The 71,774-nt window shown below is 40.7% G+C and overlaps 4 protein-coding genes across 16 annotated transcripts in view; 1 reads left to right on the forward strand and 3 right to left on the reverse strand.

Annotated features, from left to right (window-relative positions):
* Positions 1 to 1,776: 1,776 nt before the first annotated feature.
* Positions 1,777 to 22,777, reverse strand: LOC110490077 (fasciculation and elongation protein zeta-2). 7 transcript variants are annotated; one of them, XM_036948948.1, is made up of 10 exons: positions 21,280 to 22,777; positions 20,179 to 20,290; positions 19,858 to 19,974; positions 19,369 to 19,504; positions 18,932 to 19,203; positions 18,499 to 18,579; positions 4,092 to 4,167; positions 3,832 to 3,897; positions 3,588 to 3,598; positions 1,777 to 2,854 (listed from the first exon to the last, which is right to left on the reverse strand). In XM_036948948.1, the coding sequence occupies exons 1-10, from the start codon at positions 21,585 to 21,587 to the stop codon at positions 2,822 to 2,824; spliced, it is 1,212 nt and encodes a 403-aa protein (XP_036804843.1). In that variant the 5' UTR covers positions 21,588 to 22,777; the 3' UTR covers positions 1,777 to 2,821. The 7 variants fall into 7 exon arrangements, 6 of the variants coding, with proteins under 6 accessions (XP_036804843.1, XP_036804858.1, XP_021418915.2 ...); XR_005036807.1 differs by having other exon boundaries at positions 2,720 to 2,854; positions 3,463 to 3,598; XM_036948970.1 differs by lacking the exon at positions 3,588 to 3,598 and adding an exon at positions 3,463 to 3,490 and having other exon boundaries at positions 2,720 to 2,854.
* Positions 22,778 to 28,351: 5,574 nt separating this feature from the next.
* Positions 28,352 to 45,431, forward strand: LOC100301866 (Cornichon homolog 4). Of its 5 annotated transcripts, none has more exons than XM_036933381.1 (5): positions 28,352 to 28,537; positions 29,714 to 29,755; positions 40,882 to 40,994; positions 44,079 to 44,219; positions 44,408 to 45,431. In XM_036933381.1, the coding sequence occupies exons 1-5, from the start codon at positions 28,367 to 28,369 to the stop codon at positions 44,433 to 44,435; spliced, it is 495 nt and encodes a 164-aa protein (XP_036789276.1). In that variant the 5' UTR covers positions 28,352 to 28,366; the 3' UTR covers positions 44,436 to 45,431.
* Positions 45,432 to 49,364: 3,933 nt separating this feature from the next.
* On the reverse strand, positions 49,365 to 59,221 carry LOC110490115 (WD repeat-containing protein 26). Its single transcript, XM_021563298.2, has 14 exons — positions 58,498 to 59,221; positions 57,543 to 57,642; positions 57,293 to 57,349; positions 56,495 to 56,631; positions 56,017 to 56,114; positions 55,330 to 55,486; positions 53,233 to 53,371; positions 52,923 to 53,063; positions 52,561 to 52,680; positions 52,302 to 52,447; positions 52,123 to 52,201; positions 51,900 to 52,029; positions 51,407 to 51,601; positions 49,365 to 50,299 (listed from the first exon to the last, which is right to left on the reverse strand). The coding sequence occupies exons 1-14, from the start codon at positions 58,788 to 58,790 to the stop codon at positions 50,277 to 50,279; spliced, it is 1,815 nt and encodes a 604-aa protein (XP_021418973.2). The 5' UTR covers positions 58,791 to 59,221; the 3' UTR covers positions 49,365 to 50,276.
* A 682-nt stretch (positions 59,222 to 59,903) lies between these two features.
* The window catches only part of LOC110490105 (adenylate cyclase type 3), a 31,938-nt gene continuing 20,067 nt past the window's right edge, over positions 59,904 to 71,774 (reverse strand). For 2 of the 3 annotated variants that reach the window (XM_036949002.1, XM_036948997.1), the window contains exons 13-21: positions 70,347 to 70,463; positions 69,744 to 70,012; positions 69,426 to 69,507; positions 69,100 to 69,258; positions 64,621 to 64,767; positions 64,308 to 64,421; positions 63,841 to 63,997; positions 63,605 to 63,729; positions 59,904 to 63,125 (exon numbers count right to left, since the gene is read on the reverse strand). In XM_036949002.1, the coding sequence (XP_036804897.1) occupies positions 62,943 to 63,125; positions 63,605 to 63,729; positions 63,841 to 63,997; positions 64,308 to 64,421; positions 64,621 to 64,767; positions 69,100 to 69,258; positions 69,426 to 69,507; positions 69,744 to 70,012; positions 70,347 to 70,463 (1,353 nt within the window). In that variant the 3' untranslated portion in view covers positions 59,904 to 62,942. The remainder of the gene's footprint in view (positions 63,126 to 63,604; positions 63,730 to 63,840; positions 63,998 to 64,307; positions 64,422 to 64,620; positions 64,768 to 69,099; positions 69,259 to 69,425; positions 69,508 to 69,743; positions 70,013 to 70,346; positions 70,464 to 71,774) is intronic. The other variant, XM_021563279.2, reaches the window with a different exon arrangement.

Genomic DNA, 71,774 nt, shown 5'->3' on the forward strand with positions numbered 1-71,774 from the left:
CTACTGCTAATGTTTGAATATGGAGATTGCATGGCTGTGTGCTCGATTTTATACACCTGTCAGCAACGTGTCTGGCTGAAGTAGCCAAATCCATTAACTTGAAGGGATGGCCACATACTTTTGTACCAAATGTACCATTTGTACATTTCTTTATTAAAAATGTAGTTATGGCCCCCCGGGTGGCAGAGTGGTCTAAGGCACTGCATCGCAGTGCTAGCTGTGCCACCAGAGATTCTGGGTTCGAGCCCAGGCTCTGTCGCAGCCGGCCGTAACCGGCTGCCCAGCGTCATCCGGGTTTGGCCGGCAGGGATATCCTTGTCTCACTAGCGACTCCTGTGGTGCATGCTGACCAGGTCGCCAGGTGTTTCCTCTGACACATTGGTGCAGCTGGCTTCTGGGTTGGATGTGCAGTATGGCTTGGTTGGGTTGTATTTCGGAGGATGCATGGCTCTCGACCTTCGCCTCTCCCGAGTCCGAGACTGTACAAGACTGTAACTACTACCAATTGGGGAGAAAAAAGGGGGTATAAAAAACATAGTTATTTATTACATTTGACTATGTAAAAATGAGCAGTACTACTTATTTCTCTGAGTTGAGTTATTTCTCATGAGTATTTGTCTCTCTGAAATGAAATCCTCAAGTGATAGATTTTAAACTGTCATTCTGTCATTGAACCACACCATGCCATGATTAGATAGTGAAAAACACACCTCTTTTAATTTCATTAAACAATAAAAGTTAATTTACCGACATATATATGGCAAATCATATATAATTTTGGTATGAAACTCTTCATGTTTTTTGCAGATGAGGCCTCTATTAAACATGAGATATTCTGTCATGACATGTCTCCATTCATATGCTCCATTTAGCAATAGTGAATGAGTTTATCTCAGTTTACCATGATGAAAATTTTATCATCTTAGATATCAATATCAGTTTCCTATCTTGAAATGTAACTCCATTTCGATATAATATGAATGTGAAATATGAATAATATGATATTATCTCTAGACATCTCTATCTCTAGATCTTTGTGTTTCATTCTCATTCCAAACAATAGTGATATTCTTGTGGTATCATTAAGTTCTTCATGGGGTGCCATGTGTTGGTTTGGTTGTCACGTGGCCTAATTTGGCATATATCATCCCACTCATCCTGCAATCATGTTCCCACCAGTAGGTACCTACAAGCTTGGCCTAGCTGCCAAAATACCCTTACATTTATTTATTTCATCTGGTTCCTCTCAGCTAGCTGGACATGGCTGACACATGGCCAGCTGATAATGAAACAACAGTGTGTTTTGGAGTGTGTTTTTGTATTTCACGTGTATTATATGCACGTGTGAGTTACTCTTATCCTCAAGTATCAAGACGCCTACTGCTGAGGTGAAAGACACTGTTACCAAAGGAGCCATATCTCTCACATTTGCACAAACCATTTGTTGTTCCTCTTTCCAATGTTTTTCTCCTAGTTGGAGTTTGAAAAATGTGTTAACTGTCAATGTTTCGTGTTCAATATAACACTAGCTTTATGATTTCCCATGTTCCAATGAGGATTAGACTACAGTGGCATTGAAAGAGCATGGATCCCTGTTACAATATTAAAAGTACTGGCCGGGGGTATTGGCTAAAAGCAAGGTTGAGTTTGCATAACTAAAATAAGTTTTCTATGTTGGTCCATATCATTGTCATTGACGAGTAGCTGGAGTATGCTGTATGAGCAAGGATTAAAAAAAAGGGAGTTGACTCAGTAATGAAACAAAACCAGATTAAATTGGGTTTTTCATTGACTTTATACATTTATTTGAAATAAAATATTTACAAAGTAAATTAATAGTTTAGCAGATAAGTAGCTTAGTATAATAACATTTTGTTAAAAATAAGTCAATGTACAAAAAATTCTGGCAAAGGCAAAGGCATCTTAATTTATTGTGTATAGAAATATAATAATGCCCAGCTTGTGTGCACAGCCTTCACAGGCTGGCCAGGTCTGGGCTGCATGGTGCCTCTGATTCAGGGCTTCAGTGAGCCATTATTTACTCAAATGCATAGCTAGTAGTCACATCAGTGCTCTGTAATTAATTACAGTTCCGTTCACATTACCTTTGCAATTCCTTCTAAGTATGACAACAATGGTACTACTACAGTATTTAGCTATGACTACAAAATACATGTGCAGTGCTTTTAGGGAGGCCAAATGGTGGACTGAGTTGTGTAGAAAAATGTTAGTATTTAGTTCAAGGTTTGTTTTATTACTGAAATGTATTTAAGCACTTTAAAAACTAATCTAAAATGTTTCATATCCCTGATATTACAAGTGCTGTGGAGTGCAGCTCAGTCGTTTCTGAGACCTTCAGATTAGGTTAATCCAATTAAGACACAAACCTTTGGATATGAGCAGCTTCGATCATACTTCAGGGCCAAAAATGTAAGGCTCCCTTTCGTCCAAAAAGGCTGTTTGAAATCAGCCACATACAGTAGACGCTACACTAGAATGTATGAGTATCTTTCTTATGACTTTGAGAACTGAATTTTACACTGTACATAAAGTAAAAACTATTTTTTTTTAAATACTTGAAGTAGTCAAATACACAAGGTTTGTGAAATCACCATGCTCAACACGGAGGAAATAAAACTGAATGAGCTATAAAACATATATGGGTATTACACAAAAAGGAGCAACTGGTAAAATACCATTGCATCATTAAGAATAAATTAAGTGTTCTTATGTTTTTATTTTTTTATACACTGAGCAAGTCCTCTTCATTTTGCTTGTTGACATTGAAACCAGATCCCTCACCTCGTTTCCAAAATGTCAGTTATTGTCCTTCCAGTCTATTTTGGGCAAAGCACTGTGGGAAAAAAACACATATTAATGAGTATGGCTGAGACTAGGTGTGAATGCCAGTTAGGCTACTACGGGAAAATATAAAGTAAGAAATAGAACAGGCTTGGGTGGAGAAAAAGGAATAAAATAGTAAAACAGGAGAAATAAAATAACCAAGTACCTGTATCTAGGTTTGATCAGGAAAACAGTCTCAAGGAATCCAAACACACTTGAAACAGATACGACAACAATACACAATATGCCAATACAGCCATTTAGTATTCAGTGAGCCCAGAGGGAGAAACCGGTTCCGATGGTTGTAAAAGTAGTGATTCCCAGGGAGCGTTTTAGTAGAACCCGTAAGGTCCATTTAGGATGACTTGAAGATGTGAAGGGTTAGGCAAAGCAAGGTCGTGGGTCAGGGATAACTTTGTGACACCAACAGGAGCAGCAATGGGGTCTACCATACCCTAAACAGCAGCAGTGTGACAGTGAGGGGTGGGGCAGGGCAGTGACAGGACACAACGGCAGGGTACGGATACATTACACTAAAGCTCAGTGGCCACTAGGGGTGCTCTCACGCAATGAGTGAACTACACCACACAGTACAGTGTCTGAATGTGTGCCACAAACCTCTCTGTCCATGGCTCTCACACCAGAGCTAGCAAGTACAATGCAGCGAGACATTGAACAGAAAATTGAGAATGGAGAGATTTTTTTTTAAAGAAATGAATGAAGGAAAAAGGAGATCACTCAACTGTAAATTGCCCTGTACCACACACACAAAATAAAAGGCACAACAACTTAAATAGTAGAACAGCCTAGTTTAAAATAGCCTAATGTGAAAATCATGAGTTATCAATAAACGTTATGTTCTTGAATTCTACAAAAATTGAGAGACAACAACTATACAAAAATGCAGAGACAACAGTATGCCAACAACACATGTAATATAGCCTACTAATATTAAAATGTACATAGAGAGAGGCTGAGTGTATTCACCTTTGAGAATGTAGTCTGTCAGAAGGCTGGGCACCTTGTCACTGTCGTCTCTCATAGCTTGCAGGACTGCAACAGAAACACAAACCAATCAGAAAAATGTATTTATTCCAGGAATGTATTTGACCAGGGTATGTCAACCATCTATAACACTAGATAAACAACTGTACCCTGTACTTCAAGTAGCACAAATGTTTTTATTTATTTAAGAGTCGTGTGATGGGTGGGGGATAAATGCTCTGCACCTTACAGGTGCCACTTACTTTGGGTAAGGATCTGAAGATCTTCCACCGATGGAGGGCCTCCTTTCTTCTCATATGGGATGACTGTGGTCAGATACTAAGAGAGACCATGGGGTAGAAACAATAGAGAAAAAGAGAGAGAATAAGTACAGTGCCTAGTGAAAGTGTAAACACCCCTTGTACACTTTTCACATTTTTCTGCCTTAAAATTCAATTACACATTATATTGTTTTCCTACTGATCTACACAACCTATCCCACATTTTCAAAGTGAAAGAAGAATTATAGAACATTTTCCAAATGAATACAAATTAAAAAAACAAGTCTTGATTGCACATGTCTTCACACCCCAGAGTTAATACTTGGTGGAACCACCATCGGCAGGCATTACAGATGTGAATCATTTTGAATGAGATCCTACCAACTTTACACAAATGTTCTTCTCACAGCTGTAATGGCTGCCTAAAGTTCTCCCACCAAGTATTAACTATGGTGTGTGAAGACATATGCAATCAAGGCATCTTTGTTTTTTGTTCTATTTAATTAAGATCATTTTCTATAATTTTCCTTTACAATGAAATTGTGTAGTAGGTTGTGTAGATTGGTCAGGGGGGAAAAAATCTAATTTAATCCCTTTTTACATGTAATTTTAAGGCAGAAAAATATGAAAACTGTGCAAGGGGTGTGAAGACTTTCACTCGGCACTGTACATGCTAAAAACAATTGTTCAATTGCTGCTCCCATGTAGAAAGGCAATTGGTGATGTTTGTTAAGACTCCTTAAATACAGCAGAGAGGTGAGACAGCGAGTAATTCATGTTCAGTTTATGGAAATGTGACGCTGGATGAATCAGCATTTTTAGGTGGGACTTGCGAAGCAAAAGTCCAGACTTTAAATATTCGTCATACTTCTGACATTTGATTATTATTATTTAGCACATACTGGTCAGAACCAGTGTGCTTACATACAACTTTAAAAAATATATATATATTTAATACTTTTTTAAAATTACATTTTATACTTTTTAAGTTGTACATTTTTTTTGACCTTTTTGTCCTCCATCCACTTTCATGGCAATTTCCTCAATATTCTAAAGGCCCCCTTGTGACATCATCAATTCCAACATTCCATTCACTGTCAATGAAACAATGCAACTTTTTACACAAATCATCTAATTTAAGCAGTTAGTCAACAACTATTACAAAATGTTAGAGCATATGAAATCTTCATCTACTTCTCTGCTTTTCAAATCTGAATGCAAAACAAAAATATTTTATTCTGATACAAAGTAATAGCTATTTTAGTAACAGCATCAACAACATTTTCTGAAACTTTTTATACACAACTGAAATTTAGGCAAAAAGTTATGGGTATGACATCTTCGTCTACTTCTCTGCTATTCAAATCTGGTAACGGATTAAGAATAGCTTCTACCAATCAATCGATAGAGCTGTTTTAGTAACCAATCAACTGCTCTCTTTATAGATGCTGTTAGTCATGTCAGAAGCTAGCAGGTTCATTACTTACCAACAACAGCTGCATATTCCATTAAAACTGAAACACGTTTGGAAGTTCACTTTCCTTGCTTTGTCTAAAAACACTATCATGAATCTAGCAAATAACTTTTCTGGGTCAGAGTGCGGTATTTATTTATTAGTTTCAAAGCATAAATGTTTGTTAGCATGAACTTCTTATGGATGAAATCCCTTTAGTGGGATCGATTTGACAACATCCGATGAAATGGCAGAGCACCAAATTCAAATTAAATATATAGAAATATGAAACTTTCATGAAATCACACATGCAATGCACCAAATTAAAGCTACACTTGTTGTTAATCCAGCCAACGTGTCAGATTTCAAAAAGCCTTTATGGCGAAAGCAAACCATGCTATTATCTGAGGACAGCACCCCATCAAACAAAGTCAATCATAATTCAACCCGCCAGGCACGACACGGAACTTAGAAATAAAGATATAACTCATGCCTTACCTTTGACGAGCTTCTTCTGTTGGCACTCCAATATGTTCCATAAACATCACAAATGGTCATTTTGTTTGATTAATTCCATCGATATATATCCAAAATGTCAATTTATTTGGCGCATTTGATCCAGAAAAACACTGGTTCCAACATCACTACAAAATATCTCATAAATTACCTGTAATCTTTGTCCAAACATTTCAAACAACTTTCCTAACACAACTTTAGGTATTTTTTAACGTAAATAATCAATAAAATTTAAGACGGGATAAACTGCGTTCAATACCGGAGGAAAACAAAGTGGAGCGTGCTTTTCAGGTCTATCAAACTGTACACTTCACTCGACCCTTGTTCTGGACAGCCCTATTTCATCATTACACAAAGGAAAAACATCTACCAATTTCTAAAGACTGTTGACATCCAGTGGAAGCAATAGGAACTGCAAGCAACTGCCTTAGAATTCTAGATTCCCAATGAAACCCCATTGAAAAGAGAGTGACCTAAAAACAAATCCTGGATGGTTTGTCCTCGGAGTTTCGCCTGCCAAATAAGTTCTGTTATACTCAAAGACATCATTCAAACAGTTCTCCTCAGTGTTGCCATGTTCGTGGTTTCCTGGCCAAAATTGGGCTACTTGGAAAACGATGTCACGGGTGAAAATGTACTCGTTGCGGGTTTTTGTTTTTTGGGCTATTTCTAAATTGCACCGCAGCAATTTAAAACATATATATTTCACTGTGACCTGCTCCTGACTGTAGGCAGTGAGTCATGCTGTTGCTGAGTGATTGAAAGATCAGGAGTGGTGTGTGTGTTGAGAGAGCACTAGTTATTGGCTGAGTCAGGTGAGCGAGAGGAACAAGAGCAGCACGCGTGTACGTTGTGACAACTTTTTACCAGTTGTTGGTAGGCTATTTAGATTGTCATTGTGGAGCCACCTTTTTCCATAAAATATGTTCATACTCTAGAACTGATGCACATCAAAAAATAATGGAGACCAGGCACTGGAAAATGACTTTTGGGGCGCACTAGAACGCATTACATAAATCCGCTTGGTTTAAACGGCATTCTAAAGTTGACTGCTTAAGTGCTTTATGCATGCTCAGTTTCTGGGTATCGGGGGGCCGCCCGAGTGGACATTTTAAATGGAAGCTATGGAACTTCCTCATCTGGTTATTTTTATGGGGAAAAGTCCTCAATGAAACTGACTTTAGGCTAAATGTGGAGAATTATACATTTGCATCTTTTGGCCATCAAGTAAAGCTAGTAATATATATGCCATTGCAGGCTACCATTTTATACAATAGATATGTTGAAATGACGATATCACTGGACTCCTTGCAAATCAATTTGTGCAACCTGTGTAGCCTATCTGGGGCTGGCGAACCAATTTAATAAATAGTTTATAACTTTGTTGTTGTAGCCTTGTGTTATTATGAACAGTAGTCATATTAGGCTACAGGTGACACACATTCAGAAAAATAAACTGGCTGTTGTTGACAAGCATATTAAGTTCATATATATATATATATATATATATATATATATATATATATATATATATATATATATATATATATATATATATACAGTGCCTTGCGAAAGTATTCGGCCCCCTTGAACTTTGCGACCTTTTGCCACATTTCAGGCTTCAAACATAAAGATAGAAAACTGTATTTTTTTGTGAAGAATCAACAACAAGTGGGACACAATCATGAAGTGGAACGACATTTATTGGATATTTCAAACTTTTTTAACAAATCAAAAACTGAAAAATTGGGCGTGCAAAATTATTCAGCCCCCTTAAGTTAATACTTTGTAGCGCCACCTTTTGCTGCGATTACAGCTGTAAGTCGCTTGGGGTATGTCTCTATCAGTTTTGCACATCGAGAGACTGACATTTTTTCCCATTGCTCCTTGCAAAACAGCTCGAGCTCAGTGAGGTTGGATGGAGAGCATTTGTGAACAGCAGTTTTCAGTTCTTTCCACAGATTCTCGATTGGATTCAGGTCTGGACTTTGACTTGGCCATTCTAACACCTGGATATGTTTATTTTTGAACCATTCCATTGTAGATTTTGCTTTATGTTTTGGATCATTGTCTTGTTGGAAGACAAATCTCCGTCCCAGTCTCAGGTCTTTTGCAGACTCCATCAGGTTTTCTTCCAGAATGGTCCTGTATTTGGCTCCATCCATCTTCCCATCAATTTTAACCATCTTCCCTGTCCCTGCTGAAGAAAAGCAGGCCCAAACCATGATGCTGCCTCCACCATGTTTGACAGTGGGGATGGTGTGTTCAGGGTGATGAGCTGTGTTGCTTTTACGCCAAACATAACGTTTTGCATTGTTGCCAAAAAGTTCAATTTTGGTTTCATCTGACCAGAGCACCTTCTGCCACATGTTTGGTGTGTCTCCCAGGTGGCTTGTGGCAAACTTTAAACAACACTTTTTATGGATATCTTTAAGAAATGGCTTTCTTCTTGCCACTCTTCCATAAAGGCCAGATTTGTGCAATATACGACTGATTGTTGTCCTATGGACAGAGTCTCCCACCTCAGCTGTAGATCTCTGCAGTTCATCCAGAGTGATCATGGGCCTCTTGGCTGCATCTCTGATCAGTCTTCTCCTTGTATGAGCAGAAAGTTTAGAGGGACGGCCAGGTCTTGGTAGATTTGCAGTGGTCTGATACTCCTTCCATTTCAATATTATCGCTTGCACAGTGCTTCTTGGGATGTTTAAAGCTTGGGAAATCTTTTTGTATCCAAATCCGGCTTTAAACTTCTTCACAACAGTATATTGGACCTGCCTGGTGTGTTCCTTGTTCTTCATGATGCTCTCTGCGCTTTTAACGGACTTCTGAGACAATCACAGTGCAGGTGCATTTATACGGACACTTGATTACACATAGGTGGATTGTATTTATCATCATTAGTCATTTAGGTCAACATTGGATCATTCAGAGATCCTCACTGAACTTCTGGAGAGAGTTTGCTGCACTGAAAGTAAAGGGGCTGAATAATTTTGCACGCCCAATTTTTCAGTTTTTGATTTGTTAAAAAAGTTTAAAATATCCAATAAATGTCGTTCCACTTCATGATTGTGTCCCACTTGTTGTTGATTCTTCACAAATAAATACAGTTTTATATCTTTATGTTTGAAGCCTGAAATGTGGCAAAAGGTCGCAAAGTTCAAGGGGGCCGAATACTTTCGCAAGGCACTGTATATATATATAATTCATATTTAATTTAGTGATTGAAATTATGACTCCATTCTCTGTAGCCTATTCCAGCAGACTATTGGGGAAAGAAGAACTTATATTAGCAAAATTGCCTTGCTATTCATGTTGAATAAATTAGTCTTCATTTGAATGAAGCAAGTTTACATCTTGCCTACATCTTGTCTAGAATACTGTAGACTATCTGAAATTAGATGTAAGGCCTATACGGGGCTATAGGCTACCTGCCTTTATCTGAGCAAACTGTGGTAAAATTGAATTAGAATCAAAAACCCTGAATTTAGTTTGAAGCCTATGCCTATTGAAATGACAAGTCAATGGCGGTTCGTAGTCTTAACATCTGGCATATAATAACAGCACAATTACCAGAAAAGAGCCTAACATTAATTTCTTTATGTTCATCCAAGTGTTTCTTGCTCAGAGATTTTGAGACCCTCTATTCAACTTTCATCACTCAAACTCTCCTGTGGGATTTATCTATAGTTATGCACATGCACAAAGGGGATAAGGGCACAAGGCGATTACCCTGTAACCAGAATAGCCTTGGTTTCATGCATGTTAATATTAGAAGCCTCCTCCCTAAGTTTGTTATATTCACTGATTTGGCGCACTCTGTCAACCCGGATGTTCTAGCTGTGTCTGAATCCTGGCTTAGGAAGACTACCAAAAATTCAGAAATGTTCATCCCAAACTACAACATTTTCAGACAAGATAGAACTGCCAAATGGTGTTGCAATCTACTTCACCATAATTTGCAAATAAATTCATAAAAACTCCTACAATGTGATTTTCTGGATTTTTTTCTCATTTTGTCTGTCATAGTTGAAGTGTACCTACAATGAACTTGCACAATTGGTGGCTGACTAAATACTTTTTTGCCCACTGTAGGTGTCTGGTTAGACTGTAAACTCTCCTTCCAGACCCACATCAAACATCTCCAATCCAAAGTTATCTCTAGAATTGGCCTCCTATTTCGCAACAAAGCATCCTTCAATCATGCTGCCAAACATACCCTTGTAAAACTGACCATCCTACCAATCCTCGACTTCGGCGATGTCATTTACAAAATAACCTCCAATACCCTACTCAACAAATTGGATGCAGTCTATCACAGTGCCATCCGTTTTGTCACCAAAGCCCCATATACTACCCACCATTGCGACCTGTACGCTCTCGTTGGCTGGCCCTCGCTTCATACTCATCGCCAAACCCACTGGCTCCATGTCATCTACAAGACCCTGCTAGGTAAAGTCCCCCCTTATCGCAGCTCGCTGGTCACCATAGCATCACCCACCCGTAGCACGCGCTCCAGCAGGTATATCTCTCTAGTCACCCCCAAAACCAATTCTTTCTTTGGCCGCCTCTCTTTCCAGTTCTCTGCTGCCAATGACTGGAACGAGCTACAAAAATCTCTGAAACTGGAAACACTTATCTCCCTCACTAGCTTTAAGCACCAACTGTCAGAGCAGCTCACAGATTACTGCACCTGTACATAGCCCACCTATAATTTAGCCCAAACAACTACCTCTTTCCCTACTGTATTTATTTTGCTCCTTTGCACCCCATTATTTTTATTTCTACTTTGCACATTCTTCCACTGCAAATCTACCATTCCAGTGTTTTACTTGCTATATTGTATTTACTTTGCCACCACGGCCTTTTTTTTGCCTTTACCTCCCTTAGCTCACTTCATTTGCTCACATCGTATATAGACTTGTTTCTACTGTATTACTGACTGTATGTTTGTTTTACTCCATGTGTAACTCTGTGTCGTTGTATGTGTCAAACTGCTTTGCTTTATCTTGGCCAGGTCGCAATTGTAAATGAGAACCTGTTCTCAATTTGCCTACCTGGTTAAATAAAGATGAAATAAAATGTATTTATTTTTAATTACTAAAGAGAGAGCCAGAGATCAATGTAGCCTACCCAGAAGAAAAACACCTGTTCCTGACCTTCCTCCTCCCGTTGTTGCTGGCTTTCTCAGATTCTGTCTCTGCTGTTAAGCTCCTGACTTTGCCGGTAATGGGCTACACCAGTGGTCGGCAACCTTTTCCATTTGGAGTGCCAAGTTATCGTACCATTTCTACTGATCTTACATGCCAGTTATGATTTTTATATGCACATTTACATGGAACTTTAATTTAATGTAATTTATAAAGTCATCATATCTCAAAATTAATGTTATGTGGTAAATCTAAATTAGATCTAAATGAAAATGATACAAATCTAAAAGTAACTTTTATTTTCATTGCCAATATGTAAAAATAGCCTACATAAAGACAACAAATAAAAACACTGCAACCTGCAGGTAGAAAATGATCAAAATAAATATAATCTAAATCACATTGGCTATGCATGACCTGTCTGCAAGGAACTTGCATTGTGTCAGCTATTATATTAACTTGGTCTGGCCTGAAGCTCCTGCTAGCAAACTTGCAACATTGTATAAAATATTCTGGGTCCTCAGAGTTTCCAGCTACAGTGAACTCTAGACAGACCGACACAGCTGCAGGCTATTTTGCACAAGGGATAAGAAGTAATCAGGTAGATCTATTTTATGACGCTTCCACCGGATCAGAGCATGACATTTCTTCCCCTTTCATGCTGAGCGGTAATCGAAAGGGAGCGAGCTGGAAAGATGTTTCAAATAGGCTGTGTTGAGGAACAACTGTAATTTTCAATGGATGTAAAAACAGACGTTGTCTACTCGCTGCTTGATGTGAAGAAAAAATTACTTTCAGAAATTCCACAGTGATGGTGAGTTAAGACAATCATAAATAGTATTAGATCCTCAAATGGGCACAATTATAGACCTACATTTGCTCGCAGACCAAGTAGACTAGTCCTACTTCTATATGCGTAATCAGTTGTGTGTCCCTTACTCAAGATTGACAGGAGTGCTCAAAACAAAAGATGGAACTCAAATGGAATGAAATAAACCATAACTTTTTTCTCACAGCCTAAGTTGTGCGCTCTGCAAACAACGTGTCCACTCCTACAATGACAACGGTAAAACTGTAATAAAAATAATAATATATTGAGTGCATTAACAGAAATTACCAAGGCCAAACAAACATTGTAGATTAGAAATTCTGGGAGTTAAGAGTAAATGTACCTCCGGTGATACTGGTGTGCCATCCCCGCGGTCTCCGCAATAGATTAGACAGACAGGTTTCTTGTGTGCCATAATTTGTTTATATACTCTACATGGCCAAAAGTATGCGGACACCACTTAAAATTAGTGGATTTAGCTATTTCAGCCACACCCGTTGCTGACAGGTGTAAAAAATCAAGCACACCACCATTCAATCTCCATAGACAAACATTGGCAGTAGAATGAAGAGCTCAGTGACTTTCAACGTGGCACCGTTATAGGATGCCACCTTTCCAACAAGTAAGTTCGTCAAATTTCTGCCCTGCTAGAGGTGCCCCGGTCAACTGTAAGTGCTTTTATTGTGAAGTGGAAACATCTAGGAGCAACAATGGCTCAGCCGCGAAGTGGTAGGCCACACAAGTGCTCAAGCACATAGCGCGTAAAAATCGTCTGGAGCAACAACGGCTCAGTCGCAAACAACGACTCAACCAAGTGCTGAAGTGTGTAGCGCATAAAAAATCCTCTGTCTTTGGTTGCAAAACTCACTGCCGAGTTCCAAACTGCCTCTGGTAGCAACGTCAGCACCAGAACTGTTCGTTGGGAGCTTCATGAATGGGTTTCCATGGCCGAGCAGCCACACACAAGCTTAAGATCCCCATGCGCAATGCCAAGCGTCGGCTGGAATGGTGTAAAGTTCGCTGTCAGTGGAATTGCGTTCTCTGGAGTGATGAATCATGCTTCACCATCTGGCAGTTCGACAGACGAATCTGGGTTTGACTGATGCCAGGAGAACGCTACCTGCCTGAATGCATAGTGCCAACTGTAAAGTTCAGTGGAGGAGGAATAATGGTCTGGGGCTGTTTTTCATGGCCCCTTAGTTCCAGTGAAGGGAAATCTTAACGCTACAGCATATTTAAGATGATTCTTTGCTTCCAACTTTGTGGCAACAGTTTGGGCATTGCCCTTTCCTGTTTCCGCATGACAATGCCAAGCACAAACCGAGGTCCATACAGAAATGGTCGGTCGAAATTGGTTTGGAATAACTTGACTGGCCTGCACAGAGCCCTGACCTCAACCCCATCGAACACCTTTGGGATGAATTGGAATGCAGACTGCGAGCCTGGCCTAATCCCCCAACATCTGTGCCCGACCTCACTAATGCTCTTGTGGCTGAATGGAAGCAAGTCCCTGCAGCAATGGTCCAACATCTAGTGGAAAATAGGGGCTAGGCTATATATCGAATTAATGTTTTTGCGCGATATTCCAAATGCCTGTATCGCAGAATCAAGGTTTTTGTATTTTTCGTTTTCATGAGCACTTATGTCGGCTTGTTCTCATGTTGTCTTTTTGGTCTCGTCTCGTTCGCTCCTTCTGTGCTGTGCACCTTCCCATTACACCAGAGATCTGTATATAATGACAAGATGCTCATGTCTCCGCCCTAACAACAGGTATAGTTGTTCGAAAGGAGGGAAGGCAGGCAACAAGCTTAGGTTCAAAATAAGCGCATAGAAACGCATTGGCCTTATTTTGGACAGATTTTAGCGAGAGTGAAACCTCTCATTTCGCCTCTTTCTCCCAAGAACCCCCCCCCCCCCCCCCCCCCCTACAACTCACAAAAAAAAACATGAGCGATCACCTCTTCCTCTCTGACAAACGGTTTCAACTTGCTATTTGCATTTGAGGTTAGGTCCAACAGAATCGGTCACATGGACATTGAAACACATGGAGACATTATTTCACTGTAATAGAGGAGAAGGTAACCTTTCGAACCATACCCTGTTTATGTTTTAACTCCTCAAATTTCAAGCAGAGCAGACACTACTAAAACGGATGTACCAATGAACATTCATTCTGGAAAATGAATGCTCAGTTTGTAGCACGCACATTACGTTACTACGTATCGCTAGCAGCATTTTTGTCAAATAAAGATAGATATACTAGCTGTTTAGTCTGTTTTATAAATGTGCAATAAGAATAAAACAATTACATAAGGAATTGACAACTCGTTCTCATTCTGAGAAGGAAGGCTACTTTGTTGAAATAGTTGGAGACGAACAGAAGGTTGTGTTCGTAACAATTCAACTGTTTTGCCTTGTCAGCTGAATTCAGAGCTTGTGAAATTATACCTAGATCCAATTTGGCTAAACTTGAAATATAAATATTAGCTGGCTACTTACTAGCACGTGGGCTTGTGCTTGAGAGATTGTTTATGAGACCGGTGTTCATTTTCTATAATGCCTGATACACTACTAGTTGATGTGCATTATCCATAGTTCTGGTTTAAACAAAAATAGCATTTTTATAGACAGACCGGAAAGCCATATCAGTGATTATTACAAAAAAAGAAGGTACAACTATTGTGATAAAATAATTAAATTATTAGTGGGTCTTATGGTTGTTGAAGGCATATATGCCTAGATATAATTTCACAAGCTCTGAATTCATTAGATTATTGCTGACTGATTACAATACGGTGTATTTTACCTTTAAATTGTACAACAAAGCTTATTTAGAGAAAACATTTTTTTTTAAATTGAGATATATATTGCGAATCTCCCATAAGTTTGAGAAAATCGAGATATGAGTTTTAGGCCATATCGCCCAGCCCTAGTGGAACGCCTTCCCAGAAGTGTGGAGGCTATTATAGCAGCAAAGGTGGGGACCAACTCCATATTAATGCCCATGATTTTTGAATTGAGATGTTCGACGAGCAGGTATCCACATACTTTTGGTCATGTAGTGTATATTTTCCACTGCTCGACTAAATAAATCTCGGTCGACCAACAGCCTATCGACCAAACAATCGACTAACTGGGGTCAGCCTTAATACACTGCTTTCAGAAAGTATTCATACCCCTTGACTTATTCCACATTATGTTGTGTCACAGCCTGAATTCAAAATGGATTAAATATTTATTTTTCTCACCCATCTACACACAATAACCCATAACAACAAAGTGAAAACATGTTTTTGAAAATGTTAGTAAATTAAAAAAATAAAATAAATACAGAAATATCTAATTTACATAAATAAGTAATAACACCCCTGTGTCAATACATGTTAGAATCCCCTCTGGCAACAATTACAGCTGTGAGTCTATCTGGGTAAGTCTCTAAGAGCTTTGCACACCTGGATTGTACAATATTTGCACATTATTATTTAAAAATTCTTCAAGCTCTCTCAAGTTGGTTGTTGAACATTACTAGACAGCCATTTTTAAGTCTTGCCATAGGTTTTCAAGACGATTTAAGTCAAAACTGTAACATTCAATGTCATCATGGTAAGCATCTCCAGTGTAGACTTGGCCTTGTGTTTTAGGTTATTGTCCTGCTGAAAGGTGAATTTGTCTCCCAGTGTCTGTAGGAAAGCAGACTGAACCACGTTTTCCTGTAGGATTTTGCCTGTGCTTAGCTCTGTTACATTTATTTTTTATTCTAAAACACTCCCTAGTCCTTGCTGATGACAAGCATACCCATAACATGATGCAGTTGTGTTGGATTTGCCCCACAACACTGTGTATTGAAGACATGAAGTTCATTTCTTTGCCACATTTTTTGCACATAATTTAGTGCCTTATTGCAAACAGGATGCATGTTTTGGAATATTTAATCTCTGTCATTTAGGTTAGTATTGTGGAGTAACTAGTATTGTGGGCCAGTGACACGAAATCTCAATTTAATCCATTTAAAATTCAGGCTGTAACACAACAAAATATGGAAAAAGTCAAGGGGTGTGAATACGTTCTGAAGGCACTGTAGTTCTTCAACTACCACACAAAACCTTTTTTATTTTTTGTGTGTGTGTGGATTTTACCCCATTTTCTCCCCAATTTCGTGGTATCCAATTGTTTTTTTAGTAGCTACTATCTTGTCTCATCGCTACAACCCCCGTACGGGCTCGGGAGAGATGAAGGTTGAAAGTCATGCGTCCTCCGATACACAACCCGACCAAGCCGCACTGCTTCTTAACACAGTGCGCATCCAACCCGGAAGCCAGCCGCACCAATGTGTCGGAGGAATCACAGTGCACCAGGCAACCTTGGTTAGCGCGCACTGCGCCCGGCCCGCCACAGGAGTCGCTGGTGCCCAATGAGACAAGGATATTTTCCTACCGGAAGACGCTAGGCCAATTGTGCGTTGCCCTTAACCACTGCGCCACAAATACTTTTAAAGAGTTGTCACCACTAGATATTTCTCTCCCAAAATAATAGCGTACAACTTTCTAATCATTACATCATCATTCACCTAAAATCAAACTTCGAATGTAAATTGTGCATCTATTTATCTGAAACCCACAGCATGATTGATTCAGAGTTTCTTTGCTTTCCTAAGAGTGTTGCCCACATGATCCGGCTTTTTATTCCCATCTTCTAACAAAATAATGCTTTGTTCTATGTGTTTCTTCTTTAACTTCCTGATGCACGCATCCCGTTACCGGGATCATTTGTCAATATCCGCTGAATTGCAGAGCGCCAAATTCAAATTAAATGACTATTTTTTTTTCAATTTTCATGAAATCACAAGTGCAATATAGCAAAACACAGCTTAGCTTGTTGTCTGATTTCAAAAAAGCTTTTCGGTGAAAGCATACCAAGCGTTTATATAAGGACATCTCTCTCGGTAGACAAAACATTACAAACAGCTAGCCGCCAAGTAGATTGGTCACAAAAGTCAGAAAAGCAATAAAATGAATCGCTTACCTTTGATGATCTTTGGATGTTTGCACTCACGAGACTCCCAGTTACACAATAAATGTTCCTTTTGTTCCATAAAGATAATTTTTATATCCAAAATACCTCCATTTGGTTGGCGCGTTATGTTCAGAAATCCACAAGCTTGAGCAGTCACTACCAGGCTCGAGTGGTCACTTCCAAATTGTCACGTCCTGACCTTAGTTCCTTTTTTAGGCCTCTATTTTGGTTTGGTCAGGGTGTGAGTTGGGGTGGGCATTCAATGTTTTTCAGTCTTTGTTTTGTTCTGTGTGTTGTATTTCTATGTGTTTGGCCTGGTATGGTTCCCAATAAGAGGCAGCTGTCAATCGTTGTCTCGGATTGAGAACCATACTTAGGTAGCCTGTTCCCACCTGTGTTTGTGGGTAGTTATTTTCTGTTTAGTGTTTTTGTTGCACCTTACAGAACTGTTCGTTTGTCGGTTTGTTGTTTTTGTTCTGGTATTCATCTTCATTAAAAGTATTATGAATACGTACCACGCTGCACTTTGGTCCTCTTCTCCTTCTCCCGACAACAATCCTTACACAAATAGTATCCATAAAGTTCGTAGAAACATGTCAAACGTTTTTTATAATCAATCCTCAGGTTGTTTTTACAATCGATAATATTTCAACCGGGACTGTAGCTTCTTCAATAGGAGAAAGAGAGAAAATGTCTGCTCCAAGCTGTTGGGCATGCAAAACGCTGCTGGCACCCAGCAATACAATGACGCGATGTGATCTTTCTTGCTAATTCTTCAAAATAAAAGCCTGAAACTATGTCTAAAGACTGTTCACACCATGGGGAAGCAATAGGAAAATGAATCTGGTTGATATCCCTTTAAATGGAATGAAGGCAGGCAATGGAACAGAGAGCTTTCAGGAAAAACAGCACTTCCTTGTTGGATTTTCCTCAGGTTTTCGCCTGCAATATCAGTTCTGTTATACTCACAGACAATATTTTGACAGTTTTGGAAACTTTAGAGTGTTTTCTATCCTAATCTGATAATTATATGCATATTCAAGATTCTGTTTCATTTGGGTATGCTTTTCATCCAAACATCCAAATACTGCCCCCTACACTCAACAGGTTAAGTTTTCAAAGCAACAACTGTAGCTGAGACATTTTTGTGATCTAACTTCCCTACAATCCAAATTAATACAGTTGATATAGTAGTTTATCAAAGTAATTATTTTACTACAATAAAATTTGACTATATGCAACTGCTTTGCTTTAAATAGTAAAGTAAAACGTGTTAAACTTCTACCACTAACACAAAAATACTTTTAAATAGTTAAAGCAAGTCCCATCAATTGTACTTCATGTACAATTACCATCTAGTTGACCAACAAAAACACACACAGCACCAATGAAGAGGGCAACAGACAGAGAGAAAGAGAGAAATATAGGCACCTGTCTTTCAATGCCACCACTCCCAAAAGTTTGCCAGAAGCCATTTTGAATGGCAGAGGAGAGGCCCTCCATGCTGAAGCGCTGGAGAGGAAGGAAGTGATGCAGAGAAATGGGAAGTAAGAGGCACACAAACAGGAAACAAGCAGGTGAAGAGAGAAGGAACCATACGCAAGGTTTAAAAGGTCAAAAATGCCAAAACAATAAACCAGTAAATTAGTTTGTAAAAAGAGCAAAGTAATAAGGTATCAAGATAGTAATAAGGGGGACATCTGCACAAGCAATAAATAAGTTGTATAAGGTTTGAATACATTTTAAAAGGTTACTAAAACTGTCCACTCTGAATGTAAGCAATGCCATGAAACAGTGGATCAGCAGGCATTGTGTGTGTGTTTGTGTGTGTGTGTGCACGCACAGCATGGATGGTGTCACTCACTGATCCTAGTGCTTGTGTTCTCTCTGGTCGGCCCTGCGGGGCCCCGGCACCACTCTTAAGTTTTTTCTTTTTCTTCAGTAGTTCCTTGTGTTCCTTTTGTCTGTTCTGCACATCTATCAGGATAGAGATGAAGCTGTTCTTCACCTCTTTTTCAAAGTCCAGTTCGTCCCTGAGGGCCAGGTGTTGAATCAGCTCCTCACTGTAACGTCTGATGGCCGTCTCCACCTCCTCTAGCCGTTCATTCAGCTCTGATAAACACAGGGTCCTCTCGCCTGCACACACACACACACACACACACACACACACAACCACACACAGACAGAAATGTAGCATAAGAATGCAAACACACTTTCAACCTCCCTCTAACCCTCCCTCACACCATTTGCACACACACACACACATGCACACACACACCTAACTGACAGAGATATACTCACGCTCTTCATAGCTGTGGTATGTTCTGGAACGCTGGATGTCTAAAGAGAGCATGGAGAGGTCTGACTGAGAGGGGTGGTTCTGCTCTGCCTCCAGGTCAGGAGAGTCCTGCATCATCTCCTCTATCTCCTCAATAACCTAAAATACACACGGTAACACCACAAATTTGGGATCAATTCCATTTATATTCCTGTCTGTTGCATTGGACATATAATTTCTCTATGTAGTGCTATTCCATTTCTTGGAATGACATTTTATTCCTGAATTGACTGGAAATGTCAATAGAATAGACTCCAACTCTGGTTAACACACAAACACCGGCTCAGTCCACCTGTCATCTGTCTATGTGAAGCACATTCAAGCAACAGGTACAAGCCCCATACCCAGCTCTGCTCCACTGTATTCTATCTTTGATAAAGTGCAGGTCAATCTTGGTCTATTCCAGGCAGAGCTGTGGGTTGGTAGGTTGGTAAATTGGTGGGTAGCCTTACCTGTTCTGCGGTGAAGAGGGGTTCGTCATTGAGGCAGGAGACGATGATGGTGTGCATGTCCATCTGTTCCCTCAGCTCCTCATCGTCGGACAGCTCCAGTGTTGCATCATCCACCCTCTGACAGTTCAGGGGAGGGGATTTAATCAAAACTAAATCCTGGCACAATGAAATCTGAATTTTAGATTGGAGCTATAAACAGATTGGACAGGAAGGTAGGGGCAGGGAGAGGGAGAGTGGTAGAGATATAGGGAGAAAGAGAGAGTGGGGATGGAAGGAAAGGGGCAAAGAGAGAGCCCTCTATGAAGCAAGAACTTGACTCACCACTGGTTTGTTTTCGAGGTTTAGACTGGGGAGCTGGAGGGTGCGGGTTCTAGACTGTTTCCAGTCTACTGCCATGACATTACCATAATTATCTGCAAGAGCATTCCAGATCCTGTGTGGGAAATGAGATGAGAGACACATAAAAGTGAACACCACCGTCTCTAGGTCCAAAGCCCATGTAAAGAAGTGATAGCTAACTTCTAATAATGGTCAACAGTGGTTATATTTGGGATAATGACACTGCACTGTGCATGTAGCCAAATATTGGTTACCAAGTGACAGATGCCACAAGGTCACAAACATCTTACAAAAGATTTACCCAGATGATACTGTACATTTTCGATCAAAAACATACATTGAAAGCAGTAAAATGAGGACTAATCCTGCAGCTGTGCGATATGGTTGGGCTGTTGATAATGCTACAGCCGCACTGCTTTAAGACAGTATTATGAATAGTGAAAAGGTGAGACATTAATAACTAATATATCATTTATAAACAGCATGGTATTAGGCTAACTATTTATTAACCACAGACAGATCAGTGGGATCAACTATCTCTACCCAAGGCATTATCCAAATCTTTCATCTTTTAGGAGGGGATAAATGTGAATTGTCCTATTCTGAACTCCAGGGAAGGGTATTTAGGTCAACATTCTAATCTAGAGTTTAGTGGGATGTCTTTGTTAGGCATATTTGGGACACCATGCACGGACATGTTTTCAACAGAGATTATGTGAGTTCTAAAATCTAGTTTGACGGAGAAGTCACATGACCACTGATAACGTTGCTTATTGACAAGTCATCAGCATAACTGGCAGTGAGCATAGCAACAATAATGCATGAAAAACATACTTATAAACGTAAACTTCTAGTGAAATTTATGTAGCCTTACTGTAAGCCTATAGCAATATTCTCGAATAGGTGTAAATATGATATACGCCTATCTAATACAATGTTGAATGTTGGCAGCTTGCATCAACTATCAATACGCGTGACAGCATGTATGAGTGGAACGCAATTATGCAGAGCGAGACATTGAAATGTGATAGTATGTTGCAAGGGACGAACTAACTTTGGCCACGAGTCACTTAGCTTACTCACTCGTCGTTCCTCAGTGTTGTGTCCTCGGCGATAATGTTTACAGGGGCAATGTTCTCAGCTTTGGTGTTGAAATTTCGGAAACACATTGTCAATTTCTCGTCTAAATTGTTCACCAGATCTTCCATGGACTTTAAGCTGCCCATTTCGTCCGAAAAGCTGTTGTTGAGCTCGGGAAGGACCTTCAGAACGTCTGTCACCTGCTCGACAACCAAGTTTACTCGGTCCATCCGAATCCCCTGCTCTGAAACCGGCTCAAATTCCTTAAAATCGTGCCACTCATCACCGAAATGCGCAAAGGGCGCCGCCATGCCTGCCGCGCGAAACACCCTATGTGCCTCTGATGAATGATGTATGCGGCGATGTAATGCCAGGACACTGCATACTCCAGTGCGAGCTGTGTCTCTGTGGACCCGTCCGAAAACTATTTTTCGCCACCTCCAAGGTCCTAACCTCTTGGGGTTTGCAGATCTATACAAACAGGATAGGTGCAAGCAATATGGTAATATAACAACATTCGGGGAGCATACGCATTATTGCTTACACCCTTCTGGGTTTTACAGATCTGCAATCACTGAACACTAAGGTCAAAGGAAAATGGAGCCTGGGGTTCCTTTCAGTTCGGGCTTCCCTCTCACAAAATGACCCTTTGACACAAAAACGTAACCAAATGTACTGACATAGATAGAGGCCAAACAAATGATCTGGCAGATTATTTTCAATAATCTAGAACGTTAAATAATTTGTGGTCCCAAGACCCAAACTATGGCATGTAATGACATTTACACAATAATAGTAGATCAGATAGGCTCCAGTCAAATTCAGACCAGTCACCAGAGAATGACTAGACATTTTGATGTTTCAGGGACTAATTTGACATTGGTTTGCAAACATTCTGAGCCAACACCTTTTTTGCTCTTGTATAGCAACACTACAAAGCAGCACCCCAACATCTGAAAAATAACAAATAGGTTTTCCTTTGGAAAGAATGACAGAATGTTCAACTGCACAACACATGCATGACAACATAATTCTTTCATACTAATTAGCCTATTGTAAAGTAACACTTTCCTTGACACCCAGCTTCATGTCATGTTATGACAGTCATAACCCTGTCATAATATGTCATAACAGCTAACATAACTTGTCATAACCTGTCATATTATGGTCATAACACTGTCATGACCCATATGTTTACACCTGCATTATGACCATCCTGTGCCACTTCACTTGGACTAAGAAAATGCACTTTATGATACTGTCAAGAAGCTTTATGACCATCCTATGTCACTTTAGTTGGACTAAGAAAATACACTTTATGACACTGTCAAGAGGCATTATGACCATCATAATCATATAGGCCTATCACATACATGCCCTTATGTCAGTCATCAGTCAAAAAAAGGGTGTCTTGTCCTGCTTCTGAAATCTGCTCCTGCATTCATCCCAGCAAAAGAGCGTTGGTCACGCCCTGACCATAGTTTGCTTTGTATGTTTCTATGTTTTGTTTGGTCAGGGTGTGATCTGAGTGGGCATGCTATGTTGGATGTCTAGTTTGTCTGTTTCTGTGTTTGGCCTGATATGGTTCTCAATCAGAGGCAGGTGTTAGTCGTTGTCTCTGATTGGGAACCATATTTAGGTAGCCTGTTTTGTATTGTGGGTTGTGGGTGATTGTTCCTGTTTCCAGTGTTCACGTTACGGGACTGTTTCGTCTTCGTTCATTTTGTCTGTTTATAGTTTTTTTTTTTGTTGATCAAGTATTCTATTAAAATGGATAATCATCACGCTGCATTTTGGTCCTCCTCTCTTTCGCCCGATGAAGAACGTTACAATATCTACATAGGTGTACAGAGGCCCATTATCAGCAACCATCACTCCTGTGTTCCAATGGCACGTTGTGTTAGCTAATCCAAGTTTATAATTTTAAAAGGCTAATTGATCATTAGAAAACCCTTTTGCAATTATGTTAGCACAGCTGAAAACTGTGGTCCTGATTAAAGAAGCAATAAAACTGGCCTTCTTTAGATTAGTTGAGTATCTAGAGCATCAGCATTTGTGGGTTCGATAACAGTCTCAAAATGGCCAGAAACAAATAACTTCCTTCTTAAACTTGTCAGTTTAGTCTTGTTCTGCGAAATGAAGAATATTCCATGCGAGAAATTGCCAAGAAACTGAAGATATCGTACAATGCTATTTCCCTCATTAAAATGCAAATCAATTTATAACATTTTTAACATGCGTTTTTCTGGACTTTTTTGTTGTTATTCTTTCTCTCACTGTTCAAATAAACCTACCATTCAAATTATAGACTGATCATTTCTTTGTCAGGGGGCAAACATACAAAATCAGCAGGGGATCAAATATTTTTCTCCCTCAGTGTACATACAGTGCTTATAGAAAGTCTTCACCCCCTTGAACAAAAAAACAAAAATGTGAGTTACAAAGTGGGATTGAAATAGATTTAATTGCATTTTTTGTCATTGATATACACAAAATACTCGATAATGTCAAAGTGAAAAGAAAATTCTACAAATTAAATAACTCAAATATAGTAATTTCATTAGTATTCCCCCATTTCTTTAGGCAAGCCTAAATGAGTTCAGAAGTAATATTTGGCTTAACAAATCAGAGACGTTATATAGACTCACTCTGTATGAAATAATAAGGGTTGGCATGATGTTTTAATAACTACCCCTTCCTCTGTCCCCCAAACATACAACATCTGTAAGTTCCCTCAGTCAAGTATTGAATTTCAAGCAAAAATTCAACTACAAAGACAAAGGAGCTTTTCGAAAGCCTCATAAAGAAGGACACTGATTTGTTGATGGGTAAGAATAACAAATTAGACATTGAACATATCTTTATGCATGGTGACGTTAATAATTATGCTGTGGATGATGTATTAAACCACCCAGACACATCAAAGATGCAGTCGTCCTTCTGATCTGAGCTGCAGGACAGGAAGGAAACAGCTTCACCATGAGACCATTGGTGGTTTTATTGTTGACTTCAATGGCTGTGATGGGAGAAAACTGAGAACTGGTAAACAACATTATAGTGACTCCACAATACTGACTTAACAGAGTGAAAATAAATGAAAAAATATGCATATGTATGCAACAAGGCACTAAAGTAATGTGCAAAAAAACAGCATAGGAATACACTTTTTGGACTAAATGCAAGCCTTATGTGTACTTCTTCTTCTTTGCTATCATGGCGTTCGCACATTTTGATTGTGCATACCGCCACCTACTGTGCGGTAGTGTTGTGATTAAACAATGAAAAAGAAAGGCAGGAAAGGAAAATACTGCACTACCAACTAACCCTACACGCACAGTACCAGTCAACCAGCTTCATGAGGTAGTCACCTGGAATGCATTTCAATTAACAGGTGTGCCTTGTTAAAAGTTAAGTTATGGAATTTCTTTCTTTATTCATGCGTTTGAGCCAATCAGTTGTGTTGTGACAAGGTAGGGTTGGTATACAGAAGACAGCCTCTATAGTAAAAGACCAAGTCCATATTATGGCAAGAACAGCTCAAATAAGCAAAGAGAAATGAAAGTCCACCATTACTTTAACTTCTTATGGCTGGGGGCAGTATTGAGTTGCTTGGATGAATAAGGTGCCCAGAGTAAACTGCCTGCTACTCAGGCCCAGAAGCTAAGATATGCATATTATTAGTAGATTTGGATGGAAAACACTTTGAAGTTTCTAAAATTGTTTGAATGATGTCTGTGAGTATAACATAACTCATATGGCAGGTAAAAATCTGAGAAAAAATCCAACCAGGAAGTGGGAAATCTGAGGTTTGTAGGTATTCAAGTCTTTGCCTATCCAATATACAGTGTCTATGGGGTCATATTGCTCTTCCTAAGGCTTCCACTAGATGTCAACAGTCTTTAGAACCTTGTTTCAGGCTTCTACTGTGAAGGGGGAGAGAATAAGAGCTGATTGACTAAGAGGTCTGGCAGAATGCCATGAGCTCAGTCAGGCGTGCGCCCGTGAGAGTTAGCTGCGTTCCATTTCCTTTCTAAAGACAAAGGAATTCTCCGGTTGAAACATTATTGAAGATGTATGTTAAAAACATCCTAAAGATTGATTCTATACATCATTTGACATGTTTCTACGAACTGTGATGGACTTTTCGTCTGGCCTTCGCCTCGTGAATTTGGATTTGTGAACTAAACGCGTAAACAAAAAGGAGGTATTTGGACATAAATTATGGACTTTATCGAACAAAACAAACATTTATTGTGGAACTGGGATTCCTGGGAGTGCATTCTGATGAAGATAATCAAAGGTAAGTTAATATTTATAATGCTATTTCTGACTTATGTTGACTCCACCACATGGCGGGTATCTGTATGGCTTGTTTTGGTCTCTGAGCGCTGTACTCAGATTATTGCATGGTGTGCTTTTTCCCGTAAAGCTTTTTTGAAATCTGACACAGCGGTTGCATTAAGGAGAAGTATATATATATATAATTCCATGTATAACACTTGTATTTTCATCAACATTTATGATGAGTATTTCTGTAAATTGATGTGGCTCTCTGCAAAATCACCAGATGTTTTGGAAGCAAAACATTACTGAACATAACGCGCCAACGTAAACTGAGATTTTTGGATATAAATATGAACTTCATTGAACAAAACATACATGTATTGTGTAACATGAAGTCCTATGAGTGTCATCTGATGAAGATCATCAGAGGTTAGTGATTAATTTTATCTCTATTTCTGCTTTTTGTGACTCCTCTCTTTGGCTTGAAAAATGGCTGTATTTTTCTGTGACTAGGTGCTGACCTAACATAATTGCATGGTATGCTTTTGTCGTGAAGCCTTTTTGAAATTGGACTTGGAAATTGGTGGGATTAACAACAAGTTTATCTTTAAAATGGTGTATAATACTTGTATGTTTGAGGAATTCTAATTATGAGATTTCTGTTGTTTGAATTTGGCGCCCTGCACTTTCACTGGCTGTTGTCATATCGATCCCGTTAACGGAATTTCAGCCGTAAGACGTTAAGGCATGAAGGTCAGTCAATCTGGAAAATTTCAAGAACTTTGAAAGTTTTTCAAATGCAGTCGCTAAAACCAGCAAGCGCTGTGATTAAACTTGCTCTCATGTGGACTGCCACAGGAAAGGATGATCCAGAGTTACCTCTGCTGCAGAGGATAAGTTCATTCGAGTTACCAGCCTCAGAAATCGGCAATTAACTGCACCTCAGAATGCAGCCCAAATAAATGCTTCAGAGTTCAAGAAACAGACACATCTCAACATCAACTCTTCAGAGGAGACTGTGTGAATCAGGCCTTCGTGGTCAAATTGCTGAAAGAAATCACTACTAAAGGACACCAATAATAAGAAGAAACTTGCTTGGGCCAAGAAACACTCGCAATGGACATTAGACAAGTGGAAATCTGTCCTTTGGTCTGATGAGTCCAAATTTGACATTTTTGGTTCCAACCGCAATGTCTTTGTGAGATGCAGAGTTGGTGAACGGATGATCTCTGCATGTGTGATTCCCACTGTGAAGCATGGAGGAGGAGGTGTGATGGTGTGGGAGTGCTTTGCTTTATTTAAAATTCAAGGCACACTTAACCAGCATGGCTACCACAGCATTCTGCAGCAATACGCCATGCCATCTGTTTTGCACTTAGTGGGACTTTCATTTGTTTTTCAATCCAAAGCACACCTCCAGGCTGGGTAAGGGCTATTTGACCAAGTAGAGTGATAGAGTGCTGCATCAGATGACCTGGCCTCTACAATCACACGACCTCAACGCAATTGAGATGTTTTGGGATAAGTTGGACCGCAGAGTGAAGGAAAAGCAGCCAACAAGTGCCCAGTATATGTGGAAACTCCTTCAAGACTGTTGGAAAAGCAATCCAGGTGACTACCTCATGAAGCTGGTTGAGAGAATGCCAAGCGTGTGGAAAGCTGTCATCAAGACAAAGGGTTGCTACTTTGAAGAATCTAAAATATAACATGTTGTAACAGCTGTTGGTGGAAGAAGGTGAGGACCAAGGTGCAGCGTGGTACGTGTTCATCCTTTTATTAATGGAACTGAACACTGATTAACAAAACAACAACGAGAACAACCAAAACAGTTCTGTCTGGTGCAGACACACAAAGACAGAAAACAACTACCCACAAACACCAGGTGGGAACAGGCTACTATGGTTCTCAATCAGAGACAACGATTGACAGCTGCCTCTGATACCAGGCCAAACACATAGACATACAAACATAGAATACCCACCCACATCACACCCTGACCAAACTAAAAAATAGAAACATACAAATCTACGGTCAGAGCGTGACACATGTTTAACACTTTTTTGGTTACCACATGATTCCCTTTGTGTAATTTTGTAGTTTTGATGTCTACAATGTAGAAAACAGTACAAATAAAGAAAAGCCCTTGAATGAGTAGGTGTGTCCACACTTTTGAATGGTACTGTATACACACCACTATTTAATACAAATCTAAATCACCACCCCATTCCAGTACTTTGTCCCTAACTGATCCTACACCAGGCCAACGGACTAGGAGAAAGGGACTCGGTCGTTCAACACACCCTGAACTCTTCTGCAGTAAAACCTTGTACACCCAAGTACTTCTCTGCAGGTGATAACCATGGCAATGAACGCTAAGAAGCCAAACTTACTGACAAACACATTTGTATCACTCTGTATTGGCCTAGGCCTACTACTCACCCTTGACCAATCATCCTCAACTCTCTTCACTGCCTCAGTATACAACACCTTCTGTTCTACTCTGACCCTGGCAACCTCAACCTTTCTCTCACACCGGGCACTTCTGATCCCCAGCAACATGGGCACCCCCACAATTGACACAGTTTTTTCCACGGATACTACAAATTTGTTCGTCCCATGCCCTCCTGCACACTTCTCACATCTCCTAATCTCCCTCCTACACACTGCTGCAACATGACCATTAGCTTGGCATCTGAAACACCTTAGTGGTTCCGACACAAGTTATTTGGACTGACTGGATAACTGACATATCCTAAAATGACTTTATGAGGTAAAGATTCTGCTTCAAAACTCAAAAGGACAGACAATGTCTTCTCAGTTTCACCACGCTCACCACTGGGTCTGCGTCGCACCAATCAGAGGGTGTCACAGACACAGAGAATTTTCCATTTCAGTTATAAGTTCCAGTCATCTCCTGGGATTTCTTTTAGGTAGCATTCTTTGTTTTTGCCAAGGCCCGTATGCGTCCTTCAGAAATGTGAGTACCTATTTCTTACTCTTCATGTGTTTATGTTGTGGACACACTCTGCTATGATTTTTTGTTTCTCTTTGTTATACTAATTGGTGTTTTTCAGCACAATAAGAGCTAAGACCTCAATATTTGTGGTAAACTCTACACAGTTGTGTTCTGTGAGTGTCACTAAGTAGGCGGATACCCCATTTCACGGGTGCACAATTCATAGGTTAGGCTGCAGAGAGCAGTATGAATGGCCAATACACACAATAGAATGATTGGAAAGGTGATTCCCCACAGTCAAAGTCCTGCAATAAGAGCTAAGAATGTTATGGATGTTAAACTGGTGAGTTTTTTGATGCTACCAAACATGCATTTGCACACTGCAGTCAGTGCACAACAGAGCCAAAGGCGCTGTTAATGTCCTTAGCAAGCCATTTGTTTTCTCAGCAGTTTGAGTAACGTTAGTGTCCTGTCTGACAGTGAAATGTGGCTAAGTTAGGTAGCTCTTACTGTAACTTGGACTATGTATTAGCTAGCTACTAGTAGTGTTATGGCATTTGGATGTAAACTAATGTTAGCTAGCTTCTGTGTCAAGGTCAGCAGTTGTTGTTTGGCTCTAGCTAGCTAGCTAATGGCTGAAGTTATTTGTGTAACAAACCTTCCATAAACAAATATAGCTAACTCCCTTTCTTTTCCTTTTCGTTAGCTAGCTAGCTGACTGGTGTTAGCTAGCTACAGAGGTTAGCTGCTGGACTTTGGACAAGCAAGCTAGCTAGCTAATAATGTTAACAGCAGCTGTGTTGTTGCAGAGCAACTGAGTTTCTGACCTGGTTAAATAGAACTCTGAGATTTGGCTGAGTTGATTTGCAAATTTAAAAAAAGGTGGTATCTCAAACCTAAAAGAGTTCATTGGCTGTCCCCATAGGATAACCCTTTGAAAACCCCTTTTTGGTTCCAGATAGAACCTATTGGTTCCATGTAGAACATTTTCCGCAGAGGAGTCTACATGGAACCCCAAAGGGTTCTACCTGGAAACAAAAAGGGTCCTTCAAAGGGTGCACCTATGGAGACACCCGAAGAACCCCTTTTGAACACTAAGAGTGTAGTGTAGGTTGATCCAATTGATATAGCACCACTTCTAATAGAATACCATTGTAAAGCAAATAAAATCCTATTTAATCTCGCCTTTTTTTCCAGGTGCAAAACCCTTGTGTCCTGATTCAACAGACACTTATCATGGTGAGTCATGTAAAGTTTCTTCCTTTTCTCTCTTGCTCACTCAAACTCACATACGTGCGCAGTTGCAGAGAAGAGGAAGAGATTTGCCAATAACCTCCATTTCTAACTATGTTTGTTGCTGAAATGATATGTCAGACAACTTTTGAACAAGATTATATGTTATTGTCTCTTTATTGCCTCTTTACACATACTTACATTTTTACAAGTAGCTTTCTTCTTTTAAGACTGCCAAGCTGTCCTCAATTGGGGGAACCTCTGTCAGGGACAATGTCCTCAGAATTATGGAGTGTGTGTTTCTAAAAGGTTGAATGAATATCACAACATGTAATAGGATTAAGCAAAACTTTACCATTTAAAATGGGTTAAAAATGGTCATTGTCCAACTTCTGTCTAACGTTGATATCTTCTTTCTTAAAATGTTTCAGATTGATGACTAATTCATTAAATTCCCACTTCAATATGAAGGGACAGAGGAGCAAACATGCCATTGCTACGACTTTTTGTCGATTCTGTTAAAGATAGTTTACTGTGCGTTACTGTTCTGTCGTGTTGTCATGACTGTCTTGTGAGGATCACAATGGGTCAGATCAGCTTGGAAATGGCTGACAAAAACCAGACCTTCTCCCACCCGCAGAGGGGAGGATGGAACTGGTGTGGGTGTTTTGATAATACCTCCACACCCGGTCGTAAATTAAGCAGGAGAGGACTCTCTCTCTACCCTTCAGTATTGGCTAAAGGAATGTCCCTTTGTCTCCAGAGACTTTTGCCCACCCAAAACTCTTAATGTCCAAAAAGTGGATAATGGAACAATAATTCTAACATAAAGAATTTTGGGAATGGTCAGTGGGGAAATGTAGAAAACTAATGTCATATTGTTTTTCATTGTGTGATGTCATTAAAAACAAACTGTATGGACGAAATTCTGTAACTAGGAAAGGAAACCCCCTTTATCTGTCAAGTTTCCATCCAATACGTTGTGCATAGGACATGAACAATGCTGAAAGTATTTTTGTTAGGATAGATATTTGATTTTAGGAGTTATAAGGGATAACTTCTAATCATACCCTTTGCACATTAAGTAGCCACACCCTGAGTGAGGTCAGAAGAGCGTGTCAGACGGAAGGAACAGTCCTTTTGGCAAGAGTGCATAACAAGTCTTGGTAATGAAATTCACATTAGACCAGAAAAGTGTGTGTGGAGCAATCGCTACACGTCGGAAATGGTTGGAACTTTGAACCTCAACACGAGGTGAAGAAATAAACTCATCTTCCTTTAGACCAGAGAGATGAAAAGCTGCAGCTCACGTCCATAGTGGTCAGAATTCCGAACCCTGAATAATCAACACGAGGAGGAGGTTCAGAATGATGAATATGATAAGAGGTAATGGTTAATAAGTTGACCGTTTATCGATGAAATAGATATATACAGTTAAAGTCAGAAGTTTACATACACCTTAGCCAAGTACATTTAAACTCAGTAAACCCCGGTTTTCACAATTCCTGACATTTAATCCTAGTAAAAAATCCCTGTCTTAGGTCAGGTTAGGATCACCACGTTATTTTAAGAATGTGAAATGTCAGAATTATAGTAGAGAGAGTGATTTATTTCAGCTTTTATTTCTTTCATCACATTCCCAGTGGGTCAGAAGTTTACATACACTCAATTAGTATTTGGTAGCATTGCCTTTAAATTGATTAACTTGGGTCAAATGCATCGGGTAGCTTTCCACAAGCTTCCCACAAGAGGTTGGGTGAATTTTGGCCCATTTCTCCTGACAGAGCTGATGTAACTGAGTCAGGTTTGTAGGCCTCCTTGCTCGCACACAATGTTTCAGTTCTGTCCACAAATGTTCTATAGGATTGAGGTCAGGGCTTTGTGATGGCCACTCCAATACCTTGATTTTGTTGTCCTTAAGCCATTTTGCCACAACTTTGGAAGTATGCTTGGGGTCATTGTCCATTTGGAAGACCCATTTGCGACCAAGCTTTAACTTCCTGACTGATGTCTTGAGATGTTGCTTCAATATATCCACGTAATTTTTCTTCCCCATGATGCCCATTTTGTGAAGTGCACCAGTCCCTCCTGCAGCAAAGCACCCCACAATATGCTGCTGCCACCCCCATGCTTCATGGTTGGGACGGTGTTCTTCTGCTTACAAGCCTCCCCCTTTTTCCTCCAAACATAAGGATGGTCATTATGGCCAAACAGTTCTATCTTAGTTCCATCAGACCAGAGGACATTTCTCCAAAAAGTAAGTTATTTGTCCCCATGTGCAGTTACAAACCATAGTCTAGCTTTTTTATGGCTATTTTGCAGCAGTGGCTTCTTCCTTGCTGAGTGGCCTTTCAGGTTATGTCGATATAGGACTCGTTTTACTGTGGATTTTGAGACTTTTGTGTCTGTTTCCTCCATTATTTTCACAAGGTCCTTTGCTATTGTTCTGAGATTGATTTGCACTTTTCGCACCAAAGTACGTTCATCAGAATGCGTCTCCTTCCTGAGCGGTATGACGGCTGCGTGGTCCCATGAGGTTTATACTTGCGTACTATTGTTGTGCAGATGAAAGTGGTACCTTCAGGCGTTTGGAAATTGCTCCCAAGGATGAACCAGACTTGTGGAGGTCTACAATTTTTTCTGAGGTCTTGGCTGATTTAGTTTGCTTTTCCATTGATGTCAAGCAAAGAGGCACTGAGTTTGAAGGTAGGCCTTGAAATACACCCACAGGTACACCTCCAATTTACTCAAATGATGTCAATTAGCCTATCAGAAGATTCTAAAGCCATGACATCATTTTCTGGAATTTTCCAAGCTGTTTAAAGGCACAGTCAATTTAGTGTATGTAAACTTCAGACCCACTGGAATTGTGATACAGTGAAATAATCTGTATGTAAACAATTGTTGCACAAAGTAGTTGTCCTAACCGACTTGTCAAAATTATAATTTGTTAACAAGAAATGTGTGGAGTGGTTGAAAAACAAGTTTTAATGACTCCAACCTAAGTGTATGTAAACTTCCGACTTCAACTGTACTTTATAGAGTATAATTCGGGAGATGGTAACTCTTTAAACAATTTATTCCATGGTGCCCCAAATCCTAATGAGTTAATTGTTACATGATTAATTTAATCGGGTAACAATTCAACGTAGTTAGTGGATTAAATAAATAATCATATTACTGAAGGTAAAGTCACGACAAGGTCCTGCATGCCCACATTATGCCTATCATTTCTTCTATTTTTATGCTTACAGTAAGTGCCATGAAAAGCCAGAATCTGATCTGTTGCTGTTGCTGTAAAGTCCTAAAATATGCCCCTGGCTGCAGTGGTGTAGAAGGATGCAAACTATGTATATGAACACCTTTAAGCTACAACTGCAACAAAATTTGTCAACTAGCACCATGGAAATACCTATAGGCAGCTGATTCCACAAAGTTTCTTCAAGAATGTCCTTTTCTAGTTTTCTTTAAAAATCTAAAATTGATACAGATGTAATGCACTGATTCTCTTCATTGCAGAGCTGACACATCACACGACTCGTCAATAGAGCCACTACGCCCCAGATCGCCTTCTGTGCTCAGAAGACCTTGTGAGGCTCTGCCCCATCAAACCATGCTTATTAATTATTAATCAAATAAGACAATGGGCCTTTCTATACTCTGTGTCCCAGTCTTTCTATTCATGTAATGTCTGTGGGTGAATTTTGAAACAATTACTGTATGCAGATGTGCGAAAAATTCTGATGTAGATTTGTTTTTGCCATTGCTTGATCTATTTAAAATGTAAGAATATGTTGCAGATTAACTTTATTTGGTGACTATGGAAACAAATAGAAATGTAATGAACAATGTTTTCAATCTCCAACTTTATCCCCAGCAATACATTTTACAGTACACTCTTAGGTTCTAGGTGGCACCTTTTTTTCTAACAGGTTTATTCGGCTGTCCCCATAGGATAACCCTTTGAAGAACCCTTTTTGGTTGCAGGTAGAACCTTTTGGGGTTCTATGTAGGACCCTTTCCACAGAGGGTTCTACGTGGAACCAAAAAGGGTTCTCCTATGGGGACAGTTGAATAACCCTTTCGGAACCTTTTAGAAAAAAAAGTGTAGGTTATAAGCAGTAGTCAGGTGGTCATTACCAGGTTATGATGAGATCTTAACTATGACCAGTAGGCTGCATAATATAGTGGTCACAATTATGACCAACTAGTCGTATGGTGGTCAGAAAAATATGTTATATTCTGGTCAGTAAAAATATTGTAATGACCTGGCTAGATCCTAAATGAACAAATGTCCAGACAGAGGATTGCGTTTACGAATTACCGATTTATTAACTAAACTCATCACAGGCTGTTTGGCCGTAGCCCACGCCAAATAAATCAAGGAAAACAGTATCAAACAAAGGTGACCAATCTCTTGTTAAAGACCAGACGTAAAGAGGGAGAACAATGACTAAGTATGGTCTTAAACTTGCGGTGCTCCACCCCCTTCCAAACTATCTACTACAGTTCGAAAGGTGGCAGTATAGGTAAAACCTGACCCTTTACACCAATTTTAAAATAACCGGAAATAGCAGTGAATGCGGAAGAAAAAAGATGGAGGCGGCTGTGTTCATTCTATCGCTGGTCGACTGCTGTGCTTTGATTTTTCTGGCGGTGTACTTCGTATCCTTTTCTTGAACATTAGCTAATACGTTGTGTACTGGAGCTCTAGTACTGTTCTTTGTTACAATCCATACGTTTTAGCGCTCGTGCTTTGTGGGTCCATGTCTGTGGCAGATAAGTGCTAGTTAACGGTGGCCGTGATTTAACATTATCAAACGGATCAATCCAATCCCTACTGCTGTGTCTTGATAAACGAACGTTAGCGAACTAGCAAGCAAGGGCCAGTTAGCCAACGCCCCTGTTCGTCCTTTGCACTTTAAAATGTCGATCTTCTGGCTGTCAACAGAAGTGTTGACATATTTTAGATGCAGTGTCTGCTGCTTGTTTTTTCCTAACAAAAGTTCAGTGGTTAAACAGACCGTGAGTCCTAGTTACTCACACATTCCTAAGTATTCAATGGCTTCCTCGCTTGAGTTAGCTGACATTCAGAATATAGAGAAACTGTTACTGTATAGCTAAACGTTAGCCTTATACATCTCTGCCAAGACAGTTTACATACCTTAACTTCATTAATAGGTAATTACCCTCTCCGATCTAGAATGTGACTACATCAATGCACGAGCCTGCTGTTCGAAGTTAAACAGAGTAAGCACAGTTGTCATGGGTAATTTCCTTTCAAATATATAGTTTTGCTTGTACACGCAGCTAGCAAGCTCTCGAGAACCCAGGGGCATAGCCCACCTTTACGGCTTTTGGTTAAAGGTGTAGACCACAACTGGCTCACTGTAAACTATAATCCCGACACTGTTTTAACGGTTCGAAACATACAATCTCGTTTGCGATAAGGTTTTGGAAACATTTGTGACTTAACTTTCACATTAGCAATAAATCATATTTCAAATTCCAAAAGATACATTTGTGAATCGCAAATCGAGCATCACCGGGCTACATTTTGGTGTGCCGACGTTTGACAATGTTCTTGGATTTCGTTTTAAGTTAGTTATATACGGCAGAGCACCCAGCTAATAAAGCGAGATATCCCACTTTGTTACCCATTCCACAAAGCCGGGAGGCAGCCTGCGGTCAAAACGAGTGCAATCATTTTTACAAGGATAAACGCCCCCTACCGGGTCAACCGGGTGAGCTAAATCGAACTCCCTCCATTGGATTTTTTTTTTTTTTTACACAGCAGGGTGTAACTTTTAGAAACTGTACAGTAAGTGTATTTTTGATATGAAAGTTAGCAGCAATATGTAACTTTTTGGCCACTGGGTCAAATTCCCATAGAAATGTGTGTTATAGATCTGTCATTCTCATTGAAAGCAAGTCTAAGAAGAGGTAGATATGTTTTATGTGCGAATTCTGTGCTTATGTTTCGTTTTTGCGTCTTTACTTTAGGTTTTGTACACCATTTTCATTCAAACAAATGAAATTACAATATTTTTGGTTATGGAAGATATTTCACAACGGTTTAGATGGTACAATGATTCTCTAGACTATACTTGCTGTTTTGTCAGAAACTGACATTTTTATTAAGTTCCAAACATTTCCAAAACCTAATCGCAAGTGAGGCGTATTTACGTTTAGACAGAGCATTTGGGTAGGGTCAATACATTTCCCACTGCAAAAAGGATGTGGAATGCCATAGAGCCCCACAGTGGAGGTGTCATAATACCCATAACCTAATGGTCAAACAGGAAATTGGTTCCAAACGTTTTCCACCCATCTAAAAATCCCCTATGTGAAAAATGAAATTCTTAAAATAAGTGCTGTGTTTCGTGTAGGCTTACCCTGGCGTTATGTTTTGGTAACCATGTTCTATCTCGAACAAGGTGATTTGTCAATATATTCTGTTCCATTAACTCTGATTCGAAAATGCTAATTAAGATCATAGTAGACATCATGCAAAACTACAAATCCCTGCAAGCACCTGCAAACCATCGCAAGCTGACACCTTTGCTAACAGGTACTGTGTGAATTTGAAACTTGCACGAGACAGTTCACAGAATTGTCAATTTAAAAGAAATTCAGCCAATTTATTCATTACTACATTGACCTAACATTAGATAATTAATCCAGTTAATTTTGCCTTGATTCGGCAGTCTCGTCCAGATCATCATGACATTTGTAGTTCTTTATGATAGCCTTTATGATAGTCACATTGGCAGCTAACTAGCCATTCATTTTTTTTTTGGGGGGGGGGATACAGGCAAATATATTGATAAAAGTAACTTTATCCTAGAGCAGGAGTGGCAAAGGCCGACCTGATTCAATATGGCCCGCGGACCTCAGATGACATAAAGAATAAATAAAAAAAAACGCATAATGAATACTCGCCTTTGTGTAATGATGTAACTCCGACCGCTTGGGGGACATTTATTTTGAAGGCACGTATAAGTAACAACTGCACGAGGACAGGCAGTGGCTGACACACACGTTACAAATAGTAGCTAGCTAGAAATTGCGCTAAAATGAGTTTTTCCAAAGAAAAGGAAAGTAGACAATGAATGTAGGGTGTTCCAGCAAGAGTGGACTTAGAAATATTTCTTTATTGAGGTATCAGGGAAAGCTGTGTGCAAGGAGAGCATCGCTGTCTTGAAAGACGACAACTTATCTCGACACTTTCAGACGAAGCATGCTGAGAAATATAGGAATATGTCTTCTGAGCAGAGGGCAAGTGCATCGAAATAGTTGCAAAAGCAGCAAGGACTTTTCACAAAACTGCATTCAGCAAACGACGGAATTGCGAGTGCTATCTAAGTACTGTCCTACACAATTGCTAAACATAGCAAGCCATTCGCTGAGGGCGAATTCATTAAAGAATGTTTCATTGACTCTGCAGCAATACTTTGCCCCGACAAGAAAGCTGTTTGAAAATGTTTCCCTGTCAAGACGAACAGCGACACGGCATGTTGAGGACATCACAGAGAATATGGAACAACAGTTGAAAGACAAGGCAAAGGATTTAACCTATTTCTCCTTGGCCCTGGATGAGAGCAGTGATGCATGTGACACGGCGCAGTTGTTGATATTCTTATTAGGCATAACCCCAGACTTTGAAATGGCAGAGGACTTTGCTTCGGTGCAGTCAGTGAAGAGCACAACCACAGTGAAAGATTCATTGGAGGAGATTAATAAGTGTGTGACCACTGATGGTTGCCCAAACTTCACAGGAAAAAACTTTGGCTTTTTGAAAATGATACAAGATCAAGTAGCTGAGCTGAACCCAGATCAGAACATTATTTTCCTGCATTGCATTATTAATCAGCAGGTGCTCTGTAAATGTGTTCTGAAAATGAGCCATGTTGTGCATGCAGTCACTAAAGTGGTAAACTTCATAAGAGCAAAATCTTTAAACCACAGGAAATTTGTCTGTTGGAAGAGACAGAGTCGGATCATGCAGATTTCCCCTTACACACAAAAGTGAGATGGCTCAGTTTGGGGAAGGTGCTTAAAAGGGTGTGGGACCTGAAGTCGGAGATTGCTGAGTTTTTGCAAATTAAAGGAAAATATGGGGATTTCCATCAACTGCCAGATAAAGAATGGTTGGCTGATTTTGGCCTTCACTGTGGACATCATGGCCTTCATGAATGAACTGAATTCCAAACTACAAGGAAGGGCCTTTTTGCACATCCGATGTACAGCCTTGTCAAAGCCTTCAAGGGTAAGTTACTCTTCCTGACCTGCCAAGTAGAAGCCAACAATATCACCCACCTTCCGACACTACTAGTCTGTTCCCTATCAGATGACCTTCCGACACTACTAGTCTGTTCCCTATCAGATGACCTTCCGACACTACTAGTCTGTTCCTTATCAGATGACCAGTGGGAGAAGTATACATCACTGCTGCGTGCTTTGAACGGTCAGTTTGTCGTTTTTGAGTATTTCAAATGTTGGAAAATAACATGCTGTTGGTTTCCTTTCAACTTCAATGTGGATAACGCTCCCACTGACCTGCAACTTGAGCTTATCGATCTTCAGTCTGATGCAGTGATTGGAGAACTATTCAGAACAATGTCCCTGATGAGGTTCTATGCATCTCTCGATGAACAAAACTTTCCAAAGATTAGGAGTCATGCTCAGATGTTTGTACTGTTTGGGTCAACCTATGTATGTGAACAGACATTTTCAGTGATGAAATGTAACAAGTCAAGGCACAGATCATCTCTTACTGACTCACACCTCTCAGAAATCCTGCACATAGCGATGTCAGAAACTAAACCTGACTGAACTGCTGTAGTTAATGCCCATCAGAGTCTTCACTCCTTACTGATTGAGTAGTTGAAATGTACTGTTGAGTTCTCTCTCTTGTGTTTTTGTACATACCCGTTAACAAGAGTTCTGTCCGTGGTGCTGAATGCACAGTGTACTTTTCCCTCCGAGTAGTGCATTGCATGTTTAATAATGAAAATAACTACCAAAAGGAGAGCATGGATGTGGTTTATATCTGCATTTAAAAAAAGTAAAATAAGTAGCATATCTGGATGTGATTTACAGTAGATATATCTGTCAACAGTCATACACATGATGTATAATCCTGTAATATGATTTAGGCCTGCGATGGCTAAAATATATTCTAATGAGGCTCTCCATGGAAAATAATTGCCCAGGCCTGTCCTAGAGAGATTTACACAGTTATCAAGAAGTCACTCAACTTGAGAAACAGCATTTATTTGAAGTGTTTCTAAAATCCCCTATGAGAAAAATGAATGGTGGAAAAATTCTTGGAACCGTTTCCCTGTTCGGCCGCCAGGTTTAATGGGTATTATGACTCGTACTGTGGTATTCTATAGGACTCATGATAAGTACAAGCTGTGCACCTGAGTGCCGAGCAGACATGAGAAAGAACGTCATATTTTGTTAATGTTGGTATAGGTTAAGGGAGTGAACAATACTTAAAATAAGGTTTACATGGAGAAAATCGGACACCATCCCAGCAGCTATCTTAGAAATATAACTTTGCTCTGTGCTTTTCGAGCATGCACTTCGTAGCCAATAGGCTATGGATCGTTTGATTGAGAACACACTAAATAGCCTATAGGCGCACTTGATATTGAGTGCCCAGCGGAGAATCTGAGATGAGGGGCGGGATCGGGCACATATTGATTTATTGCCTAAACAAGCAACTACTTCTAAAACACAAATAAATATTTACATTTCAATCAATTACAAATGACATGACCCTCCCCTGGACTATATTTAATAAAATACTAAACCCTCCACTTGACTAATTAAAAAAGCATGACCTTCCCCATTTTCCTCCAGGTAACCATTCTATAAATGTCAATCCATCCCTAAATCCATTTGAAATCAAATCGCTTTTTGGCAGGATCCCTTTTGATTTAAGTAAAACTTTCCAGACATGGTTGTCCATGGAAAAAGTGGTCTGAAAGTGACTTTTTGGACCTGATTGCCAAAAGGTTCAGGAGATAGGTGCCAAGAGTTTACCAATTATTCGTACCCCACCATACCATGAGACATCCAGGTCTTCTTCACTAGAAAGATAGTTTAGTGTGATATCATTTTAAAAGCTTACAAACAGTGTGGTCAAACTATTTTATTTATTTGAAAAATATTTTTGAATACAGAATGTCATTTTGAAACCTTGAACATCAATTATCAAAAAAAAGTGTCAAAATAATTTTTCTTCGTTCTCATATATCCTATTTCACATCATCTGAGGTTTTTGGTTGAGACACATGCCCTTGAATACATGGGGGGGGGAGGGTGGGGGTGTGTGTGTAATTTCAATCATAGAAATATAATTCATAGAATGGAACCAACCCTTCAGACCACTGTAATTTAGCTGGTACACTATTGACAGTAGGTTTCCTATGGATGATTGACAGTATAATTTAAAACAACAGATATTCCCATTCAAGTCAACATTCTCTGATGTGTGGACATCCAACTATCTTTGTGGTACCATTCAAGATTTGACATTTCAATTTTATTCCCATATTTGAACATGTATCAGCCAAAACATGACACCCACCTTGTATTCAAGAGCATGTTGTCTTAACCGATGACACAACACAAACATCTTAGACTATGTATAATAGGGTTTAAGGTACAACATATGCGAATAGCGTTTTTAGATAATTGATGTTAAAGGACATTTATAAAATTATAAATCTAGAAATTGTCAAACAATTTGACAACCCTGTTTTGTAAGGTTTTAAATTATATAAATCTCAACTGTTGTATCTTTTCCAGTGATGACGACATGGAAAACGACATGCAAAATGGGTTAACTGTGAGCACCTTGACCTCGTGAATGTTTTGGAATTCAGGTCCCTAAAGTCACTTTCTGAGCACTTTTCCAATGGTTAAATAGGCCTATGTATGGAAGGCTTTGTTCAAATCAAAAGGTGTGCAGTCAAAAAGTTACTGAATTCAAATGGATTTACCCTACATGTAGGTAGTAACTTTCAGCTTCCTGACTTATACCTCTGTGGCCCATTGTCTTTTATTTATTGTGTCCTGTATGCTTGTGCTCATATACTTTTCATAATGTGCATCTGCAGTGGGTTGTACCAGAGCTGGTAGGCCAGGCCCTGGCAACAGTGCTGATGCTTGTCTCCCTGCACTGGTTTGTCTTCCTACTCAACCTGCCTGTGGCCGCCTGGAACATGTACAGGTAAGTACGTTGTACCTTTTGTTTTTGATGACAACTGAATGATCAACGGCATCTTCTTTTCCTATGTGGACAGTAAAGACACTTTTGTGTCTGAGGAGTGAGAGGTTCCGCTCAGAGCTGTCATCAGTGGCTGTGTTGTGAATCTTACAATAAGATATACTTTATTTTTATTTTAGGCCTCCCGGGTGGCGCAGTGGTTAAGGGCGCTGTACTGCAGCGCCAGCTGTGCCATCAGAGACTCTGGGTTCGCGCCCAGGCTCTGTTGTAACCGGCCGCGACCGGGAGGTCCATGGGGCGACGCAGCGTCCCAGCGTCATCCGGGTTAGGGAGAGCTTGGTCGGTAGGGATGTCCTTGTCTCATCGCGCACCAGTGACTCCTGTGGCGGGGCCGGGCGCAGTGCGCGCTAGCCAAGGTTGCCAGGTGCACGGTGTTTCCTCCGACACATTGGTGCGGCTGGCTTCCGGGTTGGATGCGCACTGTGTTAAGAAGCAGTACGGCTGGTTGGGTTGTGTATCGGAGGACGCATGACATTCAGCCTTCGTCTCTCCCGAGCCCGTACGGGAGTTGCAGCGATGAGACAAGATAGTAGCTACTACAACAATTGGACACCACGAAATTGGGGAGAGAGAAAAAGGGGTAAAAATTCAAACAAAAAAAAAAGATATACTTTATTTTACATTAATATTAAAATTCATTTCTCGACGTCAGCATATGAACACTTGAAGTCAGAAATTTACATACACCTTAGCAAATACATTTAAACTCAGTTTTTCCACAATTCCTGACATTTAATGCCAGTAAAAATTCTTAGGTCAAGTTAGGATCACCACTTTATTTTAAGAAATGTCAGAATAATAGTAGAGTGATTTATTTCAGCTTTTATTTCTTTCATCACATTCCCAGTGGGTCAGAAGTTTACATACACTCAATTAGTGTTTGGTAGCATTGCCTTTAATTTTTTTTTTACTTGGGTCAAGCGTTTCTGGTAGCCTTCCACAAACTTCCCACAATAAGTTGGGTGAATTTTGGCCCATTCCTCCTGACAGAGCTGGTGTAACTGAGTTAGGTTTGTAGGCCTCCTTGCTTGCACATGCTTTTTCAGTTCTGCCCACAAATGTTCTATAGGATTAAAGTCAGGGCTTTGTGATGGCCACTCCCATACCTTGACTTTGTTGTCCTTAAGCCATTTTTCCACAACTTTGGAAGTATGCTTGGGGTCATTGTCCGTTTGGAAGACCCATTTGCAGCCAAGCTTTAACTGACTGACTGATGTCTTGAGATGTTGCTTCAATATATCCACATACTTTTTCTACCTCATGATGCCATCTATTTTGTGAAGTGCACCAGTCCCTCCTGCAGCAAAGCACCCCCACAATATGCTGCTGCCACCCCCGTGCTTCATGATTGGGATGGTGTTCTTCGGCTTGAAAGCCTCCCCCTTTTTCCTCCAAAGGATGGTCATCATGGCCAAACAGTTCTATTTTTGTTTCATCAGACCAGAGGACATTTCTCCAAATAGTACAATCTTTTTCCCCATATGCAGTTGCAAACCGTAGTCTGCCTTTTTTATGGCAGTTTTGGAGCAGTGGCTTCTTCCTTGCTGAGCGGCCTTTCAGTTTATGTCGATATAGGACTCGTTTTACTGTGGATATAGATACTTTTGTACCTGTTTCCTCCAGCATGTCAAGCAAAGAGGCACTGAGTTTAAGGTATGCCTTGAAATACATCCACAGGTACACCTCCAATTGACTCAAAGTATGTCAATTAGCCTGTCAGAAGCTTCTAAAGCCATTACATAGTTTTCTGGAATTTTCAAAGCTGTTTAAAGGCACAGTCAACTTAGTGTATGTAAACTTCTGACCCACTGGAATTGCGATACAGTGAATTATAAGTTAAATAATCTGTCTGTAAACAATTGTTGGAAAAATTACTTGTCATGCACAAAGTAGATGTCGTAACTGACTTGCCGAAACTATAGTTTGTTAACAAAAAATGTGTGGAGTAGTTGAAAAACACATTTTAATGACTCCAACCTAAGTGTATGTAAACTTCCTACTTTAACTGTATTACATGCGGTACTGAAAACTGGAAAGTTAGTATGCAATTCACTCATATTCTACTGTCCGACAGTGTATTGGGCCTACATCTGTCCTGCATCTCTCCTATGTCCCACTGTTGGCAGGCCCTGCTCCTATTCTTACTGAAAAGTGAGACCCTAATCTCCTTCTGGAGGGCAGCAGCTCAAATCATTGGGCAAGATTGTGTGGGGTCCTCTATGATGCTCTTGGCCTTGTCCCTGGCCTGTTTATCATAGTGGCTCTGAAGACCCCTGCATTGCAGCCCGTAGAGCTTGGACCCCAGGTTCACAGTCCGCCTGAGGATACACTTATTAGCCACTGACTGCCCACCGTACCAGGCCAGGAAACAAAGTCAGCACACTCCAAATGGCAGGTGTAGTAGTTAGAGAGTATCTAGGTGTTGACGTTCAGTTGTCTGTCTGCGCAGGAGGTACAGTCGTTATTGGTATTTTTTATTGATGTTCTGAATGTTGCCATTAAAAGGGTGTGCTGTCCATGATGGTTCCCAGGTACCTACAACTCAACACTATCTCTTTATCAATCAGGACTAGGTGGCTCACTGAGTCTGCCTTCCCCATGAAATCAGTAAGCAGTTTTGTTGAGTTTGGGGTAGTTATTGCACCAGTCATGAAGCCTGTCTGTTTGGAAATGCAGTGTGTCATCTGAGGGTGCCTGGTGGTATCTGCATATTTCACTGCCAAGCAGTTCCCATCAGAGCCTTTCAGGTCATTGGTGCATATGAATAATAGCACTGTAGAGATGACAGTTCCTTTTGGGGAACCGGTAGATTTACACAGAGGGAGTGATGTTGTTGAACTTGACACACTGCTTCCTGCTCAGCAGGAAGTCCAGCACCCACAAGTCATACTATAACTACCCTAGCCCATGTAAGCCCCTTACAAACTCTCCAACTCTTAGAGATATAGCCCACACCCAAGCTGTTACCTACAATGCTATGGTTGTTCTAGTGTCTTGAGTGTTGTCTACCTATTGTTTATCTGACAGGGTTTGGAAGGTGCCCATGGGAAACATGGGGGTGTTTGACCCCACTGAAATCCACAACCGGGGACAACTAAAGTCTCACATGAAAGAGTCCATGATCAAACTCGGCTTCCACCTGCTCTGCTTCTTCATCTACCTGTACAGGTAAGAGACTGGCCCTTGCTGTCTGGGATTCTATATGCTAGCCGCTGTCACGTTACAGTACTAACATAGCTAATCTTACTGCTCCTTTATTTATTGCTTAGTACAGGATAACGTATGTTTAGCCTGAGCTTAAGTTTTGTTTTAAAGTAATTTCTTCACTTGTCACACGATTCCTTTCTCCTCCACAGCATGATCCTGGCACTGATCAACGATTGAGATCCCCATGGCCGTTTTAATCCAATCGGCCAAATCACAAACTATTCAGAATGTGGTGTTCAATATGTCCTGGTCCTCAGCTCAGCTGAAGTCACCTGACACTTCAGCTGACACTCCCCTTGGACACCTAATCATTGCTCAGCCCCCCCCCTCCCCTCCATTACGTACTTCTGTGTTCTCATAACTGCCCTGGAATTGTGTGCGTGCGTGCTTTCGTTCAGCCTGTGTCCAACAATGCTGTCCATGCACGGCTCCTCTGGGCAGATGGAAAACATGACAATCATACAGGCTAGATGGTGCATACGATTGGCTAACATATTTTCAGCCAAGAACAACAGCTAGCACATCCTCTTGCAGCCTGCCAAACATCATCTTTGATATGTCAATGCCATATTTGATTGTCATATTTATTTTTGTCTCTTGTCAACATGCTGGAAAATCCTTAAATCCTTGAATATCCTTTGCAGAATACTAACCTGTGTTTTGGCGATTTATTTCTATATTTTCTTGGTCTCTTAACATCAATAAGTTGTAGATCTGCTGCTGAAAGGTGCACATTTGATTGGTATTATAAAATAGTGTTCTCAGGGGAATACATGCACCTGGATTGGATTTGTATCCGATTTTGCATCACTCGACTGTGTATCAATGGGCAATATAACCTCGATTCAATCCGTAGCACTGAAGAGCAATTTCATTGAAGGTAATTTCCAATTGAGCTGATATGTAAGTCTTTAAATTTGTGTAGTGCTTCAGCTTGAATCAAATCCCATGTCTGTATTATAGTTGTATTACATTTCACTATGTATGACAGAAGCACATTTACTACACATCACTATGTATGTTGTTTGAGAATGACCATGTTCCAGCCAAATGTATTTCTCCATGGGGAAAGGGTGCGTGTTCAGATTGTATTAAATCAAACTAAAATTACTTGTTTTTTGTGCTTTTGAAAATAATTTGTGGGGTTTCTTAAATAAACTTGAAAGAGAACAATTGGTGTATTTTTCTTGTGAGATTATATTGTGGTAGGGCTAATACTGTAGTCCAAAGTCATGTTTTGAAAATATAATTTCCGTGACTGTTTCGTAAGCTGCTAATCATTAAAGCCATCACTCATGGTCTTAAAACCCTGAATGCTTTATTGAAAATATGCATACATAACGTTACGTAACAGTACAATCACTTTTTGTAATAACACTTAAATGCAAAACGGATTCTTCCGAACCTAGCTGCTAACAAACCTAATAAATGGCTTCTCACCTCGCCAAGCGTTTACAGCAAGGAGAAGGAAAGAAGGTACGTCTCAAGAACTTGCATAAACTGAACCATCTGTGATTGTTTGATCTGTACTGAGGTGTGTGGTGTGTGTATACATATTTTTTTTATATCTATCGGTCTTCTGTAATAAAACAAGCTGGTGGTGGCTATAATGACCTGTGGGCAGGCGCTCGCCTGATGCAGGGGAGATCTGTCACAGAAAAATGCTTAGCCTATACGCTGCTCTTACTCTCATTATACATCAGGAACAATTTGTACGTGGAAAAATACATGGTTGAAGAGGCCAATGATAGTACAGAGAAAAAAACAAAAGCCATAAACAGATAAGCAAGTTTTTTCAAATACATTTTATGTCAGCCTGTATTGAATACATAAATCAGGAAAAGGAAAAACAAAGCAAATAAATGCTAATTTCACCACAGCTAGAGAAAAAAGTGGATACACCAAAAATGTGAGGGATAGGAGAGAAGGGAACAAGTGAGAGACGAGGGAAATGGAGGACACATAAACGAGATCAAAGTCAAGGAAAACCCAGTTAACCCCGTTGATCAAACAGCAAGTTTAAGCAATTCCTTCAACACCTAACCACTCCACAACTAAACTCAGCAAAAAAAGAAACGTCCCTTTTTCAGGACCCGGTCTTTCAAAGATCATTCGTAAAAATCTAAATAACTTCACACATCTTCATTGTAAAGGGTTTAAACACTGTTTCCCATGCTTGTTCAATGAACCATAAACAACTAATGAACATGCACCTGTGGAACGGTCATTAAGACACTAACAGCTTACAGACAGTAGGCAATTAAGGTCACAGTTATGAAAACTTAGGACACTAAAGAGGCCTTTCCACAGACTCTGAAAAACACCAAAAGAAATATGCCCAAGCTTATCTGCGTGAACGTGCCTTAGGCATGCTGCAAGGAGGCATGAGGACTGCAGATGTGGGCAGGGCAATGAATTGCAATGTCCGTACTGTGAGACGCCTAAGTCAGCACTACAGGGAGACAGGACAGACAGCTGATCATCCTCACAGTGGCAGACCACGTGTAACAACACCTGCACAGGGTCGGTACATCCGAACATCACACCTGCGGGACAGGAACAGGATGGCAACAACAACTGCCCGAGTTAGACCAGAAATGCACAATCCCTCTATCAGTGCTCAGACTGTCCGCAATAGGCTGAGAGAGACTGGACTGAGGGCTTGTAGGCCTGTTGTAAGGCAGGTCCTCACCAGACATCACCGGCAACAACGTCGCCTATGGGCACAAACCCACTGTCGCTGGACTGGCAAAAAGTGCTCTTCACTGACGAGTCGCTGTTTTGTCTCACCAGGTGTGATGGTCGGACTCGCGTTTATCGTCGAAGGAATGAGCGTTACACTGAGGCCTGTACTCTGGAGTGGGATCGATTTGGAGGTGGAGGGTCCGTCATGGTCTGGGGCGGTGTGTCACAGCATCGTCGGACTGAGCTTGTTGTCATTGCAGGCAATCAACTCTGTGCGTTACAGGGAAGACATCCTCCTCCCTCATGTGGTACCCTTCCTGCAGGCTCATCCTGACATGACCCTCCAGCATGTCAATGCCATACTGCTCGTTCTGTGCGTGATTTCCTGCAAGACAGGAATGTCAGTGTTTGCCATGGCCAGTGAAGAGGCCGGATCTCAATCCCATTGAGCACGTCTGGGACCTGTTGGATCGGAGGGTGAGGGCTAGGGCCATTCTCCCCAGAAATGTCCGGGAACTTGCAGGTGCCTTGGTGGAAGAGTGGGGTACCATCTCACAGCAAGAACTGGCAAATCTGGTGCCACACCAGATACTGACTGCTACTTTTGACCCCCCCCCCCTTTGATCAGGGACACATTATTCAATTTTTGTTAGTCACCTGTCTGTGGAACTTGTTCAGTTTATGTCTCAGTTGTTGAATCTTGTAATGTTCATACATATATTTACACATGTTAAGTTTGCTGAAAATAAACGCAGTTAACAATGAGACGTTTCTTTTTTTGCTCAGTTTTTAACCTCCTAAACATTCCCATTAGAAAGTTAGCCTCAGCACGTGCTTCACTAGGTCTAGCATGGACTCTGAAGAGTAAGAGCATAACCACCATATAATCAAATGCTATTTAGCTGAACCACAGGTGGTCAAAATGGTTTCTTCTGGCAGCAGTGAGGCCTAAGCAACATGCACATCAATCTCACCATCCCATCCTTTGGGGAAACAAAGCTACATCCAATTTAAAAGGGTATTTAACTGTGTTAAAAAACACTAAACAAACGTAATCATCATAACCATACAAGCATCTCCAAGATTCACTTAGATTTGTGGATTTTATATCCATCCGATTCAGTTAAAATGCCTGTAAGTCCTGTCATTTAAAAATAGCTAAAAGTTTGAGGTGAAATAAAATATGTCATTATTTTCAGCGTGTGAAAACCCCAATCTCATATACTTTGAGAGGTTTATTAGAGGCAATAAATAAACCAATAAAAATTACTTTCCTGTTGGAAGAACAACATAGATATACAGTGCCGTGATAAGTATTTGCCCCCTTCCTGATTTTGGCATATTTTTGATACCGAATGTTATCAGATCTTCAATCAAAACCCAGTATTAGATAAAGGGAACCCGAATTTACAAAAAAAAATATTAACAAAGTTATGCAACACCCAATTACCCTGTGTGAAAAACGAATTGCCCCATTACACTCCATAACTGGTTGTACCAACTTTAGCTGCAATGACTGCAACCAAATGCTTCCTCTAGTTGTTGATCAGTGTCTCACATCGCTGTGGAGGAATTTTCACCCACTCTTGCATGCAGAACTGCTTTAACGATATGCTTTAGCGATATTTTGGGATTTTCAAGCATGAACTGCTTTTGTCAAGTCCTGCCACAACATCTCAATTGGGATTAGGTCTGGACTTTGACTAATCCATTCCAAAACATAACATTTGTTACTTTTTAACCATTTTCATGTAGACTTGATTGGGTGTTTTGGATCATTGTCTTGCTGCATGACCCAGCCCATCGCAGAGTTGACAGGTCACCACCACCCCTCAGCTGCGCTTCAGCTCACAGACTGATGGCCTGATATTCTCCTGTAGAATTCTCTGATACAGAGCAGAATTCATGGTTCCTTCTATTAAAGGCAAGTCGTCCAGCTCCTAAGGCAGCAAAGCATCCCCAAACCATCCCACTACCAGCACCATGCTTGACCGTTGCTATGAGTTTCTTACTGTGGAATGCAGTGTTTGGTTTTCGTTAGACATAATGGGACCCTTATTCACAAAGACTCAAGTTTGCCAAAATGCACATGGACTTCCATTAAGACTCTTGGAAGAATGTTCTATGGACAATTGATTCAAAAGTATAACTTTTATAATGACATGTGTACCATTACGCCTGGTGAAAACCAAACATTGCATGCCACAATAAAAACCTTAAGTATGATGGTGGTAGTGTGATAGTTTGGGGATGCTTTGCTGCCTCAGGACCTGGGTGACTTGCCTTAATAGAACAAACCATGAATTATGCTCTGTATCAGAGAATTCTACAGGAGAATGTCAGGCTATCCATCCGTGAGCTGAAGCTGAAGTGCAGCTGGGTCATGCAGCAAGATCCAAAACACACAATCAAGTCTTCATGAAAATGGCTAAAAAGCAACAAATTTGAAGTTTTGGAATGGCCTAGTCAAAGTCCAGACCTAATCCCAATTGAGATGTTGTGGCAGGACTTGAAACATGCAGTTCATGCTGGAAAACCTACAATGTCGCTGAGTTAAAGCAGTTCTGCATGGAAGAGTGGGCCAAAATTTCTCCACAGCGACATGAGAGACTGATCAACAACTACAGGAAGAGTTTGGTTCGAGTCATTGTAGCTAAAGATGGCACAACCAGTTACTGACTGTAAGGGTGCAATTATTTTTTCACACAGGGGAATTGGGTGTTGCATAACTTTGTTTATGAAATAAGTATGTAATTGTTGTGGTATTTGTTCACTCAGGTTCCCTTTATCTAATATTCGGTTTTGGTTGAAGATCTGATAACATTTAGTATCAAAAATATGCAAAAGTAGAGAATTAAAAAGGGGCAAATACTTGTTCACAGCACTGTATATACCCATACCACTCTCCACCACTACAGCCCTCTCTCTATATATCAACGTACTAATCATGACAATAAATAATACTATCAATAATAAATAATAAACTCTCGACGAGGCAGGTGAAAGGTGGCAGACCTGGGGTTAGCTCCAAGACGAAAGAGGATGGGGCCTGGCTGAACACAGGAGGTGCAACAGACATCAGACACTGTGAGCCACACAGGTAAGAAGAGGTGGGAGGTCAGTCAAGGTGCCTGCTTGGTAATCAGTTAATTTAAGTGATTTGTCTGACATCTCCGTGTGTGTGACGCTATCACCTGCCACTGGAGCACAGCCCCAGAGCAAAACCTTCAGAAAGCAGCTGTCAAAACGCAATAGTTTCTCTGCTTCATTCGTTAGAGTTTAGTGTTTTTCTCCTGGATTCGAGAAGTAGTGTCTTCTGCTCCAGGGTCACCATCAGCTGTCCATGCTACAACATTCTTTCAGGGAGAGAGAGAAACAGAACAGCATTTTCATTTATTGTTTATTTTTTGAACATCCCCTTCTTCGGATGACAAAAATAAACATTGTTCTTTCAGTCTTTTATTTTCTTGTTACATGTAGTCTACACACGTTTTACATAGATGCCACTTTTGATTTTCTTTACAGTAGTTACATAGCAAGAATAAAATAATTTGATATTTTTATATACATTACATCTATATAGAATAGTACTTATTTATACATTACGTTGTCAGTCATAACTATTATAGAACATGAGCTTTTAACCCCACCCCTCAGCTACTCTCAGACCATCCCACCTATCACCTTAACCCCACCCCTCAGCTACTCTCAGACCATCCCACCTATCACCTTAACCCCACCCCTCAGCTACTCTCAGACCATCCCACCTATCACCTTAACCCCACCCCTCAGCTACTCTCAGACCATCCCACCTATCACCTTAACCCCACCCCTCAGCTACTCTCAGACCATCCCACCTATCACCTTAACCCCACCCCTCAGCTACTCTCAGACCATCCCACCTATCACCTTAACCCCACCCCTCAGCTACTCTCAGACCATCCCACCTATCACCTTAACCCCACCCCTCAGCTACTCTCAGACCATCCCACCTATCACCTTAACCCCACCCCTCAGCTACTCTCAGACCATCCCACCTATCGCCGTAAACTGCCCTCGTATGATTTCCATGTGCCATATATTTTTCAACTGTGCCGTTTCACATAAATTCTGAACCTGTCTAATCCTATAGGATCTACAGATTGTATGTTAAAGATACACATTTTTACCCAAAGTACAATTATATTGTTGATTGATTTTGGCTTTCCAAATCTCCCAACAATGCCATATGTAGAGTTAATTATAGAAGAGGCACTTGCATGTATATTACCTTTAACTTCTTGGTCCACCCCTACACAATAGACTTAAAAACCTTTCAAATTGAATTTTACATCACCTTGTCTCATAATTACAGTGTAGAGACTATGGTAATAATATACACTGAACCCAAAAACATATGGCAGATATAAAGAGGGCTCTAGGCCACTAGTTAAAGTATGATGACCAGTCAAATAAATCCTTACCGTTTAGCCCCTCAGCGTCCTGGACATCAAGGAAAGGGGCGGGGCCCCAGATTCGGACAGTGCCGTCGTCTGAGGCGCTGGCCAGGAGACCGGGCACTACAGGATTCCAGCTCACACAGTTCACTGTACGTGAATGACCTGTCAACTCTGCGATGGGCAGCTCACTGCGCCTGTGCCAGATGTACACTTTGTGATCTGTAGATGGAGGACACACAGTATAAACCAGACCATGTGAGTGTTAAACATTCACCTCTACCTTTTCCTGGGTCATGTTCATTAGGCAACAAATGGAAGAAAACAGACAAACAGGGAGGGACTACCTGGCCTTTTTCCTTTGCAAATTGTTTGAAAACGTTTTCTGTTGCATGAGCTAATAAACAGCCCTGATGTGTGAGTGAGTAAGTGTGGTTATACTGACAGGTTTACAAAGAATACTGAAAGTAATGTCAAAGCATAATTTGGACACATCGACTAGAAGAGGACGTGGCCTTACCCTCACTCCCACTGGCGATGAAGTCTTCGTTGTGTCCTCCAAAGCAGGAGTGGATGGTGTAGAAGCCCTGTGTCACACCCTGATACTTCCTCACCAGCACCCGGTCATGTAGGTCCCACAGGTGCACACCCTACAGACAGGCAGAATATTAACCGGTGCACTCTCAGACAGCTCGACATAAACCTGACCAAACCCCCCCCCAAAGAAAAGCCAAACCACTCACCTGAGTAGCCACATTCAGCAGAGCTAACCTCCCGTTCTTTGAAACTGTGAAAGACATGATTGGATGGTCCTCCTGGACTCTGGAAATGCAGCACAAACACAGAACTTGCATAAGCACAGGATGGGCCTTGTGCATATAGAAACAATGATTAGATATGACAATGAATGGGACTAACTCACATGTTTCTGTCCGTAAGGTCCTCAAAGTTGTAACCACGGATACGCTGGTGTGTGTCTGATGCTAGGACGGTCCGAGTGTCACCCAGGCACCACAGGCATTGAACCCTTACTCCTTCCCACGAGTCCAGCAGGTTACCATCCAGATCCTGGGGATAAGGTTATATCAACCTAAATGCACTGATTAGTCCCAACACACACAATAGCTCAATCTGCCCTTATGCTGAGACAGACAAGTTACACCCTGATGGAAGACACTCACACACTGGTAGAATTGGCCCCTCTGGCCTCCGGTGACGAAGCGTTTGCCGTCTGGATTCCAAGCCACACTGGTCAGACTGTCCTCGTGTGATTGGCTCATTTTTGTCCGCAACTCACCCGTCTGGCCAATGACAAGAGACATGGGTGAGTGAGCAGGGAGGACTTTTTTAAAAACCTTTAAACTTTTTTAATGCCTAGTAATAACATGACAATAACAACTACCATTTTCATCCTGGTGAGAGTAAGACGTGGAAGTCATCTCTAATTTACCCGCAACACAATCATTGACGAATAGAACTTTGTAGAGGACTTTTGATCTTTCCAACAGCAAGCTTTCTGGATAAAAAGTAAATCCAACATTACCTGTACGTTCCACAGCCACAGCTCTGAGCAGTCATCGGGGCCACAGGCAATCAAGTAAGTGTCATCAGGGCTCCAGGCCAGGTATGAGACACCGTAGGCGTGGCCCTCTAGAGTCTTCATCAGCTTCAACTGGTGACTCTCCTGTCAATCAGCAGCACAGTTATCACCTCAGCTAATAATTTCCCCCAAAGTTCACATCTTCCTGCCCCCGCCACCCCTTTGAAACCCCCCTCTCTGATATGCTGTTTACTAAAACCTGATACACTTATCAGCATGATAATGGTTCATCTGTAATGAGAAAGGTTCCTACTGTGTTGACATGCCACACGATGACTGTGGTGTCTTTGGATCCCGTGGCCAGTTTGGTGCCGTCATTGGAGAACTTACAGAACCACACTTCATTGCAGTGTTCGGTGAGGATCTGCTGGGTGTAGCAAGGGAACTGTTTCCTGTAGACGTCAGGGAGAGAGGACATATAGGAGAGAATAAGGTTTTGTAAATTCCAGGAATAGACCGTATCACCCTGAACGTTCTACCCAGCTAGTGTGGGTACCTAATTTATATATTTTTAAACCAGGGCAGATAATGACAATGCGCTAAGGTTTTAGCATTGGTTTAAAGGAATCACTTAATTTCCTATCCAGTTAGAAAATGTGACAGTCAGAAAACGAACATTAGTCAATGGCGCGTGAATACATATGATCTATACTAGAGTTTGACCGATTATGATTTTTCAACGCCGATACCGATTATTGGATGACCAAAAAAAGCCGATACCGATTAATCGGCCGATTTTTTTACATTTCTTTTATTTGTAATAAGGACAATTACAACAATACTGAATCAACACTTATTTTAACTTAATATAAAACATCAATAAAATCAATTTAGCCTCAAATAAATAATGAAACATGTTCAATTTGGTTTAAATAATGCAAAAACAAAGTGTTGGAGAAGAAAGTAATATGTGCCATGTAAAAATGTGTGCCATGTAAAAAAGCTAACGTTTATGTTCCTTGCTCAGAACATGAGAACATATGAAAGTTGGTGGTTCCTTTTAACATGAGACTTCAATATTCCAAGGTAAGAGTTTTTAGGTTGTAGTTAATATAGTATTTATAGGACTATTTCTCTCTATACCATTTGTATTTCATATACCTTTGACTATTGGATGTTCTTATAGGCACTATAAGGCACTATACTACTATTGCCACACTCGAAGCATCGTTACCCATCGCTCCACAAAAGCCGCGGCCCTTACAGCGCAAGGGGAATAACTACTCCAAATCTAAAAGCGAGTGACGTTTGAAACAGTATTAGCGCACACCCAGCTAACTAGCTAGCCATTTCACATTGGTTACACCAGCCATTAGGCTGATAGGCTTGAAGTCATAAACAGCGCTGTGCTTGTGAAGAGTTGCTGGCAAAACGCACGAAAGTGCTGTTTGAATGAATGATTACGGGCCTGCTGCTGCTCAGTCAGACCGCTCTATCAAATCAGACTTAATTATAACATAATAACACACAGAAATACGAGCCTTTGGTCATTAATATGATCAAATCCGGAAACTATCATTTCGAAAACAAAACGTTTATTATTTCAGTGAAATACGGAACCGTTCTGTATTTTTTTTAAATCTAACGGATGGCATCCCTAAGTCTAAATATTCCTGTTACATTGCACAACTTTCAATGTATGTCATAATTACGTAAAATTGTGGCAAATTAGTTCGCAATGAGCCAGGCAGCCCATATACCCTGACTCTTGTGTGCAATGACACAATTTCACCTGGTTAATACTGCCTGCTAAACTGGATCAGTAGTTATAACTAGTGATTATGATTGATTGTTTTTTATAAGATAAGTTTAATGCTAGCTAGCAATTTACCTTGGCTTCTACTGCGTTCGCGTAACAGGCAGGCTACTCGTGGAGTGCAATGGTTAGAGCGTTGGACTAGTTAACTGTGCGGTTGCAAGATTGGAACCCCTGAGCTGACAAGGTGAAAATCTGTCGTTCTGCCCCTGAACAAGGCAGTTAACCCACAGTTCCTAGGCAGTCATTGAAAATAAGAATGCGTTCTTAACTGACTTGCCTAGTTAAATAAAAGGTATAAAAACAAAAAATATTATTATTTTTTTATAATCGGAAATCTGCGCCCAAAAATACCGATTTCCGATTGTTATGAAAACTTGAAATCGGCCCTAATTAATCGGCCATTCCGATTAATCGGTCGACCTCTAATCTATACAAACAATCTTGTGACATAACCATAATAGAAGCAAAACAAACTATTACTGGGAATTAAGACCATTACAGCTACAGCTACGGTCCAAGGCAAGGCAATTTTGATGGCCCAATTAATGGAATGAACACAGAAAGGACAGACAAATATAGACAGAGCCTTACCGGCTGCAGGCGTGGTCCAGGAGGAGGGACACAGAGTCCAGGCCACTGTCCAGTTTGGTGTTGTGGTAGAGGCAACGCTCTCTCTGCAGCTCCACAGCCTGCCTCAGCAGGGTCTGCAGCCGGCGCGGAGGCAGCATCACAGAGGGAGGCAGGTACGCTGCAGACAGGAGAAGGGAGGGAATGAGGCACAGTGTGATAAGATAGGAATGAGGGGAACAAAGAGAGAGGGAGAGAGATACATTGTTTAAAAGAAAGTATATTCTTAAAATGTCACTCGGAAAAGAAGAAGAACAAAATATGTGTTTACAGACCATCAATTCCGTTTCTAATCTGGAGAGTGTTAGGTTCTGAATGAACCTATTAAAACTCACGGACGGTCAATAAAGCTCAAACCAAACATTTTCACACAAGCACTGATATTTAACCCTTCTCCTACGCTGAGTCTCCTCCTACACATCTGAACAGCCAATGCATCGCGGTTGCTAGACAGAACCTTAGTGATACCCGTTCTTCCTCACTTCATCTGACCTGACCTCTGCCCCAAAGTGCTCACTCCTTCCCAACTCACGGCTGTCACGTTGACTCGTTCCAGACTGTGTCTTTTTTGGTATGTGTGTGTGTGTGGTATGTGTGTGTGTGTGAGATGTGCGTGTGTGTGTGTATGTGTGCGTGTAAGATGGCACTCACTCTGTAACTTGTCAAGGAGTTTAGTGCGGGAGGCAGTGCCTTTGCCCTCCCACTCTGCCTTTGCTCTCAGGTCCTCTGCATGGCTGCACATCAGGTACCTTGGAAATAGATGACATCGGTATTAGGCTGCCCTGCAGGACTCACCCCCAGCACCACGGAGACAGTCAGCTAGAATAATGGGATTCCCTGTCTAACTCAAAATCAGCTAAAATTAAAGAGGAGCAAAAAATTTGTCTTTAACAAATCCATACCATCGGCCATACGGAATGAGGATTTGGCTATATTCCAACACAAACACTCCTCACTGATGGAATAGTTAGTTGTCACATTGCAATGGACGTGGATCAAATTAGTTTTAAAAGGTACGACAAGTGACAGCGGTTTCAATTTCAAAAGAGGCTTAGCTATATCTCTGTGATCTAGGCCATTTCTTTATGGGTGTGGTAGGGCATTAGGACTGTTGATCAGAGGTAGCTACCCGCTCAGGATGTGGATACGCTCTGTGTTGTACTTGAGGGGAGTGAGCTCAGCTCTCAGGACCTGCAGCGCCTCCAGGACCTTGGCATCCTCCAGACACTCCAGGTACTTCTGCTGCAGAAGCAGGAACTTCATCCGCTATAGAGGAGAAAATAAGACAGACAGGGGAGGAAAATATGAGTGCATTATGAGTTAAGCACATGCATCTTAAAACATATCAAAATGGTTGTCTATGAAGAAAATGAAGCCTACACATCCTACTCTTTTACTCTGACAAGCAATAGTTGTCAATGTCTTGTCCGCATTCTACTGTAGCTAGTGCTGAGTGACTAACCGAAATGTTGGTTATTTTTGGCTTTTTAAACAACTAATTGACCGATTTCAGTTCAATTATTTGAATTCCATTTTATTCCGTTTTTTTTCTATGAGTGCAATTTCTCTAGAGATAAATCAGATCAATCCTGAACTGCGGAATGTAGTAGTTAGTTTCCAACAGGCCAATATTCTACATAGTTTGGTGTAGAAAACATGGTAATTACCTACAATGACCATAATCAAGAGACAGAAGAACACACAATCAATAGGGATAGAGAGCAGTTGCTTTGTGTGATATCGCTACCTGAAAATACATAATCTAAGATTGATAGATGGTAGCAGTAATAAAAGTATGCCTTATTTACTGTGAAGAACAAGAATTGAAAAGTGTTTTTTTATTTTATTTTTGATATATAATCAAAACCGAAATGGACCTCAAAATGCACCAATCACTCAGCACTAACTGTAGCACTGTTGGGCTTACCACAATAGCACTTGGAGAATGCATCAATGCTTTTAGCTCATTCAGGTCACTTTCAGCCTATATTCAAACCAAAAAAATAGACACAGGTTATTTTCTGTTTTCTAACTACTGTACATTTCAACTTAATAAGCAAAACTGTTTAAAACGTTTGGGAGAAATTTATAAAATAAGTCAACAAGTAGAATAGATGTGTTGTGAACCTCTAAGGTTAGATGATTAAAAATAAAAACATCTCAAATGGTTTCATCACCTTGTCCCACTCTCCTTCCACCACATGGTTGCGGAACTTCGTGGCAGAGGGATGCTCCAGTCTGCAGCCAGACTCCTGCATCAACAGGTCCACTGTCTGACTGTAGATGAGAGGGGGAGGGGGAGCACTTGCAAAGGAGGAATACAAAGTATTTGCAAATACCATTATTTTATGTACAGATATTCAACACTCAAATTTTTGTTCAGTTTCTTATTTTGTCAGAGCCCTGACCAAGTTATAAAAAAGTAATAATTAATTTGAATCATGTTTACTAACTTATTACTTGGTCAAGTACAACATCACAATGCCTGATCATTGTATCTTTATCAATGGCTTGCCAAAGTCCTAAACAATTCGACTTGTGCTGTATCAAATATGTAGACATATCTTTAACGTTGGAGGCAAATGTTGTGACCGTTCAATTTTCTAATTTCTTTAACGAAACAGATCGATCTCACGTGACCTTGTGGCTTGATTGACATGCAAATACTATCGAGTAACCAAACATTCTCAAAGCATTCTGGACTAGATTTTCCAGTTCCCATGGTCTTGGCAACTCCCAAGAGTAATGTCATTATGAGCATATTTTTAATTACACATAAAACATAAGTATGCATATGGCTGATGATTAGGGAAGTGTTGTTTCTTTAGGCTACTTAACGAGAAAACTGCATGTTCTTGTCATTTCATGAAGTCCCATTTCTGGACCCCAAAGTAACTAGCTTCCTACCAAGACTAGCTAAATTGTGTAATAATGGGCCATCTTTCTCCCTTCATCAATTTTCTAAAGGACCCGTGCTGTATTCTATTTACCTCTACAAAGCCCCTCTGTTTATCTCACCGAACTAGTCGCTGTCAACATGATGACTTGCTTTATTCGCGTTTATTATGAAGAACATGATTTAGCATCAGCTGACAGCTAGCTAGGAAGCGAACGTTAGCTAACGTTACTTACTTAAGTCCTAAATCGTGTAAATGTTGCCCTATAAGTCTAATGACATCTTCCTCTGACTGAGAAAGACGTTTCTTCTTTTTCACGGAGTTTGCATCCGAAGACACGGTGTTGTTGGATGCTGCTGGGGCTGGGATACCGTCGTTGTTACTGACAGAGTTCCCATTGTTTGTTGTGGATAGTCCATTAACGTTAGTGTGAGCTTCCCCGGCGGAGGACGACTCTCCGTTTTGCGCACTGTTGTTTAGGCAGGACAGCTCCGAATCTTGACCCTGCCCTGCCCCGTTGGCCTGCATGTTATTAATGTTGATGTGGGCTACACTGTGAGGCTTGAATCGAATGATAGGAGCAACGGGTGAATTGGGAAAAGTTCAAATCCCCACAACTGTAGACAGGGCCGCTGACCCAATTGCAGCCCCAAGCCCCCCTGCTCCCTCCGCCACCGAAGCTCGGTATTTCTTTCGCAGTGGCGGCGACGCTCCGACGGTTTCTGAGTCGGAGGAAGCGGAGGCCAGAGTTAATTCTCCGAGGGTGTTGGTGACAGAATGATGTAAAGTTGGGGCTAGCAAAGGTGTCAGAGACGAGACAATAACTCGTTTTATCGCTGAGCTTCTCTTGTTATTGTTGCTCTCCAGACAGCTGCAGACCCATTATGGATATTGAGACGCGGTGACGTCACCGGAAATTCCGACACTCCCTTGTGTCCGGGTAGTCCATAGGTGGTGCCCTTGAAGATCATACTGAACTGTTTGTTTCACAAGTTAATATACCTTTTTAAATGTATATGTATTTGTTTTATATTTTAATTGTTTAATTATCTCTCGGGAAAAATATAACTTGTTTAATATAAATCTTCAGTTTAAACAATAACATCGCCCGTCCTGTATGTAACCACGGTAGCCAAACGCAACCACTCTCAAATTCATAGAGCTATGTCTGCATGGACTGACCATCCATGACGTCAAAATTATAGAATTAACCAGTTGAGGCTGTACAGCTTTTGTTTCAAATTACATTGTTTACAAACACTGGAGTAAAACAGCTTATATTTTCAGTTCTGATGGAGTATGACAATTGACCTAAGATCATGAGACAATATGTTATATTCTTCAATAATCAATGGATTATTATTATATATACCATTAATTTAAGTCTAAAAATGGAAGTTCAATTGCAGGTTGCCCCTCTAAGTTTTTTTCAAGGTACATCAAAAAGGGGAACTCTTCTCAGTAAGCAAAATGAATTCAAATGTATTTTCAACATATTGTGCTCATTGGGTTCTGCAATTTCTGCATGCAATGGATCAGACATCACACTCTCACACATATGCAACAACTTTATGCTATCCAAAGAGGAGACAACAGACCTACCCAAAACACACTGAATAAAGAAAGTATTAGAGACAATGGTTTAAATTCTTTTTTTTTATCAATACACTTGAAAATGACAAATCATTTAAATTAAATACATTATTAACTTAACTTTAAACTCAAACACAAATAGTTTACAGACCATTCAAAGTGCCATTTTATTCCCAAGCCTGAGGTTCTTTAAAATACAAATCGAGAAACAGCAAAGACCTGCATTTTGGCCACATTTTCAGGGACCAAAGCCATTCCTTCAACATTGGCACTTTTACATTGGTTTAAAAAAAGGAAATCTGTCCCTGACATCTGCAATAAATTAATTTAATGAACAGTAAACTGTATGTACAACTCAGACTCATTAGTCCTTTATCCCTTCACTTTAAATATAATCTCAGAATGAATGAAACTTAGTTATAAAAATATTAATTAAAGGGCCAGCAATGTTTTAATTTGTGTTAGGGGCAAGCGAGGGTAGCGGGTTGTAGAAGAATAAACTATTGCACTTTCATCCAATTTTGGAGAAAAGACACTGATGGGGATACAATACGAGCAAAATAAACATACCCGCATCTGCAATACTGTTCACCTTACATACAGTCAAACAAACAAACATATGGTGCTTTGAAAAAGTACGTTTGCACATTTTTCATACTGAATTTGATCAGATCTTCAACCAAAACCTAATATTAGATCATGGGAACCTGAGTGAACAAATAACACAACAATTACATACTTATTTCATAAACAAAGTTATGCAACACCCAATGCCCGTGTGAAAAAGTAATTCCCCCTTACACTCAAGAACTGCTTGTGACACCTTTAGCTACAATGACTCCAACCAAACGCTTCCTGGAGTTGTTGATCAGTCTCTCATGTCACTGTGGAGGAATTTTGGCCCACTCTTCCATGCAGAACTGCTTTAACTCAGCGACATGTGTGAGTTTTCAAGCATGAACTGCTCATTTAAAGTCCTGCCACATCTCAATTGGGATTAGGTCTGGACTTTTGACTAGGCCATTCCAAAACTTCAACTGTGTTGCTTTTTAGCCATTGATTGTGTGTTTTGGATTATTGTCTTGCTGCATGACCCAGCTGTGCTTCAGTTTCAGCTCACAGACAGTCTGACATTCTCCTGTAGAATTCACTGATACAGCAAGTATTTCGCTACACTCGCAATAACATCTGCTAAATATGTGTATGTGACCAATAACATTTTATTTGATACAGAGCATAATTTATGGTTCCTTCCTTCTATTACGGCAAGTCATCCAAGTGCTTCCAGGTGTTTTTTTTGTGGCAAATTTAAGTCAAATGTAATCCAAAACAGTCAAGTCTACTTGAAAATGGCTAAAAAGCAACAACATTGAAGTTTTGGAATAGCCTAGTCAAAGTCTAGACCTAACCCCAATTGAGATGTTGTGGCAGGAATTGAAAGGAGCAATTCATGCTTGAAGACCCACATATGTCACTGAGTTAAAGCAGTTCTGCATGCAAGAGTGGGACAAAATTCTTCCACAGCGATGTGAGACACTGATCAACAACTACAGGAAGCATTTGGTTGCAATCATGGCAGCTAAAGTTGGCACAACCAGGAGTTTTTTTTATTTTACCTTTATTTAACCAGGCAAGTCAGTTAAGAACTGATTCTTATTTTCAATGACGGCCTAGGAACAGTGGGTTAACTGCCTGTTCAGGGGCAGAACAACAGATTTGTACCTTGTCAGCTCAGGGGTTTGAACTTGCAACCTTCCAGTTACTAGTCCAACGCTCTAACCACTAGGCTACCCTTATTGAGTGTAAGGGGGCAATTCATTTTTCACACAGGGGAATAGGTGGTAACTTAGGTAACTTTGTTATTTAAATAAATAAAATAAGTATACATTTGTTTGTTATTTGTAAACTGGTGTTCCCTTGATCTAATATTAGATTATGGTTGAAGATCTGCTAGTTCAGTATCCAAAACATGTAAAAATAGAGAAAATCCAAAAAGGGGGCAAATACCTTTTCAGGGCACTGCATTTCTACCCACCGGAATACCCATAATGGCCACAGGTGTCAGCTACTCACAAAGACCTGGTGACCACAAACTCTAAAATACCATGAATCACTCATGCTTTACAACATGCATGCACACACCTGCAATGCCTCCAAAAAAACCACAAAAACATTCAACCTGTCTCCAATTTCGCACCTGAGGACTCACACCTGGGTTCTGTACCCACTGTCAGAATAGCCTCAGATGCCGTAAAGAAGTAAAATGTGCCAATGTAAGCCCAGGGGGGAAGAGCAGAGAAGGCATGTGTTCCAAATTCATAGCAAACAGAAAGAGGGCATTGCAACATTACTTGATTCCAGATCGGAAAAAAAGTGAGAAAGAACACTTTCACTGCAGGCTTATACAGTACACACACACACACACACACACACACACACACACACACACACACACACACACACACACACACACACACACACACACACACACACACACACACACACACACACACACACACACACACACACACACTGCACTAACTTTCAAACTCTCTACCATCTTATCTCAGGTCATCTTCATCTCCAAGCAGTTTGGAGATACTGTAATAAACACAATGAAATCCATTATTTTCCAAATATAAAGTATTTTGTAAAAGGGGGGAAGTATTCAAAATGAGGCATTTAGTCCAACAGCCTGGCTGCATCTGGCTTGAGTGATGGCATTGTAGTGAATTCATTAATGTGTTTGTCAGACGGTCTGTGTCTGAAGAGTGTTTGTCTAAGAATGTGTGTAAATATGTGTAACTATACAGTAGCGTGATATGTGTTCATAAGTCTGTAGTGGAAGTAGCTGAGCACTATTTTGAAAAGCTTTGAAGTTTGCAAAAAAAATATTTGAACAGGCAGGGTAGGGGAGGCGGGACAAATCTTCTCTCTTTGCAAGATGTACATATCTTCTTACATTCTTTGCAATTCTGAAAGATGGAGTGTTGGTATAAGCATTATTTCAGATCTCACTTATACATTAGAATGTATATTTCTGATTATGTGTGTGCGTTTGTGTTTCTGTGAGCGTTGACACGCAGGTCAGGAGTTGTCCACCACTTGGTGTGGCAGGGTGACCGAGGAGCCGTTGATGAAGGATCCCTGTTTTTCTCTACCCTTCAGAAAGTAGGTAAGCAGCTCTCCTTTCCCCTTCACAAAGATGGGTCCCCTCCTCACAAAACGGAATCCGTACTCCTTCAAGATGTGGTAGCAATCTTCCACCACCTGGGGGAAGCAGAATCACATTGAATTTTAGGTGATTAATCTCAATATGCATACAGATCCAGCCAACACATGTTTTCTGCCCAGATTTGGTAATCCACTTAAAGATATTCCCTGATGTCACATCCCACGATCTAAATAGTAATCAAACAAAGTAGGATTATTATTGTGTTATTATAGCCATCTGGGAGACAATGGCTGCATTCCAGGCCGACTACATTTCAGTCAACCAATGGTTTCATGCCACATCATCGACTGCGCAGTCGGGTATCAGATTGCTATATGTGGGTTTGAGATCTTGCAGGTGACTGCAATGCATCAATCATTGTAGGCTATCAAGTGTTCCTGCTCAGTCCTCACCTGAAATCAGGTACATCAACGACCTTACGGGCCAATGCGCTACAGCTATAACTGATTGTCTGGTTGTCACCTCACTACTTATCACATCCTGCATCTCGTCGCACCCTGTTATGGAGACTTACCTGGATGTTACCCATAACCCCTGTGGACTCCATGCGACTGGCCACATTCACAGTGTTGCCCCAGATGTCATAGTGAGGCTTCCGGGCGCCAATCACTCCTGCCAGCACCCCCCCTTTATTCAAACCTGGGGAGAGGAGGAAGTATGGGATACATGATATGCATGCAGTACAAAACTAGGACACTTTCTCCATTCTCTTCTCACCTTAAAATATATGGCTGAAAGGTTAGCACTGACCTATGCGTAGCATAAAGTTGTTGAAGGACTGGTAGTTGATGTTCATGAGCGTGACCTTCATGGCCAGAGCAAAGTCAGCCAGATCTGCCAAATGCTGCCAGCGCTCTCTGTCAGTCAGCTCCTCTTTCTGCACAACAGAGCCCTCTACCTTAACCATCTTCATCACCATCATCAAGTTAAGTGAATTAATTTGATCACCACCACCACCGCCACCACCACGATCATCATCACCCATAAAATTAGAGGGTAAAACATCAGTACTTAAAGCTCTAGATCACATTTCTGACCTGCTACCACAAACAGTAGAAGATGCTCTAGACTGAGTTCATCAGGAGTTCTGCTGTTTAGCTATAGGAGTTCACATGATTATGTCATACTATAGGAGTTTACCTAATATAGTTTACACGGCTAGTTTAAGCCTCCCCTGACCCAGACCCATTGGCTGATGACCATGATAATGAGCTGACCTTCAGACAGGCGTAGCCGTTGCTGACGTTGGGAGTGACACCTGATGCTGCCATGTAGGTGCTGCCAATGGTTTTGATTTTGGTGATGCAGCGGAACTGAGACTCGTCCAGGAGCTGTCAGAGGTTAAAGGTCACGGGTTGAAAGGTCAAGTCTCAAAGTGTTGGGCAGCATCTTTAATTCCTATACAGTGGCATGCATCGGGAATAGGGAGTAATAACATACAGTACCTCCATTGTTATAGCATGCTAGTTCCAACATTTGCACGACTGTTACAAGTCACAAAATGAAATTATGCATTCATGAGCTTCTTACACTGTCAAAATCGGAGATGATTTCGTTTAGGAACCTGAGGCACTCAATCCCCCCGTTGTTGATGCTCTCCTCTGTGTAGAAGTCCGAGAAGTTGGGGATGGAGGCGAACATCACCCCAATCTCATCATATGACTGGCTGTACAGCTCCTGGAAGGGGCATACATTTCGGATTAACAGACATAGATAACTCAAGAGTATAACTCCAGCTGTAACCATTGCAATAGCTAAACAAACCTTACCTGTTATGCCCTGATCTGTTTCACCTGTCCTTGTGATTGTCTCCACCCCCTCCAGGTGTCGCTTATTTTCCCCAGTGTATTTATCTCTGTGTTTCCTGTCTCTCTGTGCCAGTTCGTCTTGTATGTTTCCAAGTCAACCAGCGTTTTCCCCGTTCTGCTTTTTGCATTCTCATTTTTCTAGTCCTCCCGGTTTTGACCCTTGCCTGTTTCTGGACTTTCTACCTGCCTGCCTGACCACGAGCCTGTCTGCCAATCTGTACCTCCTGGACTCTGATCTGGTTTTTACCTTTTCGCCTGTCCACATACCATTCTCTTGCCTACCCCTTTGGATTAATAAACATTGTATGACTCCAACCATCTGCCTCCTGTGTCTGCATTTGGGTCTCTCCTTGTGCCTTGATAGTACCACTGTGATAACATGGGGGCTGATCACCGCACACAGTGACCGTGGCTGATACCTCTTTCTCAACTTCAGGAACTATACATGTATTGGTCCCACTTCACATTGACTGCCTTAAAACCTATGTATTTACTAGGGCTGGCACAATTACCATATAACCAATGGCTATGGATGAACACCATCATGACAATTAAATAACTGTCATATCCATTAAATAAATATATATACACGTTTGGAAAAAACCTACTCATTGAACGTTTTTTCTTTATTTTTTACTATTTTCTACATTGTAGGATAATAGTGAAGACATCAAAACTATGAAATAACACATATGGAATCATATAGTAAGCAAACAAGTGTTAAACAAATCAATTTATATTACTTAAAGTAGCCACCCTTTGCCTTGATAACAGCTTTGCACATTCTTGGCATTCTCTCAACCAGCTTCATGAGGTAGTCACCTGGAATGTATTTCAATTAACAGGTGTGCCTTGTTAAAAGTTAATTTGTGGAATTTCTTTCCTTAATGAGTGGTGTTGTGACAAGTTAGGGGTGGTACACAGTAGATAGCCCTATTTGGTAAAAGACCAAGCCAATATTATGGCAAGATAAGCTCAAATAAGCAACAAGAAACAACAGTACGTCATTACTTTAAGACATGAAGGTCAGTCAATCTGGAAAACTGCAAGACCTTTCAAAGTTTCTTCAAGTGCAGTCGCAAAAACCATTAAGCGCTATGATGAAACTGGCTCTCGTGAGGACCGCCACAGGAAAGGAAGACCCACAGTTACCTCTGCTGCAGAGTATAAGTTAATTAGAGTTAACTGCACCTCATATTGCAGCCCAAATAAATGTAACAGACACATCTCATCAACAACTGTTCAGAGGTGACTGCATGAATCAGGCCTTCGTGGTCGAATCGCTGCAAAGAAACCACTACTAAAAGACGCCAATAATAAGAGACTTGCTTCAGCCAAGAAACACGAGTAATGGACATTAGACCGGCAGAAATCTGTCCTTTGGTCTGATGATTACAAATTTGAGATTTTTGTCTCTAGCCGCCGTGTCTCTGTAAAACTCAGAGTTGGTGAACGAATGATCTCCGCATGTGTTGTTTCCACCTTGAAGCATGGAGGAGGTGTGATGGTGTGGAGGTGCTTTGCTGGTGACACTGTCTGTGATTTATTTAAAATTCAAGGCACACTTAACCAGCATGGCTACCACAGCATTCTGCAGCGATACGCCATCCCATCTGGTTTGCGCTTAGTGGTACTATCATTTGTTTTTCAACAGGACTATGACCCAACACACCTCAAGGCTGTGTAAGGGCTATTTGACCAAGAAGGAGAGTGATGGAGTGCTGCATCAGATGACGTGGCCCCCACAATCACTCGACCTCAACCCAATTGAGATGGTTTGCGATGAGTCTTCCCAAACATGCTCAGCATGTGTGGGAACTCCTTCAAGACTGTTGGAAAACATTCCCGGTGAAGCTGGTTGAGAGAATGCCAAGTGTGTGCAAAGCTGTCATCAAGGAAAAGGGTGGTTACTTTGAAGAATTTCAAATAGAAATTATATTTTGATTTGTTTAACACTTTTTTGCTTACTACATGATTCCATATGTGTTATTTCATAGTTTTGATGTCGGCCATTCGTGCAGTTGAGTCAGTTTCTGCTGTTAACATGCACTCTACAACGTGATGAAACTTTGTTGCTCCTTGCTGAAACATGCAAGGTGTTGTAGCAAACAAGGCTTCGGTTGCCTAGGCAACACCCCACTCCCTGCAGCAGCAGCACAATGCAGTTAGGAGCAGAGGAGAAAATGTGCCTTTAAAAAATATATATACACTGAGTGTACAAAACATTAGGGACACCTTCTCTTTCCATGACAGACTGACCAGGTGAATCCAGGTGAAAGCTATGATCCCTTGTTGATATCACCAGTTAAATCCACTTCAAATCAGTGTAGATGAAGGTGAAGGAGACAGGTTAAAGAAGGATTTTTAAGCCTTGAGACATGGTTTGTGTATGTGTGCCATTCAGAGGGTGAATGGGCAAGACAAATATTTAAGTGCCTTTGAACATGGTATGGTAGTAGGTGCCAGGCTCACCGGTTTGAGTATGTCAAAAACTGCAACACTGCTGGGTTTTTCACGCTCAACAATTTCCTGTGTGTATCAAGAATGCTGCACAACCCAAAGGACATCCAGCCAACTTCACACAACTGTGGGAAGTATTGGAGTCAACATGGGCCAGCATCCCTGTGGAACACCTTCGACACCATGTAGAGTCCAGGCTGTTCTGAGAGGAAAAGGGGGTGCAACTCAATATTAGGAAGGGGTTCCTAATGTTTTGTACACTTAGTGTTCACATGTTTCGTACATCTATTATAACTGTTTTGCTATTCGAACGGTTATAACGGTGAACACGTTTATTTGGCTGACTAATAACTGTCATCCAAAATTCTACCGTCTCAGCCCTATAATTTACATTGTTGCTACGTGGTAGGTGCGGTCAGGGCTATAAAGTGTGACAATTCTGGTCACATATGGTCCTAAATGCATTTACAGGGTTACATATTACTTTCAAGGACACAACGTGTGCTTCAGAAGTAGCTAGAATACTTCAAGGCCCAATATACATTAGGCTATATCTTAATCGATGAAAAAAAAATATTTTCAGTGCTATCAAATGACATTTTTTAATTTAGAGCTCTGGGTTTTTATATAATTTTGCATATTTTTTTATACTGAATGTTATCAGACCAAAACCTAATATTACATAAGGGGAACCTGAATTTACAAAAAAAAAAAAAATGGATACGACCCCAAACCATCACACTACCGCCACCATGCTTGAATGTTGGTTTGAGGTTCTTACTGTGGAATGCAGTGTTTGATTTTCGCCAGGCATAATGGGACCCATGTCGTCCAAAAAGTTGATTCATGTTTGCCAAAACACAACTGGAAGATCATCAAGACTCTTGGGAGAATGTTATATGGACAGATGACTGAAAAGTATAACTTTAGTCAACTTTTTGGACGACATAGGTCCCATTATGTCTGGCAAAAACCAAACGCTGCATTCCACAGTAAGAACCTCATAACAACGGTCAAGCAGGTAGTGGGATGGTTTGGGGATGCTTTGCTGCCTCAGGACCTGGACGACTTGCCTTAATAGAACAAACCATTAATTTTGCTCTGTATCAGATCATTCTACAGTCTGTGAGCTGAAGTACAACTGGGTCATGCAGCAAGATGAGAATCCAAAAAACACAAAGCCTACATGAAAATGGCTAAAAGGCAAACAAGTCAACATTTTTGAATGGCCTACTCAAAGTCCAGACTGGATCCCAATTGGGATATTGTGGCAGGACTTGAAAAAAGCACTTCATGCTTGAAAACCCACAAATGTTGCTGAATTACAGCAGATCTGCATGGAAGAGTGGAACAAAATTCCTCCACAGCGACGTGAGAGACTGATAATCAACTACAGGAAGTGCTTGGTTTGAGTCATTGCAGCTAATGGTGGCACAAGCAGTTGCTGAGTGTGAGTGGGAATTACTTTTTCACACAGGGGAAATGGGTGTTGCATAACTTTATTACATAAATAAAATAAGTATGTAATTGTTGTGTTATTTGTTCACTCAGGTTCCATTTATCTAGTATTAGGTTTTGGTTGAATATCTGTATAAAAAATATGCAGTATAAAAAATATGCAATAGTAGAGAATGTGCAATAGTAGAGAAAATTAGAAAGGGCAAATACTTTTTTGTGGCACTGTATATTTACCATGAAGGGGGAACCAGGTACTGCTTCTACAGTAGTAAAGCTGTCTCACCTCGTCCCTTTTCTTGGAGCCCAGGAAGTGGCGTGCTACGTGCTCTGGCAGCATGTTAGTGACCAGCGCCTCGTTCCAGCGCCTCATCTCATACACCTTCTCCTTCTGCTCATGGACCTCAATCTTCCACAAGAACAGAGTACGGGCTAGCTTCTCCACCTAAAGTCAGGGACATGGTGGCAGGAGACAGGAAATAGGTTCAAATAGAGGTGGGGAGGTTAACAAGAATGGAGAGGAAGCAGAACATGTGTAAAATAGAGAAGCTAGTGATGACTTAGTGAGGTTGGAAGGTATATAACTAGTAGATTTCTGCCACAGCAACTTACATGTCGAGAAAAGTAGTAGAAACTGATCATCATGATGAAGATCATCACAGTCATGGCATATTTGGAGGGAACCAGGTAAGACCTAAAAACAGAGCACAGATATAATCAGAAATCACCGGCATGCTCACATTGTTTACAGAACAGCAATATCACACTAAATATGGCAATCAGAGTTGCGGTTCATTTCATTTCAATTCAGTCAACTGAAATTCCAATTACAGTTTTACTAATTGAAAATAAATGATGACCACACATCCATAAACTGATGACCACCACCCACACCTGTTCTACAGCTTATAACACCACAACCACATCCACCTGTAGTCCTGGAAGCGGGCCATATCGTAGCGGTCAAATATGTCCCTCCAGCTGTAGATGTTGACGATGCCCGTCGCTATGGTGATGAGGAGCATGAGTGTGACCTTGACCATGTGGCTGACCTGCACCAGCATGGTGGTCGCCATGAGTGCCAGCACAGCGATGTAGCTGTAGTACTTGGGGTTGTCCAGACAGCCCTCTGCCCCGGATTGGACAACAGAGGAAGGAGGGGCAATTGTGGCGTTTCCCGAGGGACGGGGACAGCTCAGCTACAGGGCGTGGACAGAGAGGGGATAGAGGCCAAATGTCAATGCAAGGCCCGAGCCACCACTCAATCGAGTTCTAGTGCTTCCTCCAAACTTACCTGGACCCCTTTTAAAAATCCTTGGTTTCACTCCCATCTTGTGGCTTTATTATGAATTTAAAACATTTAACTGCAATGGTATGCATGCATGTCAATACCAAAAACGGACCCTTAAGCAAACCATGGTTTATGGGAAGGCTTGTGTGTTGGCATGCTACTGCATAATTCAACACCAGAAAGCCATTGTTCTCAGTGTTGTGATTTTTTTTTCTACTGGACTAACGATGAACGTTTCTCACCATGTCCACAATGTCGGCCATGGTGAGGATGAAGATTGCTGCCATGGCCCATGTGTTCCGTGCCCAGCGGGTGTGGTCGATCCATGTGGAGAAAGACACCAGCCTCTTAGGGAAAACCTAGGAGGAAAAATAACATGTTGGTCATCAACAGAAATATCATTAACCAGTCACGTGAACTACCAGTAATATATATCATCATCATCATCATCATCATCATCACCACCACCATTGTTGTATTTTGAGTAATGTTTTACAACACTCTTTTATGACACCTGTGGTATATGTGGGGCAATGGCGGAACATGAAAAACGTTTTAACTATGATTGATGGTGACGGCCGTCTTTGCTCGCTGTAACCAACAAAGTAATACAATTGTAATCATCATCGTTATCAGGTTCAGTTTTCAAACGCATCGTCAGATGGAAACCATAGTAGAGGTCAGGGTATTTCTCCGAGTGAGTTTGTACAGATGAAGATTATTCATTTGCGCCAGTTTGCTACAGCATTAAAAAAAAAAGAAGAAATGATTATGTGGATTATAGTTATTGGACATTTCTGTCGGGATTGATGCATTTCTCATAAGAGAAAATCAAGTCTGAAATGTCAAAGTGGTAAACTCCAGAAGCATTTCTAAACCTCAAATACACTACAAGTTGTACATTTCCTGCATTGCAGGAAAGTTCTCCTGCAACAGTAGGCCATCATTGTAAATAATAATTTGTTCTTAACTAACTTGCCTAGTTAAATAAAGGTGAACTTAAAACAGGGTGTTCAGAGCCTACATCTGTACTATTAGTGACTTTCATGTTAGTGACAGTACAGTATACTACTATATAGTGCTGTATCTGTCAACGGTCATTTCAGATGAGCTGTGACAAACCGAGGACGAGACATATTGGTTTTCCTCATTGAACCATCAATCATGCCATTAGGAGTCATACATCAGTCCAACCAGAGGGCTTCTCTATGAACATCTATGATGTGCAGGGATTGATTTTTCCATAGATAAAGAATAGTCACTGGAGTGGAACTACTGTCGCGCGAGGGGACTCAGATATCCAAGGTTAAATCTGATCTCATTGGGTACAGTACATTCTCTCAGCAGCTGAACAATAACCTGGTCCATTTAGCTTCAAGTAAAAGCATTTCATTATGTAGCACTAAAAGCTCTTTTTAAATGGTTCTGGGGTGAATTGTATATGTGAGTGTGTGTGGTTTCTGGTGTTCATGTGGTTGACATTGTATTGTAACAGGCACAGACATGTCGACATGGACATGCATTTCGCCCTCGATATAGTAGTTGTTTATCTGTTTGTTTATGTGTGTACAGTGCATTCGGAAAGTATTCAGACCACTTCCCTTTTTCCACATTTTGTGACCTTATATTTTTATATTATATTTTTCCTCATTTCCTCAATCTACACACAA

The sequence above is a fragment of the Oncorhynchus mykiss genome, chromosome 2 (genome assembly GCF_013265735.2).
Source record: "Oncorhynchus mykiss isolate Arlee chromosome 2, USDA_OmykA_1.1, whole genome shotgun sequence".
Taxonomy (NCBI): Eukaryota; Metazoa; Chordata; class Actinopteri; order Salmoniformes; family Salmonidae; genus Oncorhynchus; species Oncorhynchus mykiss.

Bases quoted from the DNA above. Each gene is read 5' to 3' on its own strand.
- LOC110490077 (XM_036948948.1), bottom strand. From the start codon at position 21,587: ATGGCGGCGCCCTTTGCGCATTTCGGTGATGAGTGGCACGATTTTAAG. The intron at 19,505-19,857 runs GTAAGGCTACCC...TGTGTATTTTAG, and splicing joins CCCTCTTCACCGCAGAACAG to GTTATTGAGGAGATAGAGGA. The intron at 4,168-18,498 runs GTGCCTATATTT...GGTCTCTCTTAG, and splicing joins GTGGTGGCATTGAAAGACAG to TATCTGACCACAGTCATCCC.
- LOC100301866 (XM_036933381.1), top strand. From the start codon at position 28,367: ATGTCTTCTCAGTTTCACCACGCTCACCACTGGGTCTGCGTCGCACCA. The intron at 28,538-29,713 runs GTGAGTACCTAT...CTTTTTTTCCAG, and splicing joins CGTATGCGTCCTTCAGAAAT to GTGCAAAACCCTTGTGTCCT. The intron at 29,756-40,881 runs GTGAGTCATGTA...GTGCATCTGCAG, and splicing joins TTCAACAGACACTTATCATG to TGGGTTGTACCAGAGCTGGT.
- LOC110490115 (XM_021563298.2), bottom strand. From the start codon at position 58,790: ATGCAGGCCAACGGGGCAGGGCAGGGTCAAGATTCGGAGCTGTCCTGC. The intron at 56,115-56,494 runs GTAGCTACCTCT...TCTATTTCCAAG, and splicing joins CGTATCCACATCCTGAGCGG to GTACCTGATGTGCAGCCATG. The intron at 55,487-56,016 runs GTGAGTGCCATC...TCCTGTCTGCAG, and splicing joins ACTCCTTGACAAGTTACAGA to CGTACCTGCCTCCCTCTGTG.